Raw genomic sequence first — 72,089 nt, 5'->3', positions numbered from 1 at the left:
CTGGGTAATACATTCTGGGGCGATTTGGGCATATCTTACCTCTACGGATTCCCATGGGTGTCCTCTTTTCAGAAATGCATGGGGTTCCCTGTTTTCCCTGGTGGCTTGGACACCCGAGGCCCATGTCTGTAAGTTGCGCCGGTCGGCAGAGCGTCTCAAATTCCGGTCTGAAACAGACTTGGGGTTACTTGTGTTTTAGGCTTTCCCTTTGGCGCCCAGGTAGGTGCACCCCCACATGTGAGGTACCGTTTTCATTGGGACACCTGTGGGAACGTGGGACGGTAGGCCATGTGTTGTTGGGGGCGTGTTTCGAGGGGTGAGCCGAGCGAAATGTGCGGAAAAAGCGTTTTTTTCCCCACATTTCAGACTTTGCGGGGGTGTCTGGGTAATAAATTCTCGGGCGATTTGGGCATATCATACCTCTGTGGATTCCCACGGGTGTCCTCTTTTCGGAAATGCATGGGGTTCCCTGTTTTCCCCAGTGGCTTGGACACCCGAGGCCCATATCTGTATGTTGTGCCGGTTGGCAGAGCGTCTCAAATTCCAGTCTGAAAACAGACTTGGGGTTACTTGTGTTTTAGGCTTTCCCCTTGGCGGCCAGGTAGGTGCACCCACACATGTGAGGTACCGTTTTCATCGAGACACCTGTGGGAATGCGGGACGGTACGCCATGTTGTTGGGGGCGTGTTTCGAGGGGTGAGCCGAGCGAAATGTGCGGAAAATGCGTTTTTTTCCCCACATTTCAGACTTTGCGGGGGTATCTGGGTAATAAATTCTGGGGCGATTTGGGCATATCATACCTCTGTGGATTCCCACGGGTGTCCTCTTTCGGAAATGCATGGGGTTCCCTGTTTTCCCCGGTGGCTTGGACACCCGAGGCCCATATCTGTATGTTGTGCCGGTCGGCAGAGCGTCTCAAATTCCGGTCTGAAAACAGACTTGGGGTTACTTGTGTTTTGGCTTTCCCCTTGGCGGCCAGGTAGGTGCACCCACACATGTGAGGTACCGTTTTCATCGGGACACCTGAGGGAATGCGGGACAGTAGGCCATGTGTTGTTGGGGGCGTGTTTCGATGGGTGAGTCGAGCGAAATGTGCAGAAAATGTGTTTTTTCCCCACATTTAGGACTTTGTAGGGGTGTCTGGGTAATACATTCTGGGGCGATTTGGGCATATCATACCTCTGCGGATTCCCACGGGTGTCCTCTTTTCGGAAATGCATGGGGTTCCCTATTTTCCCCTGTGGCTTGGACACCGAGGCCCATATCTGTATGTTGTGCCGGTCCGCAGAGCGTCTCAAATACTGGTCTGAAAACAGACTTGGGATTACTTGTGTTTTAGGCTTTCCCCTTGGCGGCCAGGTAGGTGCACCCACACATGTTAGGTATCGTTTTCATCGGGACACCTGTGGGAACGCGGGACGTTAGGCCATGTGTTGTTGGGGGCATGTTTCGATGGGTGAGTCGAGCGAAATGTGCAGAAAATGTGTTTTTTCCCCACATTTCGGACTTTGCAGGGGTGTCTGGGTAATACATTCTGGGGCGATTTGGGCATATCATACCTCTGCGGATTCCCACTGGTGTCCTCTTTTCGGAAATGCATGGGGTTCCCTGTTTTCCCCTGTGGCTTGGACACCGAGGCCCATATCTGTATGTTGTGCCAGTCGGCAGAGCGTCTCAAATTCTGGTCTGAAAACAGACTTGGGGTTACTTGTGTTTTAGGCTTTTCCCTTGGCGGCCACGTAGGTGCACCAGCACATGTCAGGTACCGTTTTCATCGGGACACCTGTGGGAACGCGGGACGCTAGGCCATGTGTTGTTGGGGGCGTGTTTCGATGGGTGAGCTGAGGGAAATGTGCGGAAAATGCGTTTTTTTCCCACATTTCGGACTTTGCGGGGGTGTCTGGGTAATAAATTCTGGGGCGATTTGGGCATATCTAACCTCTACGGATTCCCATGGGTGTCCTCTTTTCAGAAATGCATGGGGTTCCCTGTTTTCCCTGGTGGCTTGGACACCCGAGGCCCATGTCTGTAAGTTGTGCCGGTCGGCAGAGCGTCTCAAATTCCGGTCTGAAACAGACTTGGGGTTACTTGAGTTTTAGGCTTTCCCATTGGCGGCCAGGAAGGTGCACCCACACATGTGAGGTACCGTTTTCATCGGGACACCTTTGGGAACGCAGGACGGTATGCCATGTGTTGTTGGGGTGCTTGTTTCGATGGGTGAGCCAAGCGAAATGTGCGGAAAATGCATTTTTTTCCCACATTTTGGACTTTGCAGGGGTTTCTGGGTAATAAATTCTGGGGCAATTTGGGCATATCATACCTCTGTGGATTCCCACGGATGACCTCTTTTCCGAAATGCATGGGGTTCCCTGTTTTCCCTGGTGGCTTGGACACCTGAGGCAAATATCTGAATTTTGTGGCGGTCGGCAGAGCGTCTCAAATTCCTGTCTGAAAACAGACTTGGGGTTACTTGTGTTTTAGGCTTTCCCCTTGGCGGCCAGGTAGGTGCACCCACACATGTGAGGTACCGTTTTCATCGGAACACCTGTGGGAACGTGGGACGGTAGGCCATGTGTTGTTGGGGGCGTGTTTCGATGGGTGAGCCGAGCGAAATGTGCGGAAAATGCATTTTCTTTCCCACATTTCTAACTTCGTGGGGGTGTCTGGGTAATAAATTCTGGGGCGGTTTGGGCATATCGTACCTCTGCAGATTCCCACGGGTGTCCTCTTTTCGGAAATGCATGGGGTTCCCTGTTTTCCCCTGTGGCTTGGACACCGAGGCCCATATCTGTATGTTGTGCCGGTCGGCAGAACGTCTCAAATTCCGGTCTGAAAACAGACTTGGGGTTACTGTGTTTTAGGCTTTCCCCTTGGCGGCCAGGTAGGTGCACCCACACATGTGAGGTACTGTTTTCATCGAGACACCTGTGGGAACGCGGGACGGTAGGCCATGTGTTGTTGGGGGCGTGTTTCGATGGGTGAGCCGAGCGAAATGTGCGGAAAATGTGTTTTTTTTCCATCATTTCGGACTTTGCCGGGGTGTCTGGGTAATAAATACTGGGGCGATTTGGGCATATCATACCTCTGCGGATTCCCACGGGTGTCCTCTTTTTGGAAATGCATGGGGTTCCCTGTTTTCCCCGGTGGCTTGGACACCCGAGGCCCATATCTGTATATTGTGCCGGTCGGCAGAGCGTCTGAAATTCCAGTCTGAAAACAGACTTGGGGTTACTTGTGTTTTAGGCTTTCCCCTTGGCGGCCAGGTAGGTGCACCCACACATGTGAGGTACCGTTTTCATCGAGACACCTGTGAGAACGCGGGACGGTAGGCCATGTGTTGTTGGGGGCGTGTTTCGATGGGTGAGCCGAGCGAAATGTGCGGAAAATGCATTTTTTTCCCCACATTTCAGACTTTGCGGGGGTGTCTGGGTAATAAATTCTGGGGCGATTTGGACATATCATACCTCTGTGGATTCCCACGGGTGTCCTCTTTTGGGAAATGCATGCGGTTCCCTGTTTTCCTCGGTGGCTTGGACACCCGAGGCCCATATCTGTATGTTGTGCCGGTCGGCAGAGCATCTCTAATTCCAGTCTGAAAACAGACTTTGGTTTACTTGTGCTTTAGGCTTTCCCCTTGGCGGCCAGGTAGGTGCACCCACACATGTGAGGTACCGTTTTCATCGGGACACCTGTGGGAACGCGGGACGGTAGGCCATGTGTTGTTGGGGGCGTGTTTCGATGGGTGAGCCGAGCGAAATGTGCGGAAAATGCGTTTTTTCCCCCACATTTCGGACTTTGCGGGGGTGTCTGGGTAATACATTCTGGGGCGATTTGGGCATATCATACCTCTTCCGATTCCCACGAGTGTCCTCTTTTCGGAAATGCATGGGGTTCCCTGTTTTCCCCGGTGGCTTGGACACCCGAGGCCCATATCTGTATGTTGTGCCGGTCAGCAGAGCGTCTCAAATTCCAGTCTGAAAACAGACTTGGGGTTACTTGTGTTTTAGGCTTTCCCCTTGGCGGCCAGGTAGGTGCACCCACACATGTGAGGTACTGTTTTCATCGAGACACCTGTGGGAACGCGGGACGGTAGGCCATGTGTTGTTGGGGGCGTATTTCGATGGGTGAGCCGAGCGAAATGGGAGGAAAATGCATTGTTTTCCCCACATTTCGGACATTGCGGGGGTTTCTGGGTAATAAATTCTGGGGCAATTTGGGCATATCATACCTCTGTGCATTCCCACGGATGTCCTCTTTTCGGAAATGCATGGGGTTCCCTGTATTCCCTGGTGGCTTGGACACCCGAGCCCCATATCTGTAAGTTGTGCCGGTCGGCAGAGCGTCTCAAATTCCAGTCTGAAAACAGACTTTGGGTTACTTGTGATTTAGGCTTTCCCCTTGGCGGCCAGGTAGGTGCACCCACACATGTGAGGAACCGTTTTCATCGGGACACCTGTGGGAACGCGGGACGGTAGGCCATGTGTTGTTGGGGGCGTGTTTCGATGGGTGAGCCGAGCGAAATGTGCGGAAAATGTGTTTTTTCCCCCACATTTCTGTTACGCAGCTGTTGGTCGTGCAGAGTATGGGCTATCCCTCTGTTCCCAAGTATCAGACTGACAATCACGGAAATACCGCCAGAGTGATGCTTAGGGCCAAAGAAGGTAGTCCGTAGAGCCAGGACTCAGGAACAACCGGAAGAACCCCTGGAGCGCTGCAAAGGAAGGTATAAGGTTATGTAACTGTACAGTATGTAGTATTCTTAGTGAAAACGACCAGGGCACTAAATACCTGTGAGGACTGGACCGTTGCCTCAGAGAATCGAAAGTAGGCGTTAGCCAGTTGTTCAGAACGGGGCAGCGGGTCCGAGCAGGCGTGGCAGCAGTGATGGGCAGGTAACCACCTAAGACAGGACCTGAGTCCTGTTGTAACACATGAAACGTGGAGAGTACCAGAGTAGTCAGAGGGGCTAAACACAAGGCAGTCCGTAGGGCAGAGCGTAGGTCGGCATCAGTGGATCCAAATTCCAAGGTAGTAAAGGGGCAAGACACAAGCAATCCGTTGGGCAAAATAGTTTGTCAACCAATAGTTCAAAGGTCCAAAGTAGACAAGAGTTAGGCACTGAGCAATCCGTAGAACAAAGCCGAGGTCAGATGAAGTGAGGAGTCTTGAAACGAAAAGTAAGCAACACGTGATCCAGGTAGAACAGCTGTGAAGCAACGCTTTCCGTAACCGGACTCCTTTTATCCATGGAAAGGAAACACGTGACCACTATCACGTGACACGTATACCCAAGCATTGAGAATTGCTAGGCAACGAGTCACGTGTTCCGAGCCGCGCTAGGTCGCGCAGTCCTCCGTGCGTTTCTGTGATGAAGCCTCCAGTTCGCTTGCCACAAACACGAAGGGCGATAAACTCCAGCCCTGCCGAGCATGCCACGCCGTGCCCCATAGCGTGACACCTGATGAGGTGATAAGGTACCCCTGTCGGAACGTGTGTGTTTGGGTGCTGGTTGAGAAGAGGCTGTGAACGTGGAGGGGCGTGCCTTAGTAGGACGAGTCGTAGCTCGTGCGGGGAGCGGTGTGACAGAGTCCCCCCGCAACGGCCCACGACCCCGTGGGCTAGCCGGGTTGTCCCTATGGAACTGAGACACCAGAAGAGGGGCCTGGACGTCATGGGAGGGAACCCAGGATCGGTCCTCGGGACCATAACCCAGCCAGTCCACTAGGTACTGTAGGCGGCCCCTATGGAATCGGGACCCGAGGATGGCACTGACCTCAAAAACGTCCTGGGAAGACACAGAGACTGGGGCGGGAGGAACAAGGATGCGAGTGGAAGCAAGGAATGGTTTAAGGAGGGAGACATGGAAAACCGGGTGGATCCGCCAAGCACGCGGAACAGACAGACGCAGGGCCACAGGATTAAGTATCCTGACGATCCGATAGGGGCCCACAAAGCGGGGCAACAGCTTGCGACAACCAGGGATTCGCAAGTGTCTGGTCGACAACCACACCCGATCGCCCACATGATACACCGGTGCCTCGACCCGCTTACGGTCTGCTTTGACCTTCATCACCGACTGAGCCTCGTGGAGGTGGACCAGTGTTTGTGCATGGACACCTGCTAGATCACGCACGCAGGCGTTAGCGGCAGGAGTGACAGAGGAGAAATCAGGGAGCGGTAGGGCGCGAGGATGTTGTCCATACAGAGAGTAGAAAGGGGAGAACCCAGTGGCCGAATGACGTGAATTATTGTATGCGAACTCAGCCAGGTAGAGCAGCTTGAACCAGGAGTCCTGGTACTGAAGGGACAGACAGCGCAGGTACTGCTGTAGGGCTTGGTTAACCCTCTCCGTCTGCCCATTGCTTTCAGGGTGGTAGGCCGAAGAGAAGCGGGCATCGATCTTCAGGAGTCCGGTAAGAGCACGCCAGAAGCAGGACGTGAACTGGGATCCCCGGTCTGATATAATGACATGTGGTAAACCGAAAAGACAGAAAACCGTTTTGAAGAACAGGCGAGCCAGTGTTGGGGCCGACGGGATGCCTGTGCAGGGAATGAAACGGGCCATTTTGGTATATGAGTCGACGATAACCCATATGGTATCGTAACCCTGTCTGCGAGGTAGATCAGTGATGAGGTCCATAGAGATGGTGTGCCACGGCCTGGGAGGTATGGGTAATGGTAGGAGTAACCCCAATGGCCGTCCTCTACGTGTTTTGCATTGTGCGCATATAGAACATGTGTTTACATAGTTTTCTATGTCCTTTCTCATGGATGGCCACCAGCACCAGCGTTGTAATAATTCAAGGGTGCGTTGTTGCCCGGGATGGCCATTTATGGCCGCATCGTGCGACCATGCCAGCGCCTGGTTGCGTGCATCGCATGTAGGAAGGAATAGTTTGCCCTGAATGAAAGGTAGCCCGTCCTGGAGAGTTATGTCCCATTCCGTGAGTGTATGAGGATGTTGAGAAACCCATTCTCTAATGGCAGTGAGCATGAGTGGCGAGGGTGTACACAAGCAAACAACATGGCTTTTCCCTAATAATGTGTCTGGATATGTAACCAAGGATTCACCACCGGGAGATCGGGACAAAGCGTCAGCCTTGCCATTGATGTGGCCTGGTCTATGTTTAACAACAAAATCGAAGGCAGCAAAAAACAAGTGCCAGCGTACCTGCCGGCTGTTTACGCAGTTCAGGGAGGCCAGGTCTTGCAGGTTTTTGTGGTCTGTATAAACCACCGTTTGGTGCTTTGCCCCCATGAGATGATGTCGCCAAGTCTGGAGGGCGTCCTTGATGGCCAGCAGCTCTTTCTCGGTTACAGTGTAGTGAGTTTCGGCTGTTGTGAACTTCCGAGAGTGATAGGCCACCGGATGTAACCGACCCGTGGCTGGACATGGCTGGGACAACACCGCACCTAGTGCAAACGAAGAGGCGTCTGCTTCCAGGACGTAGGGGAGGTCGGGATCGGGGTGTTGTAGGACCGGGGCAGAAGTAAACCTGGATTTGAGTGTCTCGAATGCCCTTTGCTGCGTAGGGGTCCAAGAGTACGGGACAAGGGGACTGGTCAAAGCGGTCAATGGAGAAACGATGGAAGAGAAGCCGGCGATGAACCGTCGGTAGAAATTAGCAAAACCAAGAAAGGACTGAAGTTGTTTAATGTTAGTCGGAGTCGGCCATTCCATGACAGCGCGAACCTTGGACTGGTTCATGGACAGGCCTCCAGGGGAGATGTGGAAACCTAGGAACTCCACTTCCTTTGAATGGAAAGTGCATTTCTCCAGCTTGGCGAACAGGGCGTTCGCCTTAAGGCGAGAGAGGACCTCTCTGACATGACCAATGTGTTCCTCTAACGAGGGTGAAAAGACCAATATATCGTCCAGGTATACCACTACGTACGTATCCAAGATGTCAGAGAATACGTCATTGATAAACCGCTGGAAAGTTGCGGGAGCGTTACAAAGCCCAAAGGGCATTACGGTGTACTCAAATAACCCCTGCCGAGAACAGAAGGCCGTCTTCCACTCATCCCCAAGTCGCATACGGATCAGGTTGTATGCCCCTCTTAAGTCCAACTTGGTGAAAACGGTAGCCCTTGTTAATCTGTCCAACAGATGAGGGGGAGAGGGTACCTGTTTTTTATAGTAACGGCATTCAACTTCCTGTAGTCCACACATGGACGCAAATCGCCTTCCCTTTTTGGCACGAAAAATATCGGGCTGGCAGCAGGGGAACACGATGGACGGATGTGACCCAATTGCAACGCCTGCTGGATGTATTCATTGAGGGCCTGCTCCTCTGATGGGGACAATGAGTAGATCCTCCCCCTGGGTATAGGTGCATCCGGAACCAAATCAATCGGACAGTCGTATGGTCTATGTGGGGGTAGACCCTCCGCCTTGGCTTTATCGAATACCATGTGGAATTCGTGGTATTCGATGGGGATATTAGCCAGGATGGCCCCCACAGTATGTGAAGGCCCAGTCTCTGAGGTTACGTCAGCAATGCGAGTAGAGGCCATGGCGCCCAGGATAGTGGCAGGAGAGGAGAGCGTATCACCATCCACAAGACAAAACTGCTGACACACCTCTGATTCGAACGTGACCTGTCCTGTCCCCCAGTTAATCAACGGGTTGTGTTGCCGTAACCAGGGTATTCCCAAAATGACACCGAATTGTGGTGTGGTGATAAGGTCAAACGACATGATTTCCCTGTGGGTGCTCTGAATCATTACTTCCAAGGGCGCGGTCTGAAACTGAATGGGGCCGGACGACAAGGACTTGCCGTCCACAGCATGTACGGGTTCTGGGTGTTCTTTCCTGACCAGGGGCAGGTTGAGACGATGGGCCAAGGCAATATCAATAAAACAACCTGTGGCCCCAGAGTCAATTACAATTTGGACCACATGTGCGATCTCCCTGGTGGGTTTCATAAGGGCCTGGACTATTACTGGTCTGACAGGGCCAAAGGCGGGTTCAGAGGGGTTTGAAGACAGGCTCGCCGGTGCCCCCTGTATCATGGGCGAGCCCTCTGAAAACTAGGGGTTTTGTTCTTAGGGCGTCGGGGGCATTCCCTTACATAGTGCCCGTTTAACCCGCAATAAAAGCAGGCGTTATCCGCCCTCCGGCGTTCACGCTCGGACGGTGTTATCGGGCTTCGGATACCACCTATTTGCATGGGTTCGGAAGGGGTGGTAGAAGAGGCCTGACCGGACTGGCTAGTGAACATTGTTTCTGTCCTTCTCTCGGATCTCCTTGCATCTATCTGTAAAGCGAGATCCACCAGATCCGAGAACACAGAGGGAAGGGCAGGTACTACTGAAAGCGCATCTTTCATGGAGTTACATAAACCATGGTAGAACACAATCGCCTTTTTCTCCTCCGGCCAGGAAGTCTCGGCGGCGAGCTGGTTATATCGAGCAATGTATTCAATCAACGATAGTTTACCCTGTGTTAGGTCCAGGAGTTCCAGGTCCCTCGATTGAGCTTTATGGTGTGTATTAAAGACCTTGGCCATTTCCGATGTAAGAAGGTCAAAATCATACAGAGCGGGATGATCGCTTTCCAACATTGGGTTTGCCCAGGTGGCCGCCACCCCAGATAAATGTGACAGAAGAAATGCGGCCTTTGTGACTGAATCGGGGAAAGCCAAGGGTCTGCACAAGAAGTGGAGTTTACATTGATTAATGAAGGTACGGTATTTCCGAGGGTCCCCCTGGTAGCGTTCTGGGGCAGCAAGAGGAACGGGTGTCGGAAACAACATAGGAGTGGGTGCAGAGGCCGGGATAGGTGCTGGCTGATCCGAGGGACCGGAGTCCCCGAATTCGGTGTCTGGGGGTAATGGGTAACGTGTGCTCTGTAAGGCGTCAAGACGGTCATGTATGGCTGTTGTGGCGGCGGCCATGTCGGTCCTGAGGGCCGCTACTGCTTGCATCAAAGCGGTCACTGGGTCCCCGGTGGAGGGATTCATACTCTGGATGACCAAGAAGGCTTCACAGTCTGTTACGCAGCTGTTGGTCGTGCAGAGTATGGGCTATCCCTCTGTTCCCAAGTATCAGACTGACAATCACGGAAATACCGCCAGAGTGATGCTTAGGGCCAAAGAAGGTAGTCCGTAGAGCCAGGACTCAGGAACAACCGGAAGAACCCCTGGAGCGCTGCAAAGGAAGGTATAAGGTTATGTAACTGTACAGTATGTAGTATTCTTAGTGAAAACGACCAGGGCACTAAATACCTGTGAGGACTGGACCGTTGCCTCAGAGAATCGAAAGTAGGCGTTAGCCAGTTGTTCAGAACGGGGCAGCGGGTCCGAGCAGGCGTGGCAGCAGTGATGGGCAGGTAACCACCTAAGACAGGACCGGAGTCCTGTTGTAACACATGAAACGTGGAGAGTACCAGAGTAGTCCGAGGGGCTAAACACAAGGCAGTCCGTAGGGCAGAGCGTAGGTCGGCATCAGTGGATCCAAATTCCAAGGTAGTAAAGGGGCAAGACACAAGCAATTTGTTGGGCAAAATAGTTCGTCAACCAATAGTTCAAAGTTCCAAAGTAGACAAGAGTTAGGCACTGAGCAATCCGTAGAACAAAGCCGAGGTCAGATGAAGTGAGGAGTCTTGAAACGAAGAGTAAGCAACACGTGATCCAGGTAGAACAGCTGTGAAGCAACGCTTTCCGTAACCGGACTCCTTTTATCCATGGAAAGGAAACACGTGACCACTATCACGTGACACGTATACCCAAGCATTGAGAATTGCTAGGCAACGAGTCACGTGTTCCGAGCCGCGCTAGGTCGCGCAGTCCTCCGTGCGTTTCTGTGATGAAGCCTCCAGTTCGCTTGCCACAAACACGAAGGGCGATAAACTCCAGCCCTGCCGAGCATGCCACGCCGTGCCCCATAGCGTGACACCTGATGAGGTGATAAGGTACCCCTGTCGGGACGTGTGTGTTTGGGTGCTGGTTGAGAAGAGGCTGTGAACGTGGAGGGGCATGCCTTAGTAGGACGAGTCGTAGCTCGTGCGGGGAGCGGTGTGACAATTTCGGACTTTGCGGGGGTGTCTGGGTAATACATTCTGGGGCGATTTGGGCATATCATACCTCTTCGGATTCCCACGGGTGTCCTCTTTTCGGAAATGCATGGGGTTCCCTGTTTTCCCCGGTGGCTTGCACACCCGAGGCCCATATCTGTATGTTGTGCCGGTCTGCAGAGCGTCTCAAATTCCGATCTGAAAACAGACTTTGGGTTACTTGTGCTTTAGGCTTTCCCCTTGGCGGCCAGGTAGGTGCACCCACACATGTGAGGTACCGTTTTCATCGGGACACCTGTGGGAACGCGGGACGGTAGGCCATGTGTTGTTGGGGGCGTGTTTCGATGGGTGTGCCGAGCGAAATGTGCGGAAAATGTGTTTTTTTTTCCATCATTTCGGACTTTGCGCAGGTGTCCGGGTAATAAATACTGGGGCGATTTGGGCATATCATACCTCTGCGGATTCCCACGGGTGTCCTCTTTCGGAAATGCATGGGGTTCCCTGTTTTCCCCGGTGGCTTGCACACCCGAGGCCCATATCTGTATGTTGTGCCGGTCGGTAGAGCGTCTCAAATTCCGGTCTGAAAACAGACTTGGGGTTACTTGTGTTTTAGGCTTTCCCTTTGGCGGCCAGGTAGGTGCACCCACACATGTGAGGTACCGTTTCCATCGGGACACCTGTGGGAACGCGGGACGCTAGGCCATGTGTTCTTGGGGGCGTGTTTCGATGGGTGAGCTGAGCGAAATGTGCGTAAAATGCGTTTTTTTCCCATATTTCGGACTTTGCGGGGGTGTCTAGGTAATACATTCTGGGGTGATTTAGGCATATCATGCCTCTGCAGATTCCCACGGGTGTCCACTTTTCGGAAATGCATGGGGTTCCCTGTTTTCCCTGGTGGCTTGGACACCCGAGGCCCATATCTGAATTTTGTGGCGGTCGGCAGAGCATCTCAAATTCCAGTCTGAAAACAGACTTGGGGTTACTTGTGTTTTAGGCTTTCCCCTTGGCGGCCAGGTAGGTGCACCCACACATGTGAGGTACCGTTTTCATCGGAACACCTGTGGGAACGCGGGACGGTAGGCCATGTGTTGTTGGGGGCGTGTTTCGATGGGTGAGCCGAGCAAAATGTGCGGAAAATGCGTTTTTTTTCCCACATTTCGAACTTCATGGGGGTGTCTGGGTAATAAATTCTGGGGCGATTTGGGCATATCTTACCTCTACGGATTCCCACGGGTGTCCTCTTTTCAGAAATGCATGGGGTTCCCTGTTTACCCTGGTGACTTGGACACCCGAGGCCCATGTCTGTAAGTTGTGCCGGTCGGCAGAGCGTCTCAAATTCCGGTCTGAAACAGACTTGGGGTTACTTGTGTTTTAGGCTTTCCCATTGGCGGCCAGGAAGGTGCACCCACACATGTGAGGTACCGTTTTCATCGGGACACCTTTGGGAACGCGGGACGGTAGGCCATGTGTTGTTGGGGTGCTTGTTTCGATGGGTGAGCCGAGCGAAATGTGCGGAAAATGCATTTTTTTTCCCACATTTTGGACTTTGCGGGGGTTCCTGGGTAATAAATTCTGGGGCAATTTGGGCATATCATACCTCTGTGGATTCCCACGGATGTCCTCTTTTCCGAAATGCATGGGGTTCCCTGTTTTCCCTGGTGGCTTGGACACCTGACGCCCATATCTGAATTTTGTGGCGGTCGGCAGAGCGTCTCAAATTCCTGTCTGAAAACAGACTTGGGGTTACTTGTGTTTTAGGCTTTCCCCTTGACGGCCAGGTAGGTGCACCCACACATGTGAGGTACCGTTTTCATCGGAACACCTGTGGGAATGCGGGACGGTAGGCCATGTGTTGTTGGGGGCGTGTTTCGATGGGTGAGCCGAGCGAAATGTGCGGAAAATGCATTTTTTTTCCCACATTTCTAACTTCGTGGGGGTGTCTGGGTAATAAATTCTGGGGCGGTTTGGGCATATCGTACCTCTGCAGATTCCCACGGGTGTCCTCTTTTCGGAAATGCATGGGGTTCCCTGTTTACCCTGGTGACTTGGACACCCGAGGCCCATGTCTGTAAGTTGTGCCGGTCGGCAGAGCGTCTCAAATTCCGGTCTGAAACAGACTTGGGGTTACTTGTGTTTTAGGCTTTCCCATTGGCGGCCAGGAAGGTGCACCCACACATGTGAGGTACCGTTTTCATCGGGACACCTTTGGGAACGCGGGACGGTAGGCCATGTGTTGTTGGGGTGCTTGTTTCGATGGGTGAGCCGAGCGAAATGTGCGGAAAATGCATTTTTTTTCCCACATTTTGGACTTTGCGGGGGTTTCTGGGTAATAAATTCTGGGGCAATTTGGGCATATCATACCTCTGTGGATTCCCACGGATGTCCTCTTTTCCGAAATGCATGGGGTTCCCTGTTTTCCCTGGTGGCTTGGACACCTGACGCCCATATCTGAATTTTGTGGCGGTCGGCAGAGCGTCTCAAATTCCTGTCTGAAAACAGACTTGGGGTTACTTGTGTTTTAGGCTTTCCCCTTGGCGGCCAGGTAGGTGCACCCACACATGTGAGGTACCGTTTTCATCGGAACACCTGTGGGAACGCGGGACGGTAGGTCATGTGTTGTTGGGGGCGTGTTTCGATGGGTGAGCCGAGCGAAATGTGCGGAAAATGCATTTTTTTTCCCACATTTCTAACTTCGTGGGGGTGTCTGGGTAATAAATTCTGGGGCGGTTTGGGCATATCGTACCTCTGCAGATTCCCACGGGTGTCCTCTTTTCGGAAATGCATGGGGTTCCCTGTTTTCCCCTGTGGCTTGGACACCGAGGCCCATATCTGTATGTTGTGCCGGTCGGCAGAACGTCTCAAATTCCGGTCTGAAAACAGACTTTGGTTTACTTGTGCTTTAGGCTTTCCCCTTGGCGGCCAGGTAGGTGCACCCACACATGTGAGGTACCGTTTTCATCGGGACACCTGTGGGAACGCGGGACGGTAGGCCATGTGTTGTTGGGGGCGTGTTTCGATGGGTGAGCCGAGCGAAATTTGCGGAAAATGCGTTTTTTCCCACACATTTCGGACTTTGCGGGGGTGTCTGGGTAATAAATTCTGGGGCGATTTGGGCATATCATACCTCTTCGGATTCCCACGAGTGTCCTCTTTTCGGAAATGCATGGGGTTCCCTGTTTTCCCCTGTGGCCTGGACACCCGAGGCCCATATCTGTATGTTGTGCCGGTCGGCAGAGCGTCTGAAATTCCAGTCTGAAAACAGACTTGGGGTTACTTGTGTTTTAGGCTTTCCCCTTGGCGGCCAGGTAGGTGCACCCACACATGTGAGGCACCGTTTTCATTGGGACACCTGTGGGAACGCGGGACGGTAGGCCATGTGTTGTTGGGGGCGTGTTTCGAGGGGTGAGCCGAGCGAAATGTGCAGAAAATGCGTTTATTTCCCCACATTTCAGACTTTGCAGGGGTGTCTGGGTAATACATTCTGGGGCGATTTGGGCATATCATACCTCTGTGGATTCCCACGGGTGTCCTCTTTTCGGAAATGCATGGGGTTCCCTGTTTTCCCCGGTGGCTTGGACACCCGAGGCCCATATCTGTATGCTGTGCCGGTCGGCAGAGCGTCTCAAATTCCAGTCTGAAAACAGACTTGGGGTTACTTGTGTTTTAGGCTTTCCCCTTGGTGGCCAGGTAGGTGCACCCACACATGTGAGGTACTGTTTTCATCGAGACACCTGTGGGTACGCGGGACGGTAGGCCATATGTTGTTGGGGGCGTGTTTCGATGGGTGAGCCGAGCGAAATGGGCGGAAAATGCATTGTTTTCCCCACATTTCGGACATTGCTGGGGTTTCTGGGTAATAAATTCATTCTGGGGCAATTTGGGCATATCATACCTCTGTGCATTCCCACGGATGTCCTCTTTTCGTAAATGCATGGGGTTCCCTGTTTTCCCTGGTGGCTTGGACACCCGAGCCCCATATCTGTAAGTTGTGCCGGTCGGCAGAGCGTCTCAAATTCCAGTCTGAAAACAGACTTGGGGTTACTTGTGTTTTATGCTTTCCCTTTGGCGGCCAGGTAGGTGCACCCACACATGTGAGGCACCGTTTTCATTGGGACACCTGTGGGAACGCGGGACGGTAGGCCATGTGTTGTTGGCGGCGTGTTTCGAGGGGTGAGCCGAGCGAAATGTGCAGAAAATGCGTTTATTTCCCCACATTTCAGACTTTGCGGGGGTGTCTGGGTAATACATTCTGGGGCGATTTGGGCATATCATACCTCTGTGGATTCCCACGGGTGTCCTCTTTTCGGAAATGCATGGGGTTCCCTGTTTTCCCCGGTGGCTTGGACACCCGAGGCCCATATCTGTATGTTGTGCCGGTCGGCAGAGCGTCTCAAATTCCAGTCTGAAAACAGACTTTGGGTTACTTGTGCTTTAGGCTTTCCCCTTGGCGGCCAGGTAGGTGCACCCACACATGTGAGGTACCGTTTTCATCGGGACACCTGTGGGAACGCGGGACGGTAGGCCATGTGTTGTTGGGGGAGTGTTTCGATGGGTGAGCCGAGTGAAATGTGCGGAAAATGCGTTTTTTCCCCCACATTTCGGACTTTGCGGGGGTGTCTGGGTAATAAATTCTGGGGCGGTTTGGGCATATCGTACCTCTGCAGATTCCCACGGGTGTCCTCTTTTCGGAAATGGATGGGGTTCCCTGTTTTCCCCTGTGGCTTGGACACCGAGGCCCATATCTGTATGTTGTGCCGGTCGGCAGAACGTCTCTAATTCCAGTCTGAAAACAGACTTTGGTTTACTTGTGCTTTAGGCTTCCCCCTTGGCGGCCAGGTAGGTGCACCCACACATGTGAGGTACCGTTTTCATCGAGACACCTGTGGGAACGCGGGACGGTAGGCCATGTGTTGTTGGGGGCGTGTTTCGATGGGTGAGCCGAGCGAAATGGGCGGAAAATGCATTGTTTTCCCCACATTTCGGACATTGCAGGGGTTTCTGGGTAATAATTTCTGGGGCAATTTGGGCATATCATACCTCTGTGCATTCCCACGGATGTCCTCTTTTCGGAAATGCATGGGGTTCCCTGTTTTCCCTGGTGGCTTGGACACCCGAGCCCCATATCTGTAAGTTGTGCCGGTCGGCAGCGCGTCTCAAATTCCAGTCTGAAAACAGACTTGGGGTTACTTGTGTTTTAGGCTTTCCCTTTGGCGGCCAGGTAGGTGCACCCACACATGTAAGGCACCGTTTTCATTGGGACACCTGTGGGAACGCGGGACGGTAGGCCATGTGTTGTTGGGGGCGTGTTTCGAGGGGTGAGCCGAGCGAAATGTGCAGAAAATGCGTTTATTTCCCCACATTTCAGACTTTGCGGGGGTGTCTGGGTAATACATTCTGGGGCGATTTGGGCATATCATACCTCTGTGGATTCCAACGTGTGTCCTCTTTTCGGAAATGCATGGGGTTCCCTGTTTTCCCCGGTGGCTTGCACACCCGAGGCCCATATCTGTATGTTGTGCCGGTCTGCAGAGCGTCTCAAATTCCGGTCTGAAAACAGACTTTGAGTTACTTGTGCTTTAGGCTTTCCCCTTGGCGGCCAGGTAGGTGCACCCACACATGTGAGGTACCGTTTTCATCGGGACACCTGTGGGAACCCGGGACGGTAGGCCATGTGTTGTTGGGGGCGTGTTTCAATGGGTGTGCCGAGCGAAATGTGCGGAAAATGTGTTTTTTTTCCATCATTTCGGACTTTGCGCGGGTGTCCGGGTAATAAATACTGGGGCGATTTGGGCATATCATACCTCTGCGGATTCCCACGGGTGTCTTCTTTTCGGAAATGCATGGGGTTCCCTGTTTTCCCCGGTGGCTTGCACACCCGAGGCCCATATCTGTATGTTGTGCCGGTCGGTAGAGCGTCTCAAATTCCGGTCTGAAAACAGACTTGGGGTTACTTGTGTTTTAGGCTTTCCCTTTGGCGGCCAGGTAGGTGCACCCACACATGTGAGGTACCGTTTCCATCGGGACACCTGTGGGAACGCGGGACGCTAGGCCATGTGTTCTTGGGGGCGTGTTTCGATGGGTGAGCTGAGCGAAATGTGCGTAAAATGTGTTTTTTTCCCATATTTCGGACTTTGCGGGGGTGTCTGGGTAATACATTCTGGGGTGATTTAGGCATATCATGCCTCTGCAGATTCCCACGGGTGTCCACTTTTCGGAAATGCATGGGGTTCCCTGTTTTCCCTGGTGGCTTGGACACCCGAGGCCCATATCTGAATTTTGTGGCGGTCGGCAGAGCATCTCAAATTCCGGTCTGAAAACAGACTTGGGGTTACTTGTGTTTTAGGCTTTCCCCTTGGCGGCCAGGTAGGTGCACCCACACATGTGAGGTACCGTTTTCATCGGAACACCTGTGGGAACGCGGGACGGTAGGCCATGTGTTGTTGGGGGCGTGTTTCGATGGGTGAGCAGAGCAAAATGTGCGGAAAATGCTTTTTTTTTCCCACATTTCGAACTTCGTGGGGGTGTCTGGGTAATAAATTCTGGGGCGATTTGGGCATATCTTACCTCTACGGATTCCCACGGATGTCCTCTTTTCCAAAATGCATGGGGTTCCCTGTTTTCCCTGGTGGCTTGGACACCTGAGGCCCATATCTGAATTTTGTGGCGGTCGGCAGAGCGTCTCAAATTCCTGTCTGAAAACAAACTTGGGGTTACTTGTGTTTTAGGCTTTCCCCTTGGCGGCAAGGTAGGTGCACCCACACATGTGAGGTACCGTTTTCATCGGAACACCTGTGGGAACGCGGGACGGTAGGCCATGTGTTGTTGGGGGGGTGTTTCGATGGGTGAGCCGAGCGAAATGTGCGGAAAATGCATTTTTTTTCCCACATTTCTAACTTCGTGGGGGTGTCTGGGTAATAAATTCTGGGGCGGTTTGGGCATATCGTACCTCTGCAGATTCCCACGGGTGTCCTCTTTTCAGAAATGCATGGGGTTCCCTGTTTTCCCTGGTGGTTTGGACACCCGAGGCCCATGTCTGTAAGTTGTGCCGGTCGGCAGAGCGTCTCAAATTCCGGTCTGAAACAGACTTGGGGTTACTTGAGTTTTAGGCTTTCCCATTGGCGGCCAGGAAGGTGCACCCACACATGTGAGGTACCGTTTTCATCGGGACACCTTTGGGAACGCAGGACGGTAGGCCATGTGTTGTTGGGGTGCTTGTTTCGATGGGTGAGCCAAGCGAAATGTGCGGAAAATGCATTTTTTTCCCACATTTTGGACTTTGCGGGGTTTCTGGGTAATAAATTCTGGGGCAATTTGGGCATATCATACCTCTGTGGATTGCCACGGATGACCTCTTTTCCGACATGCATGGGGTTCCCTGTTTTCCCTGGTGGCTTGGACACCTGAGGCAAATATCTGAATTTTGTGGCGGTCGGCAGAGCGTCTCAAATTCCTGTCTGAAAACAGACTTGGGGTTACTTGTGTTTTAGGCTTTCCCCTTGGCGGCCAGGTAGGTGCACCCACACATGTGAGGTACCGTTTTCATCGGAACACCTGTGGGAACGTGGGACGGTAGGCCATGTGTTGTTGGGGGCGTGTTTCGATGGGTGAGCCGAGCGAAATGTGCGGAAAATGCATTTTCTTTCCCACATTTCTAACTTCGTGGGGGTGTCTGGGTAATAAATTCTGGGGCGATTTGGACATATCATACCTCTGTGGATTCCCACGGGTGTCCTCTTTTGGGAAATGCATGCGGTTCCCTGTTTTCCTCGGTGGCTTGGACACCCGAGGCCCATATCTGTATGTTGTGCCGGTCGGCAGAGCATCTCTAATTCCAGTCTGAAAACAGACTTTGGTTTACTTGTGCTTTAGGCTTTCCCCTTGGCGGCCAGGTAGGTGCACCCACACATGTGAGGTACCGTTTTCATCGGGACACCTGTGGGAACACGGGACGGTAGGCCATGTGTTGTTGGGGGCATGTTTCGATGGGTGAGCCGAGCGAAATGTGCGGAAAATGCGTTTTTTCCCCCACATTTCGGACTTTGCGGGGGTGTCTGGGTAATAAATTCTGGGGCGATTTGGGCATATCATACCTCTTCCGATTCCCACGAGTGTCCTCTTTTCGGAAATGCATGGGGTTCCCTGTTTTCCCCGGTGGCTTGGACACCCGAGGCCCATATCTGTATGTTGTGCCGGTCAGCAGAGCGTCTCAAATTCCAGTCTGAAAACAGACTTGGGGTTACTTGTGTTTTAGGCTTTCCCCTTGGTGGCCAGGTAGGTGCACCCACACATGTGAGGTACTGTTTTCATCAAGACACCTGTGGGAACGCGGGACGGTAGGCCATGTGTTGTTGGGGGCGTATTTCGATGGGTGAGCCGAGCGAAATGGGAGGAAAATGCATTGTTTTCCCCACATTTCGGACATTGCGGGGGTTTCTGGGTAATAAATTCTGGGGCAATTTGGGCATATCCTACCTCTGTGCATTCCCACGGATGTCCTCTTTTCGGAAATGCATGGGGTTCCCTGTTTTCCCTGGTGGCTTGGACACCCGAGCCCCATATCTGTAAGTTGTGCCGGTCGGCAGAGCGTCTCAAATTCCAGTCTGAAAACAGACTTGGGGTTACTTGTGTTTTAGGCTTTCCCTTTGGCGGCCAGGTAGGTGCACCCACACATGTGAGGTACCGTTTTCATCGGGACACCTGTGGGAACGCGGGACGGTAGGCCATGTGTTGTTGGGGGCGTGTTTCGATGGGTGAGCCGAGCGAAATGTGCGGAAAATGCGTTTTTTCCCCCACATTTCGGACTTTGCGGTGGTGTCTGGGTAATACATTATGGGGCGATTTGGGCATATCATACCTCTTCGGATTCCCACGGGTGTCCTCTTTTCGGAAATGCATGGGGTTCCCTGTTTTCCCCGGTGGCTTGCACACCCGAGGCCCATATCTGTATGTTGTGCCGGTCTGCAGAGCGTCTCAAATTCCGGTCAGAAAACAGACTTTGGGTTACTTGTGCTTTAGGCTTTCCCCTTGGCGGCCAGGTAGGTGCACCCACACATGTGAGGTACCGTTTCCATCGGGACACCTGTGGGAACGCGGGACGCTAGGCCATGTGTTCTTGGGGGCGTGTTTCGATGGGTGAGCTGAGCGAAATGTGCGTAAAATGCGTTTTTTTCCCATATTTCGGACTTTGCGGGGGTGTCTGGGTAATACATTCTGGGGTGATTTAGGCATATCATGCCTCTGCAGATTCCCACGGGTGTCCACTCTTCGGAAATGCATGGGGTTCCCTGTTTTCCCTGGTGGCTTGGACACCCGAGGCCCATATCTGAATTTTGTGGCGGTCGGCAGAGCGTCTCAAATTCCAGTCTGAAAACAGACTTGGGGTTACTTGTGTTTTAGGCTTTCCCCTTGGCGGCCAGGTAGGTGCACCCACACATGTGAGGTACCGTTTTCATTGGAACACCTGTGGGAACGCGGGACGGTAGGTCATGTGTTGTTGGGGGCGTGTTTCGATGGGTGAGCCGAGCAAAATGTGCGGAAAATGCGTTTTTTTTCCCACATTTCGAACTTCATGGGGGTGTCTGGGTAATAAATTCTGGGGCGATTTGGGCATATCATACCTCTGCGGATTCCCACGGGTGTCCTCTTTTCGGAAATGCATGGGGTTCCCTGTTTTCCCCGGTGGCTTGCACACCCGAGGCCCATATCTGTATGTTGTGCCGGTCGGTAGAGCGTCTCAAATTCCGGTCTGAAAACAGACTTGGGGTTACTTGTGTTTTAGGCTTTCCCTTTGGCGGCCAGGTAGGTGCACCCACACATGTGAGGTACCGTTTCCATCGGGACACCTGTGGGAACGCGGGACGCTAGGCCATGTGTTCTTGGGGGCGTGTTTCGATGGGTGAGCTGAGCGAAATGTGCGTAAAATGCGTTTTTTTCCCATATTTCGGACTTTGCGGGGGTGTCTGGGTAATACATTCTGGGGTGATTTAGGCATATCATGCCTCTGCAGATTCCCACGGGTGTCCACTTTTCGGAAATGCATGGGGTTCCCTGTTTTCCCTGGTGGCTTGGACACCCGAGGCCCATATCTGAATTTTGTGGCGGTCGGCAGAGCGTCTCAAATTCCAGTCTGAAAACAGACTTGGGGTTACTTGTGTTTTAGGCTTTCCCCTTGGCGGCCAGGTAGGTGCACCCACACATGTGAGGTACCGTTTTCATTGGAACACCTGTGGGAACGCGGGACGGTAGGTCATGTGTTGTTGGGGGCGTGTTTCGATGGGTGAGCCGAGCAAAATGTGCGGAAAATGCGTTTTTTTTCCCACATTTCGAACTTCATGGGGGTGTCTGGGTAATAAATTCTGGGGCGATTTGGGCATATCTTACCTCTACGGATTCCCACGGGTGTCCTCTTTTCAGAAATGCATGGGGTTCCCTGTTTACCCTGGTGACTTGGACACCCGAGGCCCATGTCTGTAAGTTGTGCCGGTCGGCAGAGCGTCTCAAATTCCGGTCTGAAACAGACTTGGGGTTACTTGTGTTTTAGGCTTTCCCATTGGCGGCCAGGAAGGTGCACCAACACATGTGAGGTACCGTTTTCATCGGGACACCTTTGGGAACGCGGGGCGGTAGGCCATGTGTTGTTGGGGTGCTTGTTTCGATGGGTGAGCCGAGCGAAATGTGCGGAAAATGCATTTTTTTTCCCACATTTTGGACTTTGCGGGGGTTTCTGGGTAATAAATTCTGGGGCAATTTGGGCATATCATACCTCTGTGGATTTCCACGGATGTCCTCTTTTCCGAAATGCATGGGGTTCCCTGTTTTCCCTGGTGGCTTGGACACCTGACGCCCATATCTGAATTTTGTGGCGGTCGGCAGAGCGTCTCAAATTCCTGTCTGAAAACAGACTTGGGGTTACTTGTGTTTTAGGCTTTCCCCTTGGCGGCCAGGTAGGTGCACCCACACATGTGAGGTACCGTTTTCATCGGAACACCTGTGGGAATGCGGGACGGTAGGCCATGTGTTGTTGGGGGCGTGTTTCGATGGGTGAGCTGAGCGAAATGTGCGGAAAATGCATTTTTTTCCCACATTTCTAACTTCGTGGGGGTGTCTGGGTAATAAATTCTGGGGCGGTTTGGGCATATCGTACCTCTGCAGATTCCCACGGGTGTCCTCTTTTCGGAAATGCATGGGGTTCCCTGTTTTCCCCTGTGGCTTGGACACCGAGGCCCATATCTGTATGTTGTGCCGGTCGGCAGAACGTCTCAAATTCCGGTCTGAAAACAGACTTGGGGTTACTGTGTTTTAGGCTTTCCCCTTGGCGGCCAGGTAGGTGCACCCACACATGTTAGGTACCGTTTTCATCGGGACACCTGTGGTAACGCGGGATGGTAGGCCATGTGTTGTTGGGGGCGTTTTTAGATGGGTGATCCGAGCGAAATGTGCGGAAAATGTGGTTTTTTTCCATCATTTCGGACTTTGCCGGGGTGTCTGGGTAATAAATACTGGGCGATTTGGGCATATCATACCTCTGCGGATTCCCACGGGTGTCCTCTTTTTGGAAATGCATGGGGTTCCCTGTTTTCCCCGGTGGCTTGGACACCCGAGGCCCATATCTGTATATTGTGCCGGTCGGCAGAGCGTCTGAAATTCAAGTCTGAAAACAGACTTGGGGTTACTTGTGTTTTAGGCTTTCCCCTTGGCGGCCAGGTAGGTGCACCCACACATGTGAGGTACCGTTTTCATCGAGACACCTGTGAGAACGCGGGACGGTAGGCCATGTGTTGTTGGGGGTGTGTTTCGATGGGTGAGCCGAGCGAAATGTGCGGAAAATGCATTTTTTTCCCCACATTTCAGACTTTGCGGGGGTGTCTGGGTAATAAATTCTGGGGCGATTTGGGCATATCATACCTCTGTGGATTCCCACGGATGTCCTCTTTTGAAAAATGCATGCGGTTCCCTGTTTTCCTCGGTGGCTTGGACACCCGAGGCCCATATCTGTATGTTGTGCCGGTCGGCAGAGCATCTCTAATTCCAGTCTGAAAACAGACTTTGGTTTACTTGTGCTTTAGGCTTTCCCCTTGGCGGCCAGGTAGGTGCACCCACACATGTGAGGTACCGTTTTCATCGGGACACCTGTGGGAACGCGGGACGGTAGGCCATGTGTTGTTGGGGGCGTATTTCGATGGGTGAGCCGAGCGAAATGGGAGGAAAATGCATTGTTTTCCCCACATTTCGGACATTGCGGGGGTTTCTGGGTAATAAATTCTGGGGCAATTTGGGCATATCCTACCTCTGTGCATTCCCACGGATGTCCTCTTTTCGGAAATGCATGGGGTTCCCTGTTTTCCCTGGTGGCTTGGACACCCGAGCCCCATATCTGTAAGTTGTGCCGGTCGGCAGAGCGTCTCAAATTCCAGTCTGAAAACAGACTTGGGGTTACTTGTGTTTTAGGCTTTCCCTTTGGCGGCCAGGTAGGTGCACCCACACATGTGAGGTACCGTTTTCATCGGGACACCTGTGGGAACGCGGGACGGTAGGCCATGTGTTGTTGGGGGCGTGTTTCGATGGGTGAGCCGAGCGAAATGTGCGGAAAATGCGTTTTTTCCCCCACATTTCGGACTTTGCGGTGGTGTCTGGGTAATACATTCTGGGGCGATTTGGGCATATCATACCTCTTCGGATTCCCACGGGTGTCCTCTTTTCGGAAATGCATGGGGTTCCCTGTTTTCCCCGGTGGCTTGCACACCCGAGGCCCATATCTGTATGTTGTGCCGGTCTGCAGAGCGTCTCAAATTCCGGTCAGAAAACAGACTTTGGGTTACTTGTGCTTTAGGCTTTCCCCTTGGCGGCCAGGTAGGTGCACCCACACATGTGAGGTACCGTTTCCATCGGGACACCTGTGGGAACGCGGGACGCTAGGCCATGTGTTCTTGGGGGCGTGTTTCGATGGGTGAGCTGAGCGAAATGTGCGTAAAATGCGTTTTTTTCCCATATTTCGGACTTTGCGGGGGTGTCTGGGTAATACATTCTGGGGTGATTTAGGCATATCATGCCTCTGCAGATTCCCACGGGTGTCCACTCTTCGGAAATGCATGGGGTTCCCTGTTTTCCCTGGTGGCTTGGACACCCGAGGCCCATATCTGAATTTTGTGGCGGTCGGCAGAGCGTCTCAAATTCCAGTCTGAAAACAGACTTGGGGTTACTTGTGTTTTAGGCTTTCCCCTTGGCGGCCAGGTAGGTGCACCCACACATGTGAGGTACCGTTTTCATTGGAACACCTGTGGGAACGCGGGACGGTAGGTCATGTGTTGTTGGGGGCGTGTTTCGATGGGTGAGCCGAGCAAAATGTGCGGAAAATGCGTTTTTTTTCCCACATTTCGAACTTCATGGGGGTGTCTGGGTAATAAATTCTGGGGCGATTTGGGCATATCATACCTCTGCGGATTCCCACGGGTGTCCTCTTTTCGGAAATGCATGGGGTTCCCTGTTTTCCCCGGTGGCTTGCACACCCGAGGCCCATATCTGTATGTTGTGCCGGTCGGTAGAGCGTCTCAAATTCCGGTCTGAAAACAGACTTGGGGTTACTTGTGTTTTAGGCTTTCCCTTTGGCGGCCAGGTAGGTGCACCCACACATGTGAGGTACCGTTTCCATCGGGACACCTGTGGGAACGCGGGACGCTAGGCCATGTGTTCTTGGGGGCGTGTTTCGATGGGTGAGCTGAGCGAAATGTGCGTAAAATGCGTTTTTTTCCCATATTTCGGACTTTGCGGGGGTGTCTGGGTAATACATTCTGGGGTGATTTAGGCATATCATGCCTCTGCAGATTCCCACGGGTGTCCACTTTTCGGAAATGCATGGGGTTCCCTGTTTTCCCTGGTGGCTTGGACACCCGAGGCCCATATCTGAATTTTGTGGCGGTCGGCAGAGCGTCTCAAATTCCAGTCTGAAAACAGACTTGGGGTTACTTGTGTTTTAGGCTTTCCCCTTGGCGGCCAGGTAGGTGCACCCACACATGTGAGGTACCGTTTTCATTGGAACACCTGTGGGAACGCGGGACGGTAGGTCATGTGTTGTTGGGGGCGTGTTTCGATGGGTGAGCCGAGCAAAATGTGCGGAAAATGCGTTTTTTTTCCCACATTTCGAACTTCATGGGGGTGTCTGGGTAATAAATTCTGGGGCGATTTGGGCATATCTTACCTCTACGGATTCCCACGGGTGTCCTCTTTTCAGAAATGCATGGGGTTCCCTGTTTACCCTGGTGACTTGGACACCCGAGGCCCATGTCTGTAAGTTGTGCCGGTCGGCAGAGCGTCTCAAATTCCGGTCTGAAACAGACTTGGGGTTACTTGTGTTTTAGGCTTTCCCATTGGCGGCCAGGAAGGTGCACCAACACATGTGAGGTACCGTTTTCATCGGGACACCTTTGGGAACGCGGGGCGGTAGGCCATGTGTTGTTGGGGTGCTTGTTTCGATGGGTGAGCCGAGCGAAATGTGCGGAAAATGCATTTTTTTTCCCACATTTTGGACTTTGCGGGGGTTTCTGGGTAATAAATTCTGGGGCAATTTGGGCATATCATACCTCTGTGGATTTCCACGGATGTCCTCTTTTCCGAAATGCATGGGGTTCCCTGTTTTCCCTGGTGGCTTGGACACCTGACGCCCATATCTGAATTTTGTGGCGGTCGGCAGAGCGTCTCAAATTCCTGTCTGAAAACAGACTTGGGGTTACTTGTGTTTTAGGCTTTCCCCTTGGCGGCCAGGTAGGTGCACCCACACATGTGAGGTACCGTTTTCATCGGAACACCTGTGGGAATGCGGGACGGTAGGCCATGTGTTGTTGGGGGCGTGTTTCGATGGGTGAGCTGAGCGAAATGTGCGGAAAATGCATTTTTTTCCCACATTTCTAACTTCGTGGGGGTGTCTGGGTAATAAATTCTGGGGCGGTTTGGGCATATCGTACCTCTGCAGATTCCCACGGGTGTCCTCTTTTCGGAAATGCATGGGGTTCCCTGTTTTCCCCTGTGGCTTGGACACCGAGGCCCATATCTGTATGTTGTGCCGGTCGGCAGAACGTCTCAAATTCCGGTCTGAAAACAGACTTGGGGTTACTGTGTTTTAGGCTTTCCCCTTGGCGGCCAGGTAGGTGCACCCACACATGTTAGGTACCGTTTTCATCGGGACACCTGTGGTAACGCGGGATGGTAGGCCATGTGTTGTTGGGGGCGTTTTTAGATGGGTGATCCGAGCGAAATGTGCGGAAAATGTGGTTTTTTTCCATCATTTCGGACTTTGCCGGGGTGTCTGGGTAATAAATACTGGGCGATTTGGGCATATCATACCTCTGCGGATTCCCACGGGTGTCCTCTTTTTGGAAATGCATGGGGTTCCCTGTTTTCCCCGGTGGCTTGGACACCCGAGGCCCATATCTGTATATTGTGCCGGTCGGCAGAGCGTCTGAAATTCAAGTCTGAAAACAGACTTGGGGTTACTTGTGTTTTAGGCTTTCCCCTTGGCGGCCAGGTAGGTGCACCCACACATGTGAGGTACCGTTTTCATCGAGACACCTGTGAGAACGCGGGACGGTAGGCCATGTGTTGTTGGGGGTGTGTTTCGATGGGTGAGCCGAGCGAAATGTGCGGAAAATGCATTTTTTTCCCCACATTTCAGACTTTGCGGGGGTGTCTGGGTAATAAATTCTGGGGCGATTTGGGCATATCATACCTCTGTGGATTCCCACGGGTGTCCTCTTTTGAAAAATGCATGCGGTTCCCTGTTTTCCTCGGTGGCTTGGACACCCGAGGCCCATATCTGTATGTTGTGCCGGTTGGCAGAGCATCTCTAATTCCAGTCTGAAAACAGACTTTGGTTTACTTGTGCTTTAGGCTTTCCCCTTGGCGGCCAGGTAGGTGCACCCACACATGTGAGGTACCGTTTTCATCGGGACACCTGTGGGAACGCGGGACGGTAGGCCATGTGTTGTTGGGGGCGTGTTTCGATGGGTGAGCCGAGCGAAATGTGCGGAAAATGCGTTTTTTCCCCCACATTTCGGACTTTGCTGGGGTGTCTGGGTAATAAATTCTGGGGCGATTTGGGCATATCATACCTCTTCGGATTCCCACGAGTGTCCTCTTTTCGGAAATGCATGAGGTTCCCTCTTTTCCCCGGTGGCTTGGACACCCGAGGCCCATATCTGTATGTTGTGCCGGTCGGCAGAGCGTCTCAAATTCCAGTCTGAAAACAGACTTGGGGTTACTTGTGTTTTAGGCTTTCCCCTTGGCGGCCAGGTAGGTGCACCCACACATGTGTTGTACTGTTTTCATCGAGACACCTGTGGGAACGCGGGACGGTAGGCCATGTGTTGTTGGGGGCGTGTTTCGATGGGTGAGCCGAGCGAAATGGGCGGAAAATGCATTGTTTTCCCCACATTTCGGACATTGCGGGGGTTTCTGGGTAATAAATTCTGGGGCAATTTGGGCATATCATACCTCTGTGCATTCCCACGGATGTCCTCTTTTCGGAAATGCATGGGGTTCCCTGTTTTCCCTGGTGGCTTGGACACCGAGGCCCATATCTGTATGTTGTGCCGGTCGGCAGAACGTCTCAAATTCCGGTCTGAAAACAGACTTGGGGTTACTGTGTTTTAGGCTTTCCCCTTGGCGGCCAGGTAGGTGCACCCACACATGTTAGGTACCGTTTTCATCGGGACACCTGTGGTAATGCGGGATGGTAGGCCATGTGTTGTTGGGGGCGTTTTTCGATGGGTGATCCGAGCGAAATGTGCGGAAAATGTGTTTTTTTTCCATCATTTCGGACTTTGCCGGGGTGTCTGGGTAATAAATACTGGGGCGATTTGGGCATATCATACCTCTGCGGATTCCCACAGGTGTACTCTTTTTGGAAATGCATGGGGTTCCCTGTTTACCCCGGTGGCTTGGACACCCGAGGCCCATATCTGTATATTGTGCCAGTCGGCAGAGCGTCTGAAATTCCAGTCTGAAAACAGACTTGGGGTTACTTGTGTTTTAGGCTTTCCCCTTGGCGGCCAGGTAGGTGCACCCACACATGTGAGGTACCGTTTTCATCGAGACACCTGTGAGAACGCGGGACGGTAGGCCATGTGTTGTTGGGGGCGTGTTTCGATGGGTGAGCCGAGCGAAATGTGCGGAAAATGCATTTTTTCCCCCACATTTCGGACTTTGCTGGGGTGTCTGGGTAATAAATTCTGGGGCGATTTGGGCATATCATACCTCTTCGGATTCCCACGAGTGTCCTCTTTTCGGAAATGCATGGGGTTCCCTGTTTTCCCCGGTGGCTTGGACACCCGAGGCCCATATCTGTATGTTGTGCCGGTCGGCAGAGCGTCTCAAATTCCAGTCTGAAAACAGACTTGGGGTTACTTGTGTTTTAGGCTTTCCCTTTGGCGGCCAGGTAGGTGCACCAACACATGTGAGGTACTGTTTTCATCGAGACACCTGTGGGAACGCGGGATGGTAGGCCATGTGTTGTTGGGGGCGTGTTTCGATGGGTGAGCCGAGCGAAATGGGCGGAAAATGCATTGTTTTCCCCACATTTCGGACATTGCGGGGGTTTCTGGGTAATAAATTCTGGGGCAATTTGGGCATATCATACCTCTGTGCATTCCCACGGATGTCCTCTTTTCGGAAATGCATGGGGTTCCCTGTTTTCCCTGGTGGCTTGGACACCCGAGCCCCATATCTGTAAGTTGTGCCGGTCGGCAGCGCGTCTCAAATTCCAGTCTGAAAACAGACTTGGGGTTACTTGTGTTTTAGGCTTTCCCTTTGGCGGCCAGGTAGGTGCACCCACACATGTGAGGCACCGTTTTCATTGGGACACCTGTGGGAACGCGGGACGGTAGGCCATGTGTTGTTGGGGGCGTGTTTCGAGGGGTGAGCCGAGCGAAATGTGCAGAAAATGCGTTTATTTCCCCACATTTCAGACTTTGCGGGGGTGTCTGGGTAATACATTCTGGGGCGATTTGGGCATATCATACCTCTGTGGATTCCAACGGGTGTCCTCTTTTCGGAAATGCATGGGGTTCCCTGTTTTCCCCGGTGGCTTGCACACCCGAGGCCCATATCTGTATGTTGTGCCGGTCTGCAGAGCGTCTCAAATTCCGGTCTGAAAACAGACTTTGAGTTACTTGTGCTTTAGGCTTTCCCCTTGGCGGCCAGGTAGGTGCACCCACACATGTGAGGTACCGTTTTCATCGGGACACCTGTGGGAACGCGGGACGGTAGGCCATGTGTTGTTGGGGGCGTGTTTCAATGGGTGTGCCGAGCGAAATGTGCGGAAAATGTGTTTTTTTTCCATCATTTCGGACTTTGCGCGGGTGTCCGGGTAGTAAATACTGGGGCGATTTGGGCATATCATACCTCTGCGGATTCCCACGGGTGTCCTCTTTTCGGAAATGCATGGGGTTCCCTGTTTTCCCCGGTGGCTTGCACAACCGAGGCCCATATCTGTATGTTGTGCCGGTCGGTAGAGCGTCTCAAATTCCGGTCTGAAAACAGACTTAGGGTTAGTTGTGTTTTAGGCTTTCCCTTTGGCGGCCAGGTAGGTGCACCCACACATGTGAGGTACCGTTTCCATCGGGACACCTGTGGGAACGCGGGACGCTAGGCCATGTGTTCGTGGGGGCGTGTTTCGATGGGTGAGCTGAGCGAAATGTGCGTAAAATGTGTTTTTTTCCCATATTTCGGACTTTGCGGGGGTGTCTGGGTAATACATTCTGGGGTGATTTAGGCATATCATGCCTCTGCAGATTCCCACGGGTGTCCACTTTTCGGAAATGAATGGGGTTCCCTGTTTTCCCTGGTGGCTTGGACACCCGAGGCCCATATCTGAATTTTGTGGCGGTCGGCAGAGCGTCTCAAATTCCGGTCTGAAAACAGACTTGGGGTTACTTGTGTTTTAGGCTTTCCCCTTGGCGGCCAGGTAGTTGCACCCACACATGTGAGGTACCGTTTTCATCGGAACACCTGTGGGAACGCGGGACGGTAGGCCATGTGTTGTTGGGGGCGTGTTTCGATGGGTGAGCCGAGCGAAATGTGCGGAAAATGCATTTTTTTCCCACATTTCTAACTTCGTGGGGGTGTCTGGGTAATAAATTCTGGGGCGGTTTGGGCATATCGTACCTCTGCAGATTCCCACGGGTGTCCTCTTTTTGGAAATGAATGGGGTTCCCTGTTTTCCCCTGTGGCTTGGACACCGAGGCCCATATCTGTATGTTGTGCCCGTCGGCAGAACGTCTCAAATTCCGGTCTGAAAACAGACTTGGGGTTACTGTGTTTTAGGCTTTCCCCTTGGCGGCCAGGTAGGTGCACCCACACATGTTAGGTACCGTTATCATCGGGACACCTGTGGTAACGCGGGATGGTAGGCCATGTGTTGTTGGGGGCGTTTTTCGATGGGTGATCCGAGCGAAATGTGCGGAAAATGTGTTTTTTTTCCATCATTTCGGACTTTGCCGGGGTGTCTGGGTAATAAATACTGGGGCGATTTGGGCATATCATACCTCTGCGGATTCCCACGGGTGTCCTCTTTTTGGAAATGCATGGGGTTCCCTGTTTTCCCCGGTGGCTTGGACACCCGAGGCCCATATCTGTATATTGTGCCGGTCGGCAGAGCGTCTGAAATTCAAGTCTGAAAACAGACTTGGGGTTACTTGTGTTTTAGGCTTTCCCCTTGGCTGCCAGGTAGGTGCACCCACATATGTGAGGTACCGTTTTCATCGAGACACCTGTGAGAACACGGGACGGTAGGCCATGTGTTGTTGGGGGCGTGTTTCGATGGGTGAGCCGAGCGAAATGTGCGGAAAATGCGTTTTTCCCCCCACATTTCGGACTTTGCTGGGGTGTCTGGGTAATAAATTCTGGGGCGATTTGGGCATATCATACCTCTTCGGATTCCCACGAGTGTCCTCTTTTCGGAAATGCATGGGGTTCCCTGTTTTCCCCGGTGGCTTGGACACCCGAGGCCCATATCTGTATGTTGTGCCGGTCGGCAGAGCGTCTCAAATTCCAGTCTGAAAACAGACTTGGGGTTACTTGTGTTTTAGGCTTTCCCCTTGGCGGCCAGGTAGGTGCACCCACACATGTGAGGTACTGTTTTCATCGAGACACCTGTGGAAACGCGGGACGGTAGGCCATGTGTTGTTGGGGGCGTGTTTCGATGGGTGAGCCGAGCGAAATGGGCGGAAAATGCATTGTTTTCCCCACATTTCGGACATTGCGGGGGTTTCTGGGTAATAAATTCTGGGGCAATTTGGGCATATCATACCTCTGTGCATTCCCACGGATGTCCTCTTTTCGGAAATGCATGGGGTTCCCTGTTTTCCCTGGTGGCTTGGACACCCGAGCCCCATATCTGTAAGTTGTGCCGGTCGGCAGAGCGTCTCAAATTCCAGTCTGAAAACAGACTTGGGGTTACTTGTGTTTTAGGCTTTCCCTTTGGCGGCCAGGTAGGTGCACCCACACATGTGAGGCACCATTTTCATTGGGACACCTGTGGGAACGCGGGACGGTAGGCCATGTGTTGTTGGGGGCGTGTTTCGAGGGGTGAGCCGAGCGAAATGTGCAGAAAATGCGTTTATTTCCCCATATTTCAGACTTTGCGGGGGTGTCTGGGTAATACATTCTGGGGCGTTTTGGGCATATCATACCTCTGTGGATTCCCACGGGTGTCCTCTTTTCGGAAATGCATGGGGTTCCCTGTTTTCCCCTGTGGCTTGGACACCGAGGCCCATATCTGTATGTTGTGCCGGTCGGCAGAACGTCTCAAATTCCGGTCTGAAAACAGACTTGGGGTTACTGTGTTTTAGGCTTTCCCCTTGGCGGCCAGGTAGGTGCACCCACACATGTGAGGTACTGTTTTCATCGAGACACCTGTGGGAACGCGGGACGGTAGGCCATGTGTTGTTGGGGGCGTGTTTCGATGGGTGAGCCGAGCGAAATGTGCGGAAAATGTGTTTTTTTTCCATCATTTCGGACTTTGCCGGGGTGTCTGGGTAATAAATACTGGGGCGATTTGGGCATATCATACCTCTGCGGATTCCCACGGGTGTCCTCTTTTTGGAAATGCATGGGGTTCCCTGTTTTCCCCGGTGGCTTGGACACCCGAGGCCCATATCTGTATATTGTGCCGGTCGGCAGAGCGTCTGAAATTCCAGTCTGAAAACAGACTTGGGGTTACTTGTGTTTTAGGCTTTCCCCTTGGCGGCCAGGTAGGTGCACCCACACATGTGAGGTACCGTTTTCATCGAGACACCTGTGAGAACGCGGGACGGTAGGCCATGTGTTGTTGGGGGCGTGTTTCGATGGGTGAGCCGAGCGAAATGTGCGGAAAATGCATTTTTTTCCCCACATTTCAGACTTTGCGGGGGTGTCTGGGTAATAAATTCTGGGGCGATTTGGACATATCATACCTCTGTGGATTCCCACGGGTGTCCTCTTTTGGGAAATGCATGCGGTTCCCTGTTTTCCTCGGTGGCTTGGACACCCGAGGCCCATATCTGTATGTTGTGCCGGTCGGCAGAGCATCTCTAATTCCAGTCTGAAAACAGACTTTGGTTTACTTGTGCTTTAGGCTTTCCCCTTGGCGGCCAGGTAGGTGCACCCACACATGTGAGGTACTGTTTTCACCGGGACACCTGTGGGAACGCGGGACGGTAGGCCATGTGTTGTTGGGGGCGTGTTTCGATGGGTGAGCCGAGCGAAATGTGCGGAAAATGCGTTTTTTCCCCCACATTTCGGACTTTGCGGGGGTGTCTGGGTAATACATTCTGGGGCGATTTGGGCATATCATACCTCTTCCGATTCCCACGAGTGTCCTCTTTTCGGAAATGCATGGGGTTCCCTGTTTTCCCCGGTGGCTTGGACACCCGAGGCCCATATCTGTATGTTGTGCCGGTCAGCAGAGCGTCTCAAATTCCAGTCTGAAAACAGACTTGGGGTTACTTGTGTTTTAGGCTTTCCCCTTGGCGGCCAGGTAGGTGCACCCACACATGTGAGGTACTGTTTACATCGAGACACCTGTGGGAACGCGGGACGGTAGGCCATGTGTTGTTGGGGGCGTATTTCGATGGGTGAGCCGAGCGAAATGGGAGGAAAATGCATTGTTTTCCCCACATTTCGGACATTGCGGGGGTTTCTGGGTAATAAATTCTGGGGCAATTTGGGCATATCATACCTCTGTGCATTCCCACGGATGTCCTCTTTTCGGAAATGCATGGGGTTCCCTGTATTCCCTGGTGGCTTGGACACCCGAGCCCCATATCTGTAAGTTGTGCCGGTCGGCAGAGCGTCTCAAATTCCAGTCTGAAAACAGACTTTGGGTTACTTGTGATTTAGGCTTTCCCCTTGGCGGCCAGGTAGGTGCACCCACACATGTGAGGTACCGTTTTTATCGGGACACCTGTGGAAACGCGGGACGGTAGGCCATGTGTTGTTGGGGGCGTGTTTCGATGGGTGAGCCGAGCGAAATGTGCGGAAAATGCGTTTTTTCCCCCACATTTCTGTTACGCAGCTGTTGGTCGTGCAGAGTATGGGCTATCCCTCTGTTCCCAAGTATCAGACTGACAATCACGGAAATACCGCCAGAGTGATGCTCAGGGCCAAAGAAGGTAGTCCGTAGAGCCAGGACTCAGGAACAACCGGAAGAACCCCTGGAGCGCTGCAAAGGAAGGTATAAGGTTATGTAACTGTACAGTATGTAGTATTCTTAGTGAAAACGACCAGGGCACTAAATACCTGTGAGGACTGGACCGTTGCCTCAGAGAATCGAAAGTAGGCGTTAGCCAGTTGTTCAGAACGGGGCAGCGGGTCCGAGCAGGCGTGGCAGCAGTGATGGGCAGGTAACCACCTAAGACAGGACCGGAGTCCTGTTGTAACACATGAAACGTGGAGAGTACCAGAGTAGTCCGAGGGGCTAAACACAAGGCAGTCCGTAGGGCAGAGCGTAGGTCGGCATCAGTGGATCCAAATTCCAAGGTAGTAAAGGGGCAAGACACAAGCAATCCGTTGGGCAAAATAGTTTGTCAACCAATAGTTCAAAGTTCCAAAGTAGACAAGAGTTAGGCACTGAGCAATCCGTAGAACAAAGCCGAGGTCAGATGAAGTGAGGAGTCTTGAAACGAAGAGTAAGCAACACGTGATCCAGGTAGAACAGCTGTGAAGCAACGCTTTCCGTAACCAGACTCCTTTTATCCATGGAAAGGAAACACGTGACCACTATCACGTGACACGTATACCCAAGCATTGAGAATTGCTAGGCAACGAGTCACGTGTTCCGAGCCGCGCTAGGTCGCGCAGTCCTCCGTGCGTTTCTGTGATGAAGCCTCCAGTTCGCTTGCCACAAACACGAAGGGCGATAAACTCCAGCCCTGCCGAGCATGCCACGCCGTGCCCCATAGCGTGACACCTGATGAGGTGATAAGGTACCCCTGTCGGGACGTGTGTGTTTGGGTGCTGGTTGAGAAGAGGCTGTGAACGTGGAGGGGCGTGCCTTAGTAGGACGAGTCGTAGCTCGTGCGGGGAGCGGTGTGACAGAGTCCCCCCGCAACGGCCCACGACCCCGTGGGCTAGCCGGGTTGTCCCTATGGAACTGAGACACCAGAAGAGGGGCCTGGACGTCATGGGAGGGAACCCAGGATCGGTCCTCGGGACCATAACCCAGCCAGTCCACTAGGTACTGTAGGCGGCCCCTATGGAATCGGGACCCGAGGATGGAACTGACCTCAAAAACGTCCTGGGAAGACACAGAGACTGGGGCGGGAGGAACAAGGATGCGAGTGGAAGCAAGGAATGGTTTAAGGAGGGAGACATGGAAAACCGGGTGGATCCGCCAAGCACGCGGAACAGACAGACGCAGGGCCACAGGATTAAGTATCCTGACGATCCGATAGGGGCCCACAAAGCGGGGCAACAGCTTGCGACAACCAGGGATTCGCAAGTGTCTGGTCGACAACCACACCCGATCGCCCACATGATACACCGGTGCCTCGACCCGCTTACGGTCTGCTTTGACCTTCATCACCGACTGAGCCTCGTGGAGGTGGACCAGTGTTTGTGCATGGACACCTGCTAGATCACGCACGCAGGCGTTAGCGGCAGGAGTGACAGAGGAGAAATCAGGGAGCGGTAGGGCGCGAGGATGTTGTCCATACAGAGAGTAGAAAGGGGAGAACCCAGTGGCCGAATGACGTGAATTATTGTATGCGAACTCAGCCAGGTAGAGCAGCTTGAACCAGGAGTCCTGGTACTGAAGGGACAGACAGCGCAGGTACTGCTGTAGGGCTTGGTTAACCCTCTCCGTCTGCCCATCGCTTTCAGGGTGGTAGGCCGAAGAGAAGCGGGCATCGATCTTCAGGAGTCCGGTAAGAGCACGCCAGAAGCAGGACGTGAACTGGGATCCCCGGTCTGATATAATGACATGTGGTAAACCGAAAAGACAGAAAACCGTTTTGAAGAACAGGCGAGCCAGTGTTGGGGCCGACGGGATGCCTGTGCAGGGAATGAAACGGGCCATTTTGGTATATGAGTCGACGATAACCCATATGGTATCGTAACCCTGTCTGCGAGGTAGATCAGTGATGAGGTCCATAGAGATGGTGTGCCACGGCCTGGGAGGTATGGGTAATGGTAGGAGTAACCCCAATGGCCGTCCTCTACGTGTTTTGCATTGTGCGCATATAGAACATGTGTTTACATAGTTTTCTATGTCCTTTCTCATGGATGGCCACCAGCACCAGCGTTGTAATAATTCAAGGGTGCGTTGTTGCCCGGGATGGCCATTTATGGCCGCATCGTGCGACCATGCCAGCGCCTGGTTGCGTGCATCGCATGTAGGAAGGAATAGTTTGCCCTGAATGAAAGGTAGCCCGTCCTGGAGAGTTATGTCCCATTCCGTGAGTGTATGAGGATGTTGAGAAACCCATTCTCTAATGGCAGTGAGCATGAGTGGCGAGGGTGTACACAAGCAAACAACATGGCTTTTCCCTAATAATGTGTCTGGATATGTAACCAAGGATTCACCACCGGGAGATCGGGACAAAGCGTCAGCCTTGCCATTGATGTGGCCTGGTCTATGTTTAACAACAAAATCGAAGGCAGCAAAAAACAAGTGCCAGCGTACCTGCCGGCTGTTTACGCAGTTCAGGGAGGCCAGGTCTTGCAGGTTTTTGTGGTCTGTATAAACCACCGTTTGGTGCTTTGCCCCCATGAGATGATGTCGCCAAGTCTGGAGGGCGTCCTTGATGGCCAGCAGCTCTTTCTCGGTTACAGTGTAGTGAGTTTCGGCTGTTGTGAACTTCCGAGAGTGATAGGCCACCGGATGTAACCGACCCGTGGCTGGACATGGCTGGGACAACACCGCACCTAGTGCAAACGAAGAGGCGTCTGCTTCCAGGACGTAGGGGAGGTCGGGATCGGGGTGTTGTAGGACCGGGGCAGAAGTAAACCTGGATTTGAGTGTCTCGAATGCCCTTTGCTGCGTAGGGGTCCAAGAGTACGGGACAAGGGGACTGGTCAAAGCGGTCAATGGAGAAACGATGGAAGAGAAGCCGGCGATGAACCGTCGGTAGAAATTAGCAAAACCAAGAAAGGACTGAAGTTGTTTAATGTTAGTCGGAGTCGGCCATTCCATGACAGCGCGAACCTTGGACTGGTTCATGGACAGGCATCCAGGGGAGATGTGGAAACCTAGGAACTCCACTTCCTTTGAATGGAAAGTGCATTTCTCCAGCTTGGCGAACAGGGCGTTCGCCTTAAGGCGAGAGAGGACCTCTCTGACATGACCAATGTGTTCCTCTAACGAGGGTGAAAAGACCAATATATCGTCCAGGTATACCACTACGTACGTATCCAAGATGTCAGAGAATACGTCATTGATAAACCGCTGGAAAGTTGCGGGAGCGTTACAAAGCCCAAAGGGCATTACGGTGTACTCAAATAACCCCTGCCGAGAACAGAAGGCCGTCTTCCACTCATCCCCAAGTCGCATACGGATCAGGTTGTATGCCCCTCTTAAGTCCAACTTGGTGAAAACGGTAGCCCTTGTTAATCTGTCCAACAGATGAGGGGGAGAGGGTACCTGTTTTTTATAGTAACGGCATTCAACTTCCTGTAGTCCACACATGGACGCAAATCGCCTTCCCTTTTTGGCACGAAAAATATCGGGCTGGCAGCAGGGGAACACGATGGACGGATGTGACCCAATTGCAACGCCTGCTGGATGTATTCATTGAGGGCCTGCTCCTCTGATGGGGACAATGAGTAGATCCTCCCCCTGGGTATAGGTGCATCCGGAACCAAATCAATCGGACAGTCGTATGGTCTATGTGGGGGTAGACCCTCCGCCTTGGCTTTATCGAATACCATGTGGAATTCGTGGTATTCGATGGGGATATTAGCCAGGATGGCCCCCACAGTATGTGAAGGCCCAGTCTCTGAGGTTACGTCAGCAATGCGAGTAGAGGCCATGGCGCCCAGGATAGTGGCAGGAGAGGAGAGCGTATCACCATCCACAAGACAAAAATGCTGACACACCTCTGATTCGAACGTGACCTGTCCTGTCCCCCAGTTAATCAACGGGTTGTGTTGCCGTAACCAGGGTATTCCCAAAATGACACCGAATTGTGGTGTGGTGATAAGGTCAAACGACATGATTTCCCTGTGGGTGCTCTGAATCATTACTTCCAAGGGCGCGGTCTGAAACTGAATGGGGCCGGACGACAAGGACTTGCCGTCCACAGCATGTACGGGTTCCGGGTGTTCTTTCCTGACCAGGGGCAGGTTGAGACGATGGGCCAAGGCAATATCAATAAAACAACCTGTGGCCCCAGAGTCAATTACAATTTGGACCACATGTGCGATTTCCCTGGTGGGTTTCATAAGGGCCTGGACTATTACTGGTCTGACAGGGCCAAAGGCGGGTTCAGAGGGGTTTGAAGACAGGCTCGCCGGTGCCCCCTGTATCATGGGCGAGCCCTCTGAAAACTCGGGGTTTTGTTCTTAGGGCGTCGGGGGCATTCCCTTACATAGTGCCCGTTTAACCCGCAATAAAAGCAGGCGTTATCCGCCCTCCGGCGTTCACGCTCGGACGGTGTTATCGGGCTTCGGATACCACCTATTTGCATGGGTTCGGAAGGGGTGGTAGAAGAGGCCTGACCGGACTGGCTAGTGAACATTGTTTCTGTCTTTCTCTCGGATCTCCTTGCATCTATCTGTAAAGCGAGATCCACCAGATCCGAGAACACAGAGGGAAGGGCAGGTACTACTGAAAGCGCATCTTTCATGGAGTTACATAAACCATGGTAGAACACAATCGCCTTTTTCTCCTCCGGCCAGGAAGTCTCGGCGGCGAGCTGGTTATATCGAGCAATGTATTCAATCAACGATAGTTTACCCTGTGTTAGGTCCAGGAGTTCCAGGTCCCTCGATTGAGCTTTATGGTGTGTATTAAAGACCTTGGCCATTTCCGATGTAAGAAGGTCAAAATCATACAGAGCGGGATGATCGCTTTCCAACATTGGGTTTGCCCAGGTGGCCGCCACCCCAGATAAATGTGACAGAAGAAATGCGGCCTTTGTGACTGAATCGGGGAAAGCCAAGGGTCTGCACAAGAAGTGGAGTTTACATTGATTAATGAAGGTACGGTATTTCCGAGGGTCCCCCTGGTAGCGTTCTGGGGCAGCAAGAGGAACGGGTGTCGGAAACAACATAGGAGTGGGTGCAGAGGCCGGGATAGGTGCTGGCTGATCCGAGGGACCGGAGTCCCCGAATTCGGTGTCTGGGGGTAATGGGTAACGTGTGCTCTGTAAGGCGTCAAGACGGTCATGTATGGCTGTTGTGGAGGCGGCCATGTCGGTCCTGAGGGCCGCTACTGCTTGCATCAAAGCGGTCACTGGGTCCCCGGTGGAGGGATTCATACTCTGGATGACCAAGAAGGCTTCACAGTCTGTTACGCAGCTGTTGGTCGTGCAGAGTATGGGCTATCCCTCTGTTCCCAAGTATCAGACTGACAATCACGGAAATACCGCCAGAGTGATGCTTAGGGCCAAAGAAGGTAGTCCGTAGAGCCAGGACTCAGGAACAACCGGAAGAACCCCTGGAGCGCTGCAAAGGAAGGTATAAGGTTATGTAACTGTACAGTATGTAGTATTCTTAGTGAAAACGACCAGGGCACTAAATACCTGTGAGGACTGGACCGTTGCCTCAGAGAATCGAAAGTAGGCGTTAGCCAGTTGTTCAGAACGGGGCAGCGGGTCCGAGCAGGCGTGGCAGCAGTGATGGGCAGGTAACCACCTAAGACAGGACTGGAGTCCTGTTGTAACACATGAAACGTGGAGAGTACCAGAGTAGTCCGAGGGGCTAAACACAAGGCAGTCCGTAGGGCAGAGCGTAGGTCGGCATCAGTGGATCCAAATTCCAAGGTAGTAAAGGGGCAAGACACAAGCAATCCGTTGGGCAAAATAGTTCGTCAACCAATAGTTCAAAGTTCCAAAGTAGACAAGAGTTAGGCACTGAGCAATCCGTAGAACAAAGCCGAGGTCAGATGAAGTGAGGAGTCTTGAAACGAAGAGTAAGCAACACGTGATCCAGGTAGAACAGCTGTGAAGCAACGCTTTCCGTAACCGGACTCCTTTTATCCATGGAAAGGAAACACGTGACCACTATCACGTGACACGTATACCCAAGCATTGAGAATTGCTAGGCAACGAGTCACGTGTTCCGAGCCGCGCTAGGTCGCCCAGTCCTCCGTGCGTTTCTGTGATGAAGCCTCCAGTTCGCTTGCCACAAACACGAAGGGCGATAAACTCCAGCCCTGCCGAGCATGCCACGCCGTGCCCCATAGCGTGACACCTGATGAGGTGATAAGGTACCCCTGTCGGGACGTGTGTGTTTGGGTGCTGGTTGAGAAGAGGCTGTGAACGTGGAGGGGTGTGCCTTAGTAGGACGAGTCGTAGCTCGTGCGGGGAGCGGTGTGACAATTTCGGACTTTGCGGGGGTGTCTGGGTAATACATTCTGGGGCGATTTGGGCATATCATACCTCTTCGGATTCCCACGGGTGTCCTCTTTTCGGAAATGCATGGGGTTCCCTGTTTTCCCCGGTGGCTTGCACACCCGAGGCCCATATCTGTATGTTGTGCCGGTCTGCAGAGCGTCTCAAATTCCGATCTGAAAACAGACTTTGGGTTACTTGTGCTTTAGGCTTTCCCCTTGGCGGCCAGGTAGGTGCACCCACACATGTGAGGTACCGTTTTCATCGGGACACCTGTGGGAACGCGGGACGGTAGGCCATGTGTTGTTGGGGGCGTGTTTCGATGGGTGGGCCGAGCGAAATGTGCGGAAAATGTGTTTTTTTTCCATCATTTCGGACTTTGCGCAGGTGTCCGGGTAATAAATACTGGGGCGATTTGGGCATATCATACCTCTGCGGATTCCCACGGGTGTCCTCTTTTGGAAATGCATGGGGTTCCCTGTTTTCCCCGGTGGCTTGCACACCCGAGGCCCATATCTGTATGTTGTGCCGGTCGGTAGAGCGTCTCAAATTCCGGTCTGAAAACAGACTTGGGGTTACTTGTGTTTTAGGCTTTCCCTTTGGCGGCCAGGTAGGTGCACCCACACATGTGAGGTACCGTTTCCATCGGGACACCTGTGGGAACGCGGGACGCTAGGCCATGTGTTCTTGGGGGCGTGTTTCGATGGGTGAGCTGAGCGAAATGTGCGTAAAATGCGTTTTTTTCCCATATTTCGGACTTTGCGGGGGTGTCTGGGTAATACATTCTGGGGTGATTTAGGCATATCATGCCTCTGCAGATTCCCACGGGTGTCCACTTTTCGGAAATGCATGGGGTTCCCTGTTTTCCCTGGTGGCTTGGACACCCGAGGCCCATATCTGAATTTTGTGGCGGTCGGCAGAGCATCTCAAATTCCAGTCTGAAAACAGACTTGGGGTTACTTGTGTTTTAGGCTTTCCCCTTGGCGGCCAGGTAGGTGCACCCACACATGTGAGGTACCGTTTTCATCGGAACACCTGTGGGAACGCGGGACGGTAGGCCATGTGTTGTTGGGGGCGTGTTTCGATGGGTGAGCCGAGCAAAATGTGCGGAAAATGCGTTTTTTTTCCCACATTTCGAACTTCATGGGGGTGTCTGGGTAATAAATTCTAGGGCGATTTGGGCATATCTTACCTCTACGGATTCCCACGGGTGTCCTCTTTTCAGAAATGCATGGGGTTCCCTGTTTACCCTGGTGACTTGGACACCCGAGGCCCATGTCTGTAAGTTGTGCCGGTCGGCAGAGCGTCTCAAATTCCGGTCTGAAACAGACTTGGGGTTACTTGTGTTTTAGGCTTTCCCATTGGCGGCCAGGAAGGTGCACCCACACATGTGAGGTACCGTTTTCATCGGGACACCTTTGGGAACGCGGGACGGTAGGCCATGTGTTGTTGGGGTGCTTGTTTCGATGGGTGAGCCGAGCGAAATGTGCGGAAAATGCATTTTTTTTCCCACATTTTGGACTTTGCGGGGGTTCCTGGGTAATAAATTCTGGGGCAATTTGGGCATATCATACCTCTGTGGATTCCCACGGATGTCCTCTTTTCCGAAATGCATGGGGTTCCCTGTTTTCCCTGGTGGCTTGGACACCTGACGCCCATATCTGAATTTTGTGGCGGTCGGCAGAGCGTCTCAAATTCCTGTCTGAAAACAGACTTGGGGTTACTTGTGTTTTAGGCTTTCCCCTTGGCGGCCAGGTAGGTGCACCCACACATGTGAGGTACCGTTTTCATCGGAACACCTGTGGGAATGCGGGACGGTAGGCCATGTGTTGTTGGGGGCGTGTTTCGATGGGTGAGCCGAGCGAAATGTGCGGAAAATGCATTTTTTTTCCCACATTTCTAACTTCGTGGGGGTGTCTGGGTAATAAATTCTGGGGCGGTTTGGGCATATCGTACCTCTGCAGATTCCCACGGGTGTCCTCTTTTCGGAAATGCATGGGGTTCCCTGTTTACCCTGGTGACTTGGACACCCGAGGCCCATGTCTGTAAGTTGTGCCGGTCGGCAGAGCGTCTCAAATTCCGGTCTGAAACAGACTTGGGGTTACTTGTGTTTTAGGCTTTCCCATTGGCGGCCAGGAAGGTGCACCCACACATGTGAGGTACCGTTTTCATCGGGACACCTTTGGGAACGCGGGACGGTAGGCCATGTGTTGTTGGGGTGCTTGTTTCGATGGGTGAGCCGAGCGAAATGTGCGGAAAATGCATTTTTTTTCCCACATTTTGGACTTTGCGGGGGTTTCTGGGTAATAAATTCTGGGGCAATTTGGGCATATCATACCTCTGTGGATTCCCACGGATGTCCTCTTTTCCGAAATGCATGGGGTTCCCTGTTTTCCCTGGTGGCTTGGACACCTGACGCCCATATCTGAATTTTGTGGCGGTCGGCAGAGCGTCTCAAATTCCTGTCTGAAAACAGACTTGGGGTTACTTGTGTTTTAGGCTTTCCCCTTGGCGGCCAGGTAGGTGCACCCACACATGTGAGGTACCGTTTTCATTGGAACACCTGTGGGAATGCGGGACGGTAGGCCATGTGTTGTTGGGGGCGTGTTTCGATGGGTGAGCCGAGCGAAATGTGCGGAAAATGCATTTTTTTTCCCACATTTCTAACTTCGTGGGGGTGTCTGGGTAATAAATTCTGGGGCGGTTTGGGCATATCGTACCTCTGCAGATTCCCACGGGTGTCCTCTTTTCGGAAATGCATGGGGTTCCCTGTTTTCCCCTGTGGCTTGGACACCGAGGCCCATATCTGTATGTTGTGCCGGTCGGCAGAACGTCTCAAATTCCGGTCTGAAAACAGACTTGGGGTTACTGTGTTTTAGGCTTTCCCCTTGGCGGCCAGGTAGGTGCACCCACACATGTTAGGTACCGTTTTCATCGGGACACCTGTGGTAACGCGGGATGGTAGGCCATGTGTTGTTGGGGGCGTTTTTCGATGGGTGATCCGAGCGAAATGTGCGGAAAATGTGGTTTTTTTCCATCATTTCGGACTTTGCCGGGGTGTTGGGTAATAAATACTGGGGCGATTTGGGCATATCATACCTCTGCGGATTCCCACGGGTGTCCTCTTTTCAGAAATGCATGGGGTTCCCTGTTTTCCCTGGTGGCTTGGACACCCGAGGCCCATGTCTGTAAGTTGTGCCGGTCGGCAGAGCGTCTCAAATTCCGGTCTGAAACAGACTTGGGGTTACTTGTGTTTTAGGCTTTCCCATTGGCGGCCAGGAAGGTGCACTCACACATGTGAGGTACCGTTTTCATCGGGACACCATTGGGAACGCGGGACGGTAGGCCATGTGTTGTTGGGGTGCTTGTTTCGATGGGTGAGCCGAGCGAAATGTGCGGAAAATGCATTTTTTTCCCCACATTTTGGACTTTGCGGGGGTTTCTGGGTAATAAATTCTGGGGCAATTTGGGCATATCATACCTCTGTGGATTCCCACGGATGTCCTCTTTTCCGAAATGCATGGGGTTCCCTGTTTTCCCTGGTGGCTTGGACACCGGAGGCCCATATCTGAATTTTGTGGCGGTCGGCAGAGGGTCTCAAATTCCTGTCTGAAAACAGACTTGGGGTTACTTGTGTTTTAGGCTTTCCCTTTGGCGGCCAGGTAGGTGCACCCACACATGTGAGGTACCGTTTTCATCGGAACACCTGTGGGAACGCGGGACGGTAGGCCATGTGTTGTTGGGGGCGTGTTTCGATGGGTGAGCCGAGCGAAATGTGCGGAAAATGCATTTTTGTTCCCACATTTCTAACTTCGTGGGGGTGTCTGGGTAATAAATTCTGGGGCGGTTTGGGCATATTGTACCTCTGCAGATTCCCACGGGTGTCCTCTTTTCGGAAATGCATGGGGTTCCCTGTTTTCCCCTCTGGCTTGGACACCGAGGCCCATATCTGTATGTTGTGCCCGTCGGCAGAACATCTCAAATTCCGGTCTGAAAACAGACTTGGGGTTACTGTGTTTTAGGCTTTCCCCTTGGCGGCCAGGTAGGTGCACCCACACATGTTAGGTACCGTTTTCATCGGGACACCTGTGGGAACGCGGGACGGTAGGCCATGTGTTGTTGGGGGCGTGTTTCGATGGGTGAGCCGAGCGAAATGGGCGGAAAATGCATTGGCCCTCATTACGACCCTGGCGGAAAGTGACTGACCGGACCGCCACAGTGTAAATAGCGTTTCCGCCATTGCAAGAAGGAGCAAAGTGCGGCCCATTCCGACCCATCGGGCACGAGCACCACGGCATGGCGGAAGTGCAAAGTCCGCGATGGCGGAAATGAACCCAAAACGGCCCACACCGCCGCCGTACGGCGCCCTAGGTGCAATACCGCCACCCATCACAGCGGACACCGCAGTGTGCGCCTACCGTAAAGTACGGTGACCGGAAATATACGGAAACGGAAGTTAAAACACGGGCCCGGAACGGGAAACAACCCGCCGTACACCTATAAAACCACTAAAACCACACAACCACTAAAATCACTACCCTGAGACACAACCCAACCCGTCATCCACCCTAGCGAAACCAAGAAAAATGGGAAAAGTAGCGAAGAAAGCGTGCGACCGCAAGCGGCAGGTCCACTTCTCCCGTGAGGAACTCACCGTGCTAACAGAGACCCTCCAGGAGAATGCTGCCGTCGTCTTCTCCACGCAAATGACCAGGACGGCACTCGCAAACAAGAAGGCCATATGGGCTCTGGTGGCACAGCGGGTAAGTGCGGTGGGGACCGCACCCCGCACCCCACAGCAATGCCGTAAGCGATGGGACGACCTGCGGATACGCGTCCGCAGCATACTCTCTGCCAACCGCAACATTGCCACAGCCACCGGGGGAGGGTCGGAATCACCCATCAAGCTGACCCCCTGGGAAGAAATCTGTGCCTCCACCATCGGAATGGAGAGCATAGAGGGAGTCGGAGGGATGGAGAAAGGAGTGCAGACATCCGAAGAATCAGGTAGGTGGGCCTAATGAAACAATGCCAAAACCACAAAGTCCATCCATGTGAAGCACCATGTGTCCCCATAGTGCAACAGAAACACATGTCCAGGAGAACGTCCACACACATCGTCCTGATAGCGCACGTTAAAACCCACAATAAATACATAAATAATTAAAAACCCCTAAAACACGCACTACACGTGCAGCAGGCACACCCTAACTGCAGGCTGCCAAACAACTGCACCCTCACTCCACACACAAATGGAAGCACCTCCAAGGCCCCGACCCAAATCACCCTCAGGTACCACCCCAATGCATGTGATACAATGCCATTCCAATTCCCACAGACCCACCAATAACCCTCGCCCTCCTTTACTCCACCACAGGGTCCAATCCAAACGACGAGCTGCAGGACACCCCTACCAGCACACCTGCAAAGAGGGCCAAGACCAACGGCCAAAGACCCTCCACCTCAGCTGCACGCATCAAGACACGGCAGCAGCACAAATCAGGTGGCAGCACAGAGGAGGGAACATCAACAGGCACCCCAGCAGCCAGCATGCCCACAACACCACCACCACAGGTCCCCCCAACGGATGCCACAGAAGGCACTGCCTCCGGTGGCAGCAGCACCATAGGTGACACCCCATTGATGGCAGCATGCTCCGACACAGAAGACGGGGATGTCGAAGTCAGATCCATCCATGACCTGTCCCAATCCCCCTGTCTGTTCCATCCCGTACTACATGAGGATACCATGCAGGGGCACCCACAAGACGACGACTGGCCATCCCCCACAAGCCCTGTGGCAGGGCAACATGAGGACAACAGCCCCTCTGTGACACCCCCGCAAATGGCCATGGCCCAGCAGAGGCAACAGTCCCTCGACCAGTTAATAGTGCAACAGCAGCAACTGGCCACGCTCCTCAAGGACCATGCCGATGAATGTGGGGGCACTAAGGCAGACATAGAAACATCAACTGAGACACTTAGGGCAGAAATGGAGAGAGGTACAGAGACACTAAGGGCACAAATGGAGAGTAGCACCGAGAGCCTGAGAGTCCAAATGGAGAGAAGCACCGAGAGCCTGAGGGGGGAACTGCATGCGACGTCCAAAGACGTATGTGGTGAACTTGCCGCAGTGCGCCGTGTGCTCACTGAGCTCTCGCAAACCCTTAGGGACATGCATGGACGTGAGCAGGCAGAGACATCATCCGTTGCAAGTTCCGTCCAGGGCAGCCCCCAACGTAGATCTGGGAGGAACCTGCGCTCCACAGGCAGGGGTGCCCCTGATACCCGCAGAGGGGGCTTGCAATAGCGACTGCCCACTGACGATGAGCATCTTTGGACACTGGTGTTCGGGGGGGAGGTGGGAGGGTGGAGGGGGTGTGTTGGGCTCACTTGGGTGGCGGGTCGATAGGGTGTACAACATGATATCACATATGCCATAAAAAGTGCACGATCAACCAATGAGATGTGTGGACATTGATCTTTGTGTACTAGGCCATCATAGGCGTACAGTCCATATTGTGCATGTCCCAGACACACACAGTGCCACGAGTCCCGTGTCCATGTATCAGCCACCAGGCGTGAGTGCTAGAAGCATACATCAATGAGATGCTGACGAATGTCACGGGCCTCCGGTGCCTCGCAGACTCCTTGAGGTGCTGCCACATCCCCACCCTCATCATGACCATCTTCAGGTGCTTGCAGTTCTGCGTCAGGGGGCATGGGCACATTTCTACGTACGCACATGTTGTGGAGCATGACACATGCCATCACCATCTTTGCAACCTTCACATGGCGGTACAGGAGTGCCCCGCCAGACCTGCTGAGGCAGCGGAAACGACCCTTCAGTAGGCCGAATGCCTGTTCAATGACTACACGGGTACGTGAGTGGGCATGGTTGTAGTCCTCCTCATGCTGGTCCCGTGGGTTCCGGACTGGTGTGAGGAGCCATCTCTTCAGTGGATATCCAGCATCACCTGTATGTGGACGATAAACGTATGATGTGGAATGCCATTGCTACGTACGCACACCCCCCCCACCCCCTTCCTGCCAGGTCATTGCCGAATCACATACCCCACATCATCATGCATGAAATGAGACTCACCGAGTAGCCAGGATCTGTTCCCTGCGTGTCGCTCCATGTAGCGTGGTATTGTAGAGTTCCTCAAGACCATAGAATCATGGGTTGATCCAGGGAATCGGGCACAACAATGTGTAATGATCCTGTTGGAGTCACACACCATTTGTACATTCAGAGAATGAAATTGTTTTCGGTTGCGGTACTGGGCCTCCATGGCATGTGGGACGACCAATTCCACATGGGTGCAGTCGATGGCACCAATGCAACCCGGTATGCCGGCAAGTGCATGGAATCCCACTTTTGTGTTGGTAATTTCCAGCTCCGAGCGTGGTAGGGAGATGTAGTCGTCTGCGTGCTTCAGGAGGGCATCGAGCACTTGCAATAGTGTCCGTGAGAACAGTGGCTGAGAAATGCCATGCAACTGTCCGACTGTGTGCTGGTAGGTGCCTGTGGCCAGGAAGTGGAGTACAGACACCACCTTCAGTAGGGGTGGGATGGCGGTTGGGCTATCTATCATGCTGACAAGGTCAGCCTGTGTCATGTCCACAATGGCGGTTATGGTGTCCCGGTCCAGACGGTAGAGGGTGTGGATCTGCTCATCAGTGAGGTTGAACGGATGTGCTCGGAGGCGTGGGATTGCGGGCTGCCTGCGTGGTGGTAGTGGCTGTGCTGGCGGCCCTTGCTGGCCCTGCCTTGGCCTCCTCCTCCTCCTGCGTCTCCTCCGTGCGGCCGGTTGTAGTTGGTGTTCGTCTTCTTCTTGGAGTTGGAGTACTTGCAGTGCTATCAGGTCCCCCAGGGCCAACATCGCGAGTCCTGCCGGTAGCATTTCGGTGTGGTTGTGGGAGGAGACTGGCTGTGCAATTTATGTGTTTCCAGGCTGAATGGCCTCCACCTGTGGTGATTCATTCCACCTGTGCAAACTGCTCTCCCCTTTGGCCGAGCACGTCCCGCGCACAACGCTGCAATTCGTGGAATGGCATCTTGCTATTGCAATCTTGTATTTGTACCCGATGGCCGTGTAACATTGGTTGATATGTTCATTCTGCTGTGGTCCCATTGTTTCACATACTATCTGTGCAGTCGCGAACAGAGTTGTGAAGGGTCAGTGGAACGTAGTACTCGAGTAACGGTGGGCCCTCATTCATCACTGTACCGAGTTGCAACGACGGGCGGGGCGTCCCATTCGTGGGTGAAGGCAGTTGCCATTTTCACACACAGCCGCACTCGATGGATTAATTAGTGTTTTCAAACGGCCATAGATGCCTCTTCGACGTGATGTTGCAAATGAGGAATTCGAAGGGCGGCGCTTTCGGTTTTCAGCTAGCGGCGAGGAGATGCCCACAGGTCTGACTGCAAATATAACGTTCTATTGTTCAATGTCCTTGGGACAGGGGCCATGGCGAGAATGCTATGATTGATATGAATAGTATGGGATGCGCAATTGCGTAGTGGACGATAAGGCAGGACGTTCCCAAATACATGTTACTTCACTAGACTGGAATTACGTGCTGGGGCACTGTGGATTTTGCAGGCTGCATAACGCACAGACTCAATGGATATTTCTAATGTTATGTGAGTAAATATTCAGGCGTTTTCATTACGGGATGAGGGAATGATGAATGGATGCATGGGCAGGTGATTTGATACAGAGTTTGCCATGTACAGGGCTTCTTGGGATCTGTCCGCCCCCCCTGCGCTATGTGATGCAGGGCTGCCATAGTGGGACCATCGTCTATCTGGCCTTGTTGAGCCCTCCCTGTCTCGACGCGCCTTCAGACACTTGTGTCCATGCACGTTACCAATCCCATCTGAAGGATTCTGTTTTCACAGACGCATGCACAGGTACACTCGTTTGTGATGGTGTTTTCACCTCGATATAGATAGTTATGATTCGCAAGTGGTTTTGGGGTGGTGATGATCCTTTGGAGTGGGCTTGCATGCATATGGCTGTGGATCTAGTGTGATCATTGAAGTGAGTTGTTCGAATGTAGTTCTGATGGCCATTCTATTCTTTTTCTTTTCTTTTGGTTGACAGGTATCTCCTCCCCTTTTGCCACTGCCATCTGTATGCCACTCCTGCAGATGGGTTTTACTCCCGACACCTGCTGCTTCGTGTTAATCAGTGGAGCAGCATTACGATCTTATGGGACGATCGCCAATGGGCCACATGCCCTTACGCAGTACTGGTGGCTCGGAGCAACATTTCGGCCTTTCAGCTGGACTAGTGCCTCCCCATTGGGACGGCCCTGCGGTTCTGTGCGCTTCCATGTTGCCTTTTCGTACGTGAATGTGGCTCTGTGTACCATGAGGGAACAGGGCGTCACACAAGTAGTGGCTGGTCATTTCTTGCGGATGCAGCCCACAATGGTGAAATGTGTTTTGGAGTTCATGGCCTGATGGCTGTATGGGCTTGGTGATATTGATGTGCATTAAAATTCTATTCTGATATGGGCCGTGTAGCGTTCTTCTTTGCAAGTGATGTGGCATATTCCTATTTGGGGAGCGATGTATTGTGAGGGGATCTGCATTGGGTTCCAGCTTCGGAGTTTTGTTGCGTGGTCCTGTACTGGGCGCGTTTGCCTACGAAGCCCGTGAGGTCAGGGATGGGGGCTGCCAATATGACAGTTTGAATGTTGTCATGCTCAGGGGCGGGGGATTGGGTTTTGTGTGACAGATGCCGGTCAGCCAGGTGGACTGTTGGAATGTTGTGATTTTCTGAATATTGCTGGTCACAGGTGCCTGTGTTTGCGTGCGTTTCTTGGTGGGGGACTGTGGTCATGTCCATTGGGATGGCTTCTGTATTCGTGCCATCTGTGCCCTGCAGCTCCCATTGGCCCCTCTTGAGGTTCATTTGTTCGTTGGCATGCATGGGTGACTTGTGCATTTCACTGGTTGCATTGTGGCTTCGTTGCACCTACGGGGAGTTGTACTTTGTGGGCAGGGAGCGGTGTACGGGCAGTCAGTGGGGCCGTTTACGGTTGATTCGCGATGCCGTACTTCTCACCATGGCCTTGATGGCGTTAGGTACATGTCCGCTGGGGTCGGAATTGGCGTACCGTTGCGCCATGGTGGTGTTTACGGTTTGGCATGGCGCGCGCGTGCTTGGTGCAGTTAGCGTTGGCGTTCACTACGGTGTCGCTAATGGCATCGTACTTTGCGGTGACGGGTCATAGTCGCACCGAGCGCTATTCGATGGCGGTATTGCATTTCCGCCATCGTTTTCCGAATTCCGCCAGGGTCGTAATGAGGGCCATTGTTTTCCCCACATTTCGGACATTGCGGGGGTTTCTGGGTAATAAATTCTGGGGCAATTTGGGCATATCATACCTCTGTGCATTCCCACGGATGTCCTCTTTTCGGAAATGCATGGGGTTCCCTGTTTTCCCTGGTGGCTTGGACACCCGAGCCCCATATCTGTAAATTGTGCCGGTCGGCAGAGCGTCTCAAATTCCAGTCTGAAAACAGACTTGGGGTTACTTTTGTTTTAGGCTTTCCCCTTGGCGGCCAGGTAGGTGCACCCACACATGTTAGGTATCGTTTTCATCGGGACACCTGTGGGAACGCGGGACGTTAGGCCATGTGTTGTTGGGCGCGTGTTTCGATGGGTGTGCAGAGCGAAATGTGCGGAAAATGTGGTTTTTTTCCATCATTTTGGACTTTGCGGGGGTGTCTGGGTAATAAATACTGGGGCAATTTGGGCATATCATACCTCTGCGGATTCCCACGGGTGTCCTCTTTTCGGAAATGCATGGGGTTCCCTGTTTTCCCCGGTGGCTTGGACACCCGAGGCCCATATCTGTATGTTGTGCCGGTCGGCAGAGCGTCTCAAATTCCGGTCTGAAAACAGACTTGGGGTTACTTGTGTTTTAGGCTTTCCCCTTGGCGGCCAGGTAGGTGCACCCACACATGTGAGGTACCGTTTTCATCGGGACACCTGTGGGAATGCGGGACGGTAGGCCATGTGTTGTTGGGGGCGTGTTTTGATGGGTGAGTCGAGCGAAATGTGCAGAAAATGTGTTTTTTCCCCACATTTCGGACTTTGCAGGGGTGTCTGGGTAATACATTCTGGGGCGATTTGGGCATATCATACCTCTGCGGATTCCCACGGGTGTCCTCTTTTCGGAAATGCATGAGGTTCCCTATTTTCCCCTGTGGCTTGGACACCGAGGCCCATATCTGTATGTTGTGCCGGTCCGCAGAGCGTCTCAAATTCTGGTCTGAAAACAGACTTGGGATTACTTGTGTTTTAGGCTTTCCCCTTGGCGGCCAGGTAGGTGCACCCACACTTGTTAGGTATCGTTTTCATCGGGACACCTGTGGGAACGTGGGACGTTAGGCCATGTGTGGTTGGGGGCGTGTTTCGATGGGTGAGTCGAGCGAAATGTGCAGAAAATGTGTTTTTTCCCCACATTTCGGACTTTGCAGGGGTGTCTGGGTAATACATTCTGGGGCGATTTGGGCATATCATACCTCTGCGGATTCCCACTGGTGTCCTCTTTTCGGAAATGCATGGGGTTCCCTGTTTTCCCCTGTGGCTTGGACACCGAGGCCCATATCTGTATGTTGTGCCAGTCGGCAGAGCGTCTCAAATTCTGGTCTGAAAACAGACTTGGGGTTACTTGTGTTTTAGGCTTTCCCCTTGGCGGCCACGTAGGTGCACCAGCACATGTCAGGTACCGTTTTCATCGGGACACCTGTGGGAACGTGGGACGCTAGGCCATGTGTTGTTGGGGGCGTGTTTCGATGGGTGAGCTGAGCGAAATGTGCGGAAAATGCGTTTTTTTTCCCACATTTCGGACTTTGCGGGGGTGTCTGGGTAATAAATTCTGGGGCGATTTGGGCATATCTTACCTCTACGGATTCCCACGGGTGTCCTCTTTTCAGAAATGCATGGGGTTCCCTGTTTTCCCTGGTGGCTTGGACACCCGAGGCCCATGTCTGTAAGTTGCGCCGGTCGGCAGAGCGTCTCAAATTCCGGTCTGAAACAGACTTGGGGTTACTTGTGTTTTAGGCTTTCCCTTTGGCGCCCAGGTAGGTGCACCCCCACATGTGAGGTACCGTTTTCATTGGGACACCTGTGGGAACGTGGGACGGTAGGCCATGTGTTGTTGGGGGCGTGTTTCGAGGGGTGAGCCGAGCGAAATGTGCGGAAAATGCGTTTTTTTCCCCACATTTCAGACTTTGCGGGGGTGTCTGGGTAATAAATTCTGGGGCGATTTGGGCATATCATACCTCTGTGGATTCCCACGGGTGTCCTCTTTTCGGAAATGCATGGGGTTCCCTGTTTTCCCCAGTGGCTTGGACACCCGAGGCCCATATCTGTATGTTGTGCCGGTTGGCAGAGCGTCTCAAATTCCAGTCTGAAAACAGACTTGGGGTTACTTGTGTTTTAGGCTTTCCCCTTGGCGGCCAGGTAGGTGCACCCACACATGTGAGGTACCGTTTTCATCGAGACACCTGTGGGAATGCGGGACGGTAGGCCATGTGTTGTTGGGGGCGTGTTTCGAGGGGTGAGCCGAGCGAAATGTGCGGAAAATGCGTTTTTTTCCCCACATTTCAGACTTTGCGGGGGTATCTGGGTAATAAATTCTGGGGCGATTTGGGCATATCATACCTCTGTGGATTCCCACGGGTGTCCTCTTTCGGAAATGCATGGGGTTCCCTGTTTTCCCCGGTGGCTTGGACACCCGAGGCCCATATCTGTATGTTGTGCCGGTCGGCAGAGCGTCTCAAATTCCGGTCTGAAAACAGACTTGGCGTTACTTGTGTTTTGGCTTTCCCCTTGGCGGCCAGGTAGGTGCACCCACACATGTGAGGTACCGTTTTCATCGGGACACCTGAGGGAATGCGGGACAGTAGGCCATGTGTTGTTGGGGGCGTGTTTCGATGGGTGAGTCGAGCGAAATGTGCAGAAAATGTGTTTTTTCCCCACATTTCGGACTTTGTAGGGGTGTCTGGGTAATACATTCTGGGGCGATTTGGGCATATCATACCTCTGCGGATTCCCACGGGTGTCCTCTTTTCGGAAATGCATGGGGTTCCCTATTTTCCCCTGTGGCTTGGACACCGAGGCCCATATCTGTATGTTGTGCCGGTCCGCAGAGCGTCTCAAATACTGGTCTGAAAACAGACTTGGGATTACTTGTGTTTTAGGCTTTCCCCTTGGCGGCCAGGTAGGTGCACCCACACATGTTAGGTATCGTTTTCATCGGGACACCTGTGGGAACGCGGGACGTTAGGCCATGTGTTGTTGGGGGCGTGTTTCGATGGGTGAGTCGAGCGAAATGTGCAGAAAATGTGTTTTTTCCCCACATTTCGGACTTTGCAGGGGTGTCTGGGTAATACATTCTGGGGCGTTTTGGGCATATCATACCTCTGCGGATTCCCACTGGTGTCCTCTTTTCGGAAATGCATGGGGTTCCCTGTTTTCCCCTGTGGCTTGGACACCGAGGCCCATATCTGTATGTTGTGCCAGTCGGCAGAGCGTCTCAAATTCTGGTCTGAAAACAGACTTGGGGTTACTTGTGTTTTAGGCTTTCCCCTTGGCGGCCACGTAGGTGCACCAGCACATGTCAGGTACCGTTTTCATCGGGACACCTGTGGGAACGCGGGACGCTAGGCCATGTGTTGTTGGGGGCGTGTTTCGATGGGTGAGCTGAGGGAAATGTGCGGAAAATGCGTTTTTTTCCCACATTTCGGACTTTGCGGGGGTGTCTGGGTAATACATTCTGGGGCGATTTGGGCATATCTTACCTCTACGGATTCCCATGGGTGTCCTCTTTTCAGAAATGCATGGGGTTCCCTGTTTTCCCTGGTGGCTTGGACACCCGAGGCCCATGTCTGTAAGTTGCGCCGGTCGGCAGAGCGTCTCAAATTCCGGTCTGAAACAGACTTGGGGTTACTTGTGTTTTAGGCTTTCCCTTTGGCGCCCAGGTAGGTGCACCCCCACATGTGAGGTACCGTTTTCATTGGGACACCTGTGGGAACGTGGGACGGTAGGCCATGTGTTGTTGGGGGCGTGTTTCGAGGGGTGAGCCGAGCGAAATGTGCGGAAAAAGCGTTTTTTTCCCCACATTTCAGACTTTGCGGGGGTGTCTGGGTAATAAATTCTCGGGCGATTTGGGCATATCATACCTCTGTGGATTCCCACGGGTGTCCTCTTTTCGGAAATGCATGGGGTTCCCTGTTTTCCCCAGTGGCTTGGACACCCGAGGCCCATATCTGTATGTTGTGCCGGTTGGCAGAGCGTCTCAAATTCCAGTCTGAAAACAGACTTGGGGTTACTTGTGTTTTAGGCTTTCCCCTTGGCGGCCAGGTAGGTGCACCCACACATGTGAGGTACCGTTTTCATCGAGACACCTGTGGGAATGCGGGACGGTACGCCATGTTGTTGGGGGCGTGTTTCGAGGGGTGAGCCGAGCGAAATGTGCGGAAAATGCGTTTTTTTCCCCACATTTCAGACTTTGCGGGGGTATCTGGGTAATAAATTCTGGGGCGATTTGGGCATATCATACCTCTGTGGATTCCCACGGGTGTCCTCTTTCGGAAATGCATGGGGTTCCCTGTTTTCCCCGGTGGCTTGGACACCCGAGGCCCATATCTGTATGTTGTGCCGGTCGGCAGAGCGTCTCAAATTCCGGTCTGAAAACAGACTTGGGGTTACTTGTGTTTTGGCTTTCCCCTTGGCGGCCAGGTAGGTGCACCCACACATGTGAGGTACCGTTTTCATCGGGACACCTGAGGGAATGCGGGACAGTAGGCCATGTGTTGTTGGGGGCGTGTTTCGATGGGTGAGTCGAGCGAAATGTGCAGAAAATGTGTTTTTTCCCCACATTTAGGACTTTGTAGGGGTGTCTGGGTAATACATTCTGGGGCGATTTGGGCATATCATACCTCTGCGGATTCCCACGGGTGTCCTCTTTTCGGAAATGCATGGGGTTCCCTATTTTCCCCTGTGGCTTGGACACCGAGGCCCATATCTGTATGTTGTGCCGGTCCGCAGAGCGTCTCAAATACTGGTCTGAAAACAGACTTGGGATTACTTGTGTTTTAGGCTTTCCCCTTGGCGGCCAGGTAGGTGCACCCACACATGTTAGGTATCGTTTTCATCGGGACACCTGTGGGAACGCGGGACGTTAGGCCATGTGTTGTTGGGGGCATGTTTCGATGGGTGAGTCGAGCGAAATGTGCAGAAAATGTGTTTTTTCCCCACATTTCGGACTTTGCAGGGGTGTCTGGGTAATACATTCTGGGGCGATTTGGGCATATCATACCTCTGCGGATTCCCACTGGTGTCCTCTTTTCGGAAATGCATGGGGTTCCCTGTTTTCCCCTGTGGCTTGGACACCGAGGCCCATATCTGTATGTTGTGCCAGTCGGCAGAGCGTCTCAAATTCTGGTCTGAAAACAGACTTGGGGTTACTTGTGTTTTAGGCTTTTCCCTTGGCGGCCACGTAGGTGCACCAGCACATGTCAGGTACCGTTTTCATCGGGACACCTGTGGGAACGCGGGACGCTAGGCCATGTGTTGTTGGGGGCGTGTTTCGATGGGTGAGCTGAGGGAAATGTGCGGAAAATGCGTTTTTTTCCCACATTTCGGACTTTGCGGGGGTGTCTGGGTAATAAATTCTGGGGCGATTTGGGCATATCTAACCTCTACGGATTCCCATGGGTGTCCTCTTTTCAGAAATGCATGGGGTTCCCTGTTTTCCCTGGTGGCTTGGACACCCGAGGCCCATGTCTGTAAGTTGTGCCGGTCGGCAGAGCGTCTCAAATTCCGGTCTGAAACAGACTTGGGGTTACTTGAGTTTTAGGCTTTCCCATTGGCGGCCAGGAAGGTGCACCCACACATGTGAGGTACCGTTTTCATCGGGACACCTTTGGGAACGCAGGACGGTATGCCATGTGTTGTTGGGGTGCTTGTTTCGATGGGTGAGCCAAGCGAAATGTGCGGAAAATGCATTTTTTTCCCACATTTTGGACTTTGCAGGGGTTTCTGGGTAATAAATTCTGGGGCAATTTGGGCATATCATACCTCTGTGGATTCCCACGGATGACCTCTTTTCCGAAATGCATGGGGTTCCCTGTTTTCCCTGGTGGCTTGGACACCTGAGGCAAATATCTGAATTTTGTGGCGGTCGGCAGAGCGTCTCAAATTCCTGTCTGAAAACAGACTTGGGGTTACTTGTGTTTTAGGCTTTCCCCTTGGCGGCCAGGTAGGTGCACCCACACATGTGAGGTACCGTTTTCATCGGAACACCTGTGGGAACGTGGGACGGTAGGCCATGTGTTGTTGGGGGCGTGTTTCGATGGGTGAGCCGAGCGAAATGTGCGGAAAATGCATTTTCTTTCCCACATTTCTAACTTCGTGGGGGTGTCTGGGTAATAAATTCTGGGGCGGTTTGGGCATATCGTACCTCTGCAGATTCCCACGGGTGTCCTCTTTTCGGAAATGCATGGGGTTCCCTGTTTTCCCCTGTGGCTTGGACACCGAGGCCCATATCTGTATGTTGTGCCGGTCGGCAGAACGTCTCAAATTCCGGTCTGAAAACAGACTTGGGGTTACTGTGTTTTAGGCTTTCCCCTTGGCGGCCAGGTAGGTGCACCCACACATGTGAGGTACTGTTTTCATCGAGACACCTGTGGGAACGCGGGACGGTAGGCCATGTGTTGTTGGGGGCGTGTTTCGATGGGTGAGCCGAGCGAAATGTGCGGAAAATGTGTTTTTTTTCCATCATTTCGGACTTTGCCGGGGTGTCTGGGTAATAAATACTGGGGCGATTTGGGCATATCATACCTCTGCGGATTCCCACGGGTGTCCTCTTTTTGGAAATGCATGGGGTTCCCTGTTTTCCCCGGTGGCTTGGACACCCGAGGCCCATATCTGTATATTGTGCCGGTCGGCAGAGCGTCTGAAATTCCAGTCTGAAAACAGACTTGGGGTTACTTGTGTTTTAGGCTTTCCCCTTGGCGGCCAGGTAGGTGCACCCACACATGTGAGGTACCGTTTTCATCGAGACACCTGTGAGAACGCGGGACGGTAGGCCATGTGTTGTTGGGGGCGTGTTTCGATGGGTGAGCCGAGCGAAATGTGCGGAAAATGCATTTTTTTCCCCACATTTCAGACTTTGCGGGGGTGTCTGGGTAATAAATTCTGGGGCGATTTGGACATATCATACCTCTGTGGATTCCCACGGGTGTCCTCTTTTGGGAAATGCATGCGGTTCCCTGTTTTCCTCGGTGGCTTGGACACCCGAGGCCCATATCTGTATGTTGTGCCGGTCGGCAGAGCATCTCTAATTCCAGTCTGAAAACAGACTTTGGTTTACTTGTGCTTTAGGCTTTCCCCTTGGCGGCCAGGTAGGTGCACCCACACATGTGAGGTACCGTTTTCATCGGGACACCTGTGGGAACGCGGGACGGTAGGCCATGTGTTGTTGGGGGCGTGTTTCGATGGGTGAGCCGAGCGAAATGTGCGGAAAATGCGTTTTTTCCCCCACATTTCGGACTTTGCGGGGGTGTCTGGGTAATACATTCTGGGGCGATTTGGGCATATCATACCTCTTCCGATTCCCACGAGTGTCCTCTTTTCGGAAATGCATGGGGTTCCCTGTTTTCCCCGGTGGCTTGGACACCCGAGGCCCATATCTGTATGTTGTGCCGGTCAGCAGAGCGTCTCAAATTCCAGTCTGAAAACAGACTTGGGGTTACTTGTGTTTTAGGCTTTCCCCTTGGCGGCCAGGTAGGTGCACCCACACATGTGAGGTACTGTTTTCATCGAGACACCTGTGGGAACGCGGGACGGTAGGCCATGTGTTGTTGGGGGCGTATTTCGATGGGTGAGCCGAGCGAAATGGGAGGAAAATGCATTGTTTTCCCCACATTTCGGACATTGCGGGGGTTTCTGGGTAATAAATTCTGGGGCAATTTGGGCATATCATACCTCTGTGCATTCCCACGGATGTCCTCTTTTCGGAAATGCATGGGGTTCCCTGTATTCCCTGGTGGCTTGGACACCCGAGCCCCATATCTGTAAGTTGTGCCGGTCGGCAGAGCGTCTCAAATTCCAGTCTGAAAACAGACTTTGGGTTACTTGTGATTTAGGCTTTCCCCTTGGCGGCCAGGTAGGTGCACCCACACATGTGAGGAACCGTTTTCATCGGGACACCTGTGGGAACGCGGGACGGTAGGCCATGTGTTGTTGGGGGCGTGTTTCGATGGGTGAGCCGAGCGAAATGTGCGGAAAATGTGTTTTTTCCCCCACATTTCTGTTACGCAGCTGTTGGTCGTGCAGAGTATGGGCTATCCCTCTGTTCCCAAGTATCAGACTGACAATCACGGAAATACCGCCAGAGTGATGCTTAGGGCCAAAGAAGGTAGTCCGTAGAGCCAGGACTCAGGAACAACCGGAAGAACCCCTGGAGCGCTGCAAAGGAAGGTATAAGGTTATGTAACTGTACAGTATGTAGTATTCTTAGTGAAAACGACCAGGGCACTAAATACCTGTGAGGACTGGACCGTTGCCTCAGAGAATCGAAAGTAGGCGTTAGCCAGTTGTTCAGAACGGGGCAGCGGGTCCGAGCAGGCGTGGCAGCAGTGATGGGCAGGTAACCACCTAAGACAGGACCTGAGTCCTGTTGTAACACATGAAACGTGGAGAGTACCAGAGTAGTCAGAGGGGCTAAACACAAGGCAGTCCGTAGGGCAGAGCGTAGGTCGGCATCAGTGGATCCAAATTCCAAGGTAGTAAAGGGGCAAGACACAAGCAATCCGTTGGGCAAAATAGTTTGTCAACCAATAGTTCAAAGGTCCAAAGTAGACAAGAGTTAGGCACTGAGCAATCCGTAGAACAAAGCCGAGGTCAGATGAAGTGAGGAGTCTTGAAACGAAAAGTAAGCAACACGTGATCCAGGTAGAACAGCTGTGAAGCAACGCTTTCCGTAACCGGACTCCTTTTATCCATGGAAAGGAAACACGTGACCACTATCACGTGACACGTATACCCAAGCATTGAGAATTGCTAGGCAACGAGTCACGTGTTCCGAGCCGCGCTAGGTCGCGCAGTCCTCCGTGCGTTTCTGTGATGAAGCCTCCAGTTCGCTTGCCACAAACACGAAGGGCGATAAACTCCAGCCCTGCCGAGCATGCCACGCCGTGCCCCATAGCGTGACACCTGATGAGGTGATAAGGTAGCCCTGTCGGAACGTGTGTGTTTGGGTGCTGGTTGAGAAGAGGCTGTGAACGTGGAGGGGCGTGCCTTAGTAGGACGAGTCGTAGCTCGTGCGGGGAGCGGTGTGACAGAGTCCCCCCGCAACGGCCCACGACCCCGTGGGCTAGCCGGGTTGTCCCTATGGAACTGAGACACCAGAAGAGGGGCCTGGACGTCATGGGAGGGAACCCAGGATCGGTCCTCGGGACCATAACCCAGCCAGTCCACTAGGTACTGTAGGCGGCCCCTATGGAATCGGGACCCGAGGATGGCACTGACCTCAAAAACGTCCTGGGAAGACACAGAGACTGGGGCGGGAGGAACAAGGATGCGAGTGGAAGCAAGGAATGGTTTAAGGAGGGAGACATGGAAAACCGGGTGGATCCGCCAAGCACGCGGAACAGACAGACGCAGGGCCACAGGATTAAGTATCCTGACGATCCGATAGGGGCCCACAAAGCGGGGCAACAGCTTGCGACAACCAGGGATTCGCAAGTGTCTGGTCGACAACCACACCCGATCGCCCACATGATACACCGGTGCCTCGACCCGCTTACGGTCTGCTTTGACCTTCATCACCGACTGAGCCTCGTGGAGGTGGACCAGTGTTTGTGCATGGACACCTGCTAGATCACGCACGCAGGCGTTAGCGGCAGGAGTGACAGAGGAGAAATCAGGGAGCGGTAGGGCGCGAGGATGTTGTCCATACAGAGAGTAGAAAGGGGAGAACCCAGTGGCCGAATGACGTGAATTATTGTATGCGAACTCAGCCAGGTAGAGCAGCTTGAACCAGGAGTCCTGGTACTGAAGGGACAGACAGCGCAGGTACTGCTGTAGGGCTTGGTTAACCCTCTCCGTCTGCCCATTGCTTTCAGGGTGGTAGGCCGAAGAGAAGCGGGCATCGATCTTCAGGAGTCCGGTAAGAGCACGCCAGAAGCAGGACGTGAACTGGGATCCCCGGTCTGATATAATGACATGTGGTAAACCGAAAAGACAGAAAACCGTTTTGAAGAACAGGCGAGCCAGTGTTGGGGCCGACGGGATGCCTGTGCAGGGAATGAAACGGGCCATTTTGGTATATGAGTCGACGATAACCCATATGGTATCGTAACCCTGTCTGCGAGGTAGATCAGTGATGAGGTCCATAGAGATGGTGTGCCACGGCCTGGGAGGTATGGGTAATGGTAGGAGTAACCCCAATGGCCGTCCTCTACGTGTTTTGCATTGTGCGCATATAGAACATGTGTTTACATAGTTTTCTATGTCCTTTCTCATGGATGGCCACCAGCACCAGCGTTGTAATAATTCAAGGGTGCGTTGTTGCCCGGGATGGCCATTTATGGCCGCATCGTGCGACCATGCCAGCGCCTGGTTGCGTGCATCGCATGTAGGAAGGAATAGTTTGCCCTGAATGAAAGGTAGCCCGTCCTGGAGAGTTATGTCCCATTCCGTGAGTGTATGAGGATGTTGAGAAACCCATTCTCTAATGGCAGTGAGCATGAGTGGCGAGGGTGTACACAAGCAAACAACATGGCTTTTCCCTAATAATGTGTCTGGATATGTAACCAAGGATTCACCACCGGGAGATCGGGACAAAGCGTCAGCCTTGCCATTGATGTGGCCTGGTCTATGTTTAACAACAAAATCGAAGGCAGCAAAAAACAAGTGCCAGCGTACCTGCCGGCTGTTTACGCAGTTCAGGGAGGCCAGGTCTTGCAGGTTTTTGTGGTCTGTATAAACCACCGTTTGGTGCTTTGCCCCCATGAGATGATGTCGCCAAGTCTGGAGGGCGTCCTTGATGGCCAGCAGCTCTTTCTCGGTTACAGTGTAGTGAGTTTCGGCTGTTGTGAACTTCCGAGAGTGATAGGCCACCGGATGTAACCGACCCGTGGCTGGACATGGCTGGGACAACACCGCACCTAGTGCAAACGAAGAGGCGTCTGCTTCCAGGACGTAGGGGAGGTCGGGATCGGGGTGTTGTAGGACCGGGGCAGAAGTAAACCTGGATTTGAGTGTCTCGAATGCCCTTTGCTGCGTAGGGGTCCAAGAGTACGGGACAAGGGGACTGGTCAAAGCGGTCAATGGAGAAACGATGGAAGAGAAGCCGGCGATGAACCGTCGGTAGAAATTAGCAAAACCAAGAAAGGACTGAAGTTGTTTAATGTTAGTCGGAGTCGGCCATTCCATGACAGCGCGAACCTTGGACTGGTTCATGGACAGGCCTCCAGGGGAGATGTGGAAACCTAGGAACTCCACTTCCTTTGAATGGAAAGTGCATTTCTCCAGCTTGGCGAACAGGGCGTTCGCCTTAAGGCGAGAGAGGACCTCTCTGACATGACCAATGTGTTCCTCTAACGAGGGTGAAAAGACCAATATATCGTCCAGGTATACCACTACGTACGTATCCAAGATGTCAGAGAATACGTCATTGATAAACCGCTGGAAAGTTGCGGGAGCGTTACAAAGCCCAAAGGGCATTACGGTGTACTCAAATAACCCCTGCCGAGAACAGAAGGCCGTCTTCCACTCATCCCCAAGTCGCATACGGATCAGGTTGTATGCCCCTCTTAAGTCCAACTTGGTGAAAACGGTAGCCCTTGTTAATCTGTCCAACAGATGAGGGGGAGAGGGTACCTGTTTTTTATAGTAACGGCATTCAACTTCCTGTAGTCCACACATGGACGCAAATCGCCTTCCCTTTTTGGCACGAAAAATATCGGGCTGGCAGCAGGGGAACACGATGGACGGATGTGACCCAATTGCAACGCCTGCTGGATGTATTCATTGAGGGCCTGCTCCTCTGATGGGGACAATGAGTAGATCCTCCCCCTGGGTATAGGTGCATCCGGAACCAAATCAATCGGACAGTCGTATGGTCTATGTGGGGGTAGACCCTCCGCCTTGGCTTTATCGAATACCATGTGGAATTCGTGGTATTCGATGGGGATATTAGCCAGGATGGCCCCCACAGTATGTGAAGGCCCAGTCTCTGAGGTTACGTCAGCAATGCGAGTAGAGGCCATGGCGCCCAGGATAGTGGCAGGAGAGGAGAGCGTATCACCATCCACAAGACAAAACTGCTGACACACCTCTGATTCGAACGTGACCTGTCCTGTCCCCCAGTTAATCAACGGGTTGTGTTGCCGTAACCAGGGTATTCCCAAAATGACACCGAATTGTGGTGTGGTGATAAGGTCAAACGACATGATTTCCCTGTGGGTGCTCTGAATCATTACTTCCAAGGGCGCGGTCTGAAACTGAATGGGGCCGGACGACAAGGACTTGCCGTCCACAGCATGTACGGGTTCTGGGTGTTCTTTCCTGACCAGGGGCAGGTTGAGACGATGGGCCAAGGCAATATCAATAAAACAACCTGTGGCCCCAGAGTCAATTACAATTTGGACCACATGTGCGATCTCCCTGGTGGGTTTCATAAGGGCCTGGACTATTACTGGTCTGACAGGGCCAAAGGCGGGTTCAGAGGGGTTTGAAGACAGGCTCGCCGGTGCCCCCTGTATCATGGGCGAGCCCTCTGAAAACTCGGGGTTTTGTTCTTAGGGCGTCGGGGGCATTCCCTTACATAGTGCCCGTTTAACCCGCAATAAAAGCAGGCGTTATCCGCCCTCCGGCGTTCACGCTCGGACGGTGTTATCGGGCTTCGGATACCACCTATTTGCATGGGTTCGGAAGGGGTGGTAGAAGAGGCCTGACCGGACTGGCTAGTGAACATTGTTTCTGTCCTTCTCTCGGATCTCCTTGCATCTATCTGTAAAGCGAGATCCACCAGATCCGAGAACACAGAGGGAAGGGCAGGTACTACTGAAAGCGCATCTTTCATGGAGTTACATAAACCATGGTAGAACACAATCGCCTTTTTCTCCTCCGGCCAGGAAGTCTCGGCGGCGAGCTGGTTATATCGAGCAATGTATTCAATCAACGATAGTTTACCCTGTGTTAGGTCCAGGAGTTCCAGGTCCCTCGATTGAGCTTTATGGTGTGTATTAAAGACCTTGGCCATTTCCGATGTAAGAAGGTCAAAATCATACAGAGCGGGATGATCGCTTTCCAACATTGGGTTTGCCCAGGTGGCCGCCACCCCAGATAAATGTGACAGAAGAAATGCGGCCTTTGTGACTGAATCGGGGAAAGCCAAGGGTCTGCACAAGAAGTGGAGTTTACATTGATTAATGAAGGTACGGTATTTCCGAGGGTCCCCCTGGTAGCGTTCTGGGGCAGCAAGAGGAACGGGTGTCGGAAACAACATAGGAGTGGGTGCAGAGGCCGGGATAGGTGCTGGCTGATCCGAGGGACCGGAGTCCCCGAATTCGGTGTCTGGGGGTAATGGGTAACGTGTGCTCTGTAAGGCGTCAAGACGGTCATGTATGGCTGTTGTGGCGGCGGCCATGTCGGTCCTGAGGGCCGCTACTGCTTGCATCAAAGCGGTCACTGGGTCCCCGGTGGAGGGATTCATACTCTGGATGACCAAGAAGGCTTCACAGTCTGTTACGCAGCTGTTGGTCGTGCAGAGTATGGGCTATCCCTCTGTTCCCAAGTATCAGACTGACAATCACGGAAATACCGCCAGAGTGATGCTTAGGGCCAAAGAAGGTAGTCCGTAGAGCCAGGACTCAGGAACAACCGGAAGAACCCCTGGAGCGCTGCAAAGGAAGGTATAAGGTTATGTAACTGTACAGTATGTAGTATTCTTAGTGAAAACGACCAGGGCACTAAATACCTGTGAGGACTGGACCGTTGCCTCAGAGAATCGAAAGTAGGCGTTAGCCAGTTGTTCAGAACGGGGCAGCGGGTCCGAGCAGGCGTGGCAGCAGTGATGGGCAGGTAACCACCTAAGACAGGACCGGAGTCCTGTTGTAACACATGAAACGTGGAGAGTACCAGAGTAGTCCGAGGGGCTAAACACAAGGCAGTCCGTAGGGCAGAGCGTAGGTCGGCATCAGTGGATCCAAATTCCAAGGTAGTAAAGGGGCAAGACACAAGCAATTTGTTGGGCAAAATAGTTCGTCAACCAATAGTTCAAAGTTCCAAAGTAGACAAGAGTTAGGCACTGAGCAATCCGTAGAACAAAGCCGAGGTCAGATGAAGTGAGGAGTCTTGAAACGAAGAGTAAGCAACACGTGATCCAGGTAGAACAGCTGTGAAGCAACGCTTTCCGTAACCGGACTCCTTTTATCCATGGAAAGGAAACACGTGACCACTATCACGTGACACGTATACCCAAGCATTGAGAATTGCTAGGCAACGAGTCACGTGTTCCGAGCCGCGCTAGGTCGCGCAGTCCTCCGTGCGTTTCTGTGATGAAGCCTCCAGTTCGCTTGCCACAAACACGAAGGGCGATAAACTCCAGCCCTGCCGAGCATGCCACGCCGTGCCCCATAGCGTGACACCTGATGAGGTGATAAGGTACCCCTGTCGGGACGTGTGTGTTTGGGTGCTGGTTGAGAAGAGGCTGTGAACGTGGAGGGGCATGCCTTAGTAGGACGAGTCGTAGCTCGTGCGGGGAGCGGTGTGACAATTTCGGACTTTGCGGGGGTGTCTGGGTAATACATTCTGGGGCGATTTGGGCATATCATACCTCTTCGGATTCCCACGGGTGTCCTCTTTTCGGAAATGCATGGGGTTCCCTGTTTTCCCCGGTGGCTTGCACACCCGAGGCCCATATCTGTATGTTGTGCCGGTCTGCAGAGCGTCTCAAATTCCGATCTGAAAACAGACTTTGGGTTACTTGTGCTTTAGGCTTTCCCCTTGGCGGCCAGGTAGGTGCACCCACACATGTGAGGTACCGTTTTCATCGGGACACCTGTGGGAACGCGGGACGGTAGGCCATGTGTTGTTGGGGGCGTGTTTCGATGGGTGTGCCGAGCGAAATGTGCGGAAAATGTGTTTTTTTTTCCATCATTTCGGACTTTGCGCAGGTGTCCGGGTAATAAATACTGGGGCGATTTGGGCATATCATACCTCTGCGGATTCCCACGGGTGTCCTCTTTCGGAAATGCATGGGGTTCCCTGTTTTCCCCGGTGGCTTGCACACCCGAGGCCCATATCTGTATGTTGTGCCGGTCGGTAGAGCGTCTCAAATTCCGGTCTGAAAACAGACTTGGGGTTACTTGTGTTTTAGGCTTTCCCTTTGGCGGCCAGGTAGGTGCACCCACACATGTGAGGTACCGTTTCCATCGGGACACCTGTGGGAACGCGGGACGCTAGGCCATGTGTTCTTGGGGGCGTGTTTCGATGGGTGAGCTGAGCGAAATGTGCGTAAAATGCGTTTTTTTCCCATATTTCGGACTTTGCGGGGGTGTCTAGGTAATACATTCTGGGGTGATTTAGGCATATCATGCCTCTGCAGATTCCCACGGGTGTCCACTTTTCGGAAATGCATGGGGTTCCCTGTTTTCCCTGGTGGCTTGGACACCCGAGGCCCATATCTGAATTTTGTGGCGGTCGGCAGAGCATCTCAAATTCCAGTCTGAAAACAGACTTGGGGTTACTTGTGTTTTAGGCTTTCCCCTTGGCGGCCAGGTAGGTGCACCCACACATGTGAGGTACCGTTTTCATCGGAACACCTGTGGGAACGCGGGACGGTAGGCCATGTGTTGTTGGGGGCGTGTTTCGATGGGTGAGCCGAGCAAAATGTGCGGAAAATGCGTTTTTTTTCCCACATTTCGAACTTCATGGGGGTGTCTGGGTAATAAATTCTGGGGCGATTTGGGCATATCTTACCTCTACGGATTCCCACGGGTGTCCTCTTTTCAGAAATGCATGGGGTTCCCTGTTTACCCTGGTGACTTGGACACCCGAGGCCCATGTCTGTAAGTTGTGCCGGTCGGCAGAGCGTCTCAAATTCCGGTCTGAAACAGACTTGGGGTTACTTGTGTTTTAGGCTTTCCCATTGGCGGCCAGGAAGGTGCACCCACACATGTGAGGTACCGTTTTCATCGGGACACCTTTGGGAACGCGGGACGGTAGGCCATGTGTTGTTGGGGTGCTTGTTTCGATGGGTGAGCCGAGCGAAATGTGCGGAAAATGCATTTTTTTTCCCACATTTTGGACTTTGCGGGGGTTCCTGGGTAATAAATTCTGGGGCAATTTGGGCATATCATACCTCTGTGGATTCCCACGGATGTCCTCTTTTCCGAAATGCATGGGGTTCCCTGTTTTCCCTGGTGGCTTGGACACCTGACGCCCATATCTGAATTTTGTGGCGGTCGGCAGAGCGTCTCAAATTCCTGTCTGAAAACAGACTTGGGGTTACTTGTGTTTTAGGCTTTCCCCTTGACGGCCAGGTAGGTGCACCCACACATGTGAGGTACCGTTTTCATCGGAACACCTGTGGGAATGCGGGACGGTAGGCCATGTGTTGTTGGGGGCGTGTTTCGATGGGTGAGCCGAGCGAAATGTGCGGAAAATGCATTTTTTTTCCCACATTTCTAACTTCGTGGGGGTGTCTGGGTAATAAATTCTGGGGCGGTTTGGGCATATCGTACCTCTGCAGATTCCCACGGGTGTCCTCTTTTCGGAAATGCATGGGGTTCCCTGTTTACCCTGGTGACTTGGACACCCGAGGCCCATGTCTGTAAGTTGTGCCGGTCGGCAGAGAGTCTCAAATTCCGGTCTGAAACAGACTTGGGGTTACTTGTGTTTTAGGCTTTCCCATTGGCGGCCAGGAAGGTGCACCCACACATGTGAGGTACCGTTTTCATCGGGACACCTTTGGGAACGCGGGACGGTAGGCCATGTGTTGTTGGGGTGCTTGTTTCGATGGGTGAGCCGAGCGAAATGTGCGGAAAATGCATTTTTTTTCCCACATTTTGGACTTTGCGGGGGTTTCTGGGTAATAAATTCTGGGGCAATTTGGGCATATCATACCTCTGTGGATTCCCACGGATGTCCTCTTTTCCGAAATGCATGGGGTTCCCTGTTTTCCCTGGTGGCTTGGACACCTGACGCCCATATCTGAATTTTGTGGCGGTCGGCAGAGCGTCTCAAATTCCTGTCTGAAAACAGACTTGGGGTTACTTGTGTTTTAGGCTTTCCCCTTGGCGGCCAGGTAGGTGCACCCACACATGTGAGGTACCGTTTTCATCGGAACACCTGTGGGAACGCGGGACGGTAGGTCATGTGTTGTTGGGGGCGTGTTTCGATGGGTGAGCCGAGCGAAATGTGCGGAAAATGCATTTTTTTTCCCACATTTCTAACTTCGTGGGGGTGTCTGGGTAATAAATTCTGGGGCGGTTTGGGCATATCGTACCTCTGCAGATTCCCACGGGTGTCCTCTTTTCGGAAATGCATGGGGTTCCCTGTTTTCCCCTGTGGCTTGGACACCGAGGCCCATATCTGTATGTTGTGCCGGTCGGCAGAACGTCTCAAATTCCGGTCTGAAAACAGACTTTGGTTTACTTGTGCTTTAGGCTTTCCCCTTGGCGGCCAGGTAGGTGCACCCACACATGTGAGGTACCGTTTTCATCGGGACACCTGTGGGAACGCGGGACGGTAGGCCATGTGTTGTTGGGGGCGTGTTTCGATGGGTGAGCCGAGCGAAATTTGCGGAAAATGCGTTTTTTCCCACACATTTCGGACTTTGCGGGGGTGTCTGGGTAATAAATTCTGGGGCGATTTGGGCATATCATACCTCTTCGGATTCCCACGAGTGTCCTCTTTTCGGAAATGCATGGGGTTCCCTGTTTTCCCCTGTGGCCTGGACACCCGAGGCCCATATCTGTATGTTGTGCCGGTCGGCAGAGCGTCTGAAATTCCAGTCTGAAAACAGACTTGGGGTTACTTGTGTTTTAGGCTTTCCCCTTGGCGGCCAGGTAGGTGCACCCACACATGTGAGGCACCGTTTTCATTGGGACACCTGTGGGAACGCGGGACGGTAGGCCATGTGTTGTTGGGGGCGTGTTTCGAGGGGTGAGCCGAGCGAAATGTGCAGAAAATGCGTTTATTTCCCCACATTTCAGACTTTGCAGGGGTGTCTGGGTAATACATTCTGGGGCGATTTGGGCATATCATACCTCTGTGGATTCCCACGGGTGTCCTCTTTTCGGAAATGCATGGGGTTCCCTGTTTTCCCCGGTGGCTTGGACACCCGAGGCCCATATCTGTATGTTGTGCCGGTCGGCAGAGCGTCTCAAATTCCAGTCTGAAAACAGACTTTGGGTTACTTGTGCTTTAGGCTTTCCCCTTGGCGGCCAGGTAGGTGCACCCACACATGTGAGGTACCGTTTTCATCGGGACACCTGTGGGAATGCGGGACGGTAGGCCATGTGTTGTTGGGGGCGTGTTTCGATGGGTGAGCCGAGCGAAATGTGCGGAAAATGCGTTTTTTCCCCCACATTTCGGACTTTGCTGGGGTGTCTGGGTAATAAATTCTGGGGCGATTTGGGCATATCATACCTCTTCGGATTCCCACGAGTGTCCTCTTTTCGGAAATGCATGGGGTTCCCTGTTTTCCCCGGTGGCTTGGACACCCGAGGCCCATATCTGTATGCTGTGCCGGTCGGCAGAGCGTCTCAAATTCCAGTCTGAAAACAGACTTGGGGTTACTTGTGTTTTAGGCTTTCCCCTTGGTGGCCAGGTAGGTGCACCCACACATGTGAGGTACTGTTTTCATCGAGACACCTGTGGGTACGCGGGACGGTAGGCCATATGTTGTTGGGGGCGTGTTTCGATGGGTGAGCCGAGCGAAATGGGCGGAAAATGCATTGTTTTCCCCACATTTCGGACATTGCTGGGGTTTCTGGGTAATAAATTCATTCTGGGGCAATTTGGGCATATCATACCTCTGTGCATTCCCACGGATGTCCTCTTTTCGTAAATGCATGGGGTTCCCTGTTTTCCCTGGTGGCTTGGACACCCGAGCCCCATATCTGTAAGTTGTGCCGGTCGGCAGAGCGTCTCAAATTCCAGTCTGAAAACAGACTTGGGGTTACTTGTGTTTTATGCTTTCCCTTTGGCGGCCAGGTAGGTGCACCCACACATGTGAGGCACCGTTTTCATTGGGACACCTGTGGGAACGCGGGACGGTAGGCCATGTGTTGTTGGCGGCGTGTTTCGAGGGGTGAGCCGAGCGAAATGTGCAGAAAATGCGTTTATTTCCCCACATTTCAGACTTTGCGGGGGTGTCTGGGTAATACATTCTGGGGCGATTTGGGCATATCATACCTCTGTGGATTCCCACGGGTGTCCTCTTTTCGGAAATGCATGGGGTTCCCTGTTTTCCCCGGTGGCTTGGACACCCGAGGCCCATATCTGTATGTTGTGCCGGTCGGCAGAGCGTCTCAAATTCCAGTCTGAAAACAGACTTTGGGTTACTTGTGCTTTAGGCTTTCCCCTTGGCGGCCAGGTAGGTGCACCCACACATGTGAGGTACCGTTTTCATCGGGACACCTGTGGGAACGCGGGACGGTAGGCCATGTGTTGTTGGGGGAGTGTTTCGATGGGTGAGCCGAGTGAAATGTGCGGAAAATGCGTTTTTTCCCCCACATTTCGGACTTTGCGGGGGTGTCTGGGTAATAAATTCTGGGGCGGTTTGGGCATATCGTACCTCTGCAGATTCCCACGGGTGTCCTCTTTTCGGAAATGGATGGGGTTCCCTGTTTTCCCCTGTGGCTTGGACACCGAGGCCCATATCTGTATGTTGTGCCGGTCGGCAGAACGTCTCTAATTCCAGTCTGAAAACAGACTTTGGTTTACTTGTGCTTTAGGCTTCCCCCTTGGCGGCCAGGTAGGTGCACCCACACATGTGAGGTACCGTTTTCATCGAGACACCTGTGGGAACGCGGGACGGTAGGCCATGTGTTGTTGGGGGCGTGTTTCGATGGGTGAGCCGAGCGAAATGGGCGGAAAATGCATTGTTTTCCCCACATTTCGGACATTGCAGGGGTTTCTGGGTAATAATTTCTGGGGCAATTTGGGCATATCATACCTCTGTGCATTCCCACGGATGTCCTCTTTTCGGAAATGCATGGGGTTCCCTGTTTTCCCTGGTGGCTTGGACACCCGAGCCCCATATCTGTAAGTTGTGCCGGTCGGCAGCGCGTCTCAAATTCCAGTCTGAAAACAGACTTGGGGTTACTTGTGTTTTAGGCTTTCCCTTTGGCGGCCAGGTAGGTGCACCCACACATGTAAGGCACCGTTTTCATTGGGACACCTGTGGGAACGCGGGACGGTAGGCCATGTGTTGTTGGGGGCGTGTTTCGAGGGGTGAGCCGAGCGAAATGTGCAGAAAATGCGTTTATTTCCCCACATTTCAGACTTTGCGGGGGTGTCTGGGTAATACATTCTGGGGCGATTTGGGCATATCATACCTCTGTGGATTCCAACGTGTGTCCTCTTTTCGGAAATGCATGGGGTTCCCTGTTTTCCCCGGTGGCTTGCACACCCGAGGCCCATATCTGTATGTTGTGCCGGTCTGCAGAGCGTCTCAAATTCCGGTCTGAAAACAGACTTTGAGTTACTTGTGCTTTAGGCTTTCCCCTTGGCGGCCAGGTAGGTGCACCCACACATGTGAGGTACCGTTTTCATCGGGACACCTGTGGGAACCCGGGACGGTAGGCCATGTGTTGTTGGGGGCGTGTTTCAATGGGTGTGCCGAGCGAAATGTGCGTAAAATGTGTTTTTTTCCCATATTTCGGACTTTGCGGGGGTGTCTGGGTAATACATTCTGGGGTGATTTAGGCATATCATGCCTCTGCAGATTCCCACGGGTGTCCACTTTTCGGAAATGCATGGGGTTCCCTGTTTTCCCTGGTGGCTTGGACACCCGAGGCCCATATCTGAATTTTGTGGCGGTCGGCAGAGCATCTCAAATTCCGGTCTGAAAACAGACTTGGGGTTACTTGTGTTTTAGGCTTTCCCCTTGGCGGCCAGGTAGGTGCACCCACACATGTGAGGTACCGTTTTCATCGGAACACCTGTGGGAACGCGGGACGGTAGGCCATGTGTTGTTGGGGGCGTGTTTCGATGGGTGAGCAGAGCAAAATGTGCGGAAAATGCTTTTTTTTCCCACATTTCGAACTTCGTGGGGGTGTCTGGGTAATAAATTCTGGGGCGATTTGGGCATATCTTACCTCTACGGATTCCCACGGATGTCCTCTTTTCCAAAATGCATGGGGTTCCCTGTTTTCCCTGGTGGCTTGGACACCTGAGGCCCATATCTGAATTTTGTGGCGGTCGGCAGAGCGTCTCAAATTCCTGTCTGAAAACAAACTTGGGGTTACTTGTGTTTTAGGCTTTCCCCTTGGCGGCAAGGTAGGTGCACCCACACATGTGAGGTACCGTTTTCATCGGAACACCTGTGGGAACGCGGGACGGTAGGCCATGTGTTGTTGGGGGGGTGTTTCGATGGGTGAGCCGAGCGAAATGTGCGGAAAATGCATTTTTTTTCCCACATTTCTAACTTCGTGGGGGTGTCTGGGTAATAAATTCTGGGGCGGTTTGGGCATATCGTACCTCTGCAGATTCCCACGGGTGTCCTCTTTTCAGAAATGCATGGGGTTCCCTGTTTTCCCTGGTGGTTTGGACACCCGAGGCCCATGTCTGTAAGTTGTGCCGGTCGGCAGAGCGTCTCAAATTCCGGTCTGAAACAGACTTGGGGTTACTTGAGTTTTAGGCTTTCCCATTGGCGGCCAGGAAGGTGCACCCACACATGTGAGGTACCGTTTTCATCGGGACACCTTTGGGAACGCAGGACGGTAGGCCATGTGTTGTTGGGGTGCTTGTTTCGATGGGTGAGCCAAGCGAAATGTGCGGA

Source organism: Ambystoma mexicanum, chromosome 3q (genome assembly GCF_040938575.1).
Source record: "Ambystoma mexicanum isolate Mex_15411 chromosome 3q, UKY_AmexF1_1, whole genome shotgun sequence".
NCBI lineage: Eukaryota > Metazoa > Chordata > Amphibia > Caudata > Ambystomatidae > Ambystoma > Ambystoma mexicanum.
The sequence above is the reverse complement of the archived record's forward strand: the minus strand, read 5'-3'. Positions refer to the sequence as shown.